Source organism: Ictalurus furcatus, chromosome 12 (genome assembly GCF_023375685.1).
Source record: "Ictalurus furcatus strain D&B chromosome 12, Billie_1.0, whole genome shotgun sequence".
NCBI classification, from domain to species: domain Eukaryota; kingdom Metazoa; phylum Chordata; class Actinopteri; order Siluriformes; family Ictaluridae; genus Ictalurus; species Ictalurus furcatus.
The window spans coordinates 23,731,575-23,803,663 of NC_071266.1; the positions used below are offsets into that span (position 1 = coordinate 23,731,575).

At 39.7% G+C, this 72,089-nt stretch overlaps 2 protein-coding genes and 1 long non-coding RNA gene across 3 annotated transcripts; all 3 read left to right on the plus strand.

The window, feature by feature from the left end:
* Nucleotides 1–6,167: 6,167 nt before the first annotated feature.
* On the plus strand, nucleotides 6,168–28,430 carry col28a1a (collagen, type XXVIII, alpha 1a; the record flags this gene model as incomplete). The annotated part of the gene is made up of 34 exons (XM_053638852.1): nucleotides 6,168–6,305; nucleotides 7,897–8,045; nucleotides 9,119–9,675; nucleotides 9,852–9,872; nucleotides 9,985–10,044; nucleotides 10,643–10,696; nucleotides 11,720–11,764; nucleotides 11,852–11,878; nucleotides 13,744–13,788; nucleotides 13,876–13,920; nucleotides 15,069–15,122; nucleotides 15,232–15,300; nucleotides 15,377–15,445; nucleotides 17,448–17,516; nucleotides 17,825–17,893; nucleotides 18,547–18,615; nucleotides 18,726–18,794; nucleotides 19,636–19,704; nucleotides 20,154–20,225; nucleotides 20,835–20,903; nucleotides 21,474–21,545; nucleotides 21,865–21,933; nucleotides 22,190–22,258; nucleotides 22,349–22,417; nucleotides 23,293–23,361; nucleotides 23,444–23,512; nucleotides 23,598–23,735; nucleotides 24,458–24,538; nucleotides 24,683–24,718; nucleotides 24,847–24,883; nucleotides 25,446–26,000; nucleotides 26,198–26,292; nucleotides 26,534–26,765; nucleotides 28,270–28,430. Coding segments are annotated over exons 2-34 (3,399 nt in total), but the record flags the coding sequence as incomplete, so codon positions are not given.
* Nucleotides 28,431–28,441: 11 nt separating this feature from the next.
* LOC128615809 (uncharacterized) lies at nucleotides 28,442–28,906 on the plus strand. The gene is made up of 2 exons (XR_008387294.1): nucleotides 28,442–28,489; nucleotides 28,769–28,906. It is a non-coding gene; the product is annotated as an uncharacterized LOC128615809 (long non-coding RNA).
* Nucleotides 28,907–30,184: 1,278 nt separating this feature from the next.
* Nucleotides 30,185–38,093, plus strand: sdhaf3 (succinate dehydrogenase complex assembly factor 3). The gene is made up of 2 exons (XM_053638145.1): nucleotides 30,185–30,896; nucleotides 37,133–38,093. Exons 1-2 carry the CDS (start codon nucleotides 30,720–30,722, stop codon nucleotides 37,325–37,327), a joined length of 372 nt encoding a protein of 123 aa, XP_053494120.1. The 5' UTR covers nucleotides 30,185–30,719; the 3' UTR covers nucleotides 37,328–38,093.
* The last annotated feature ends 33,996 nt before the right edge of the window (nucleotides 38,094–72,089 follow it).

Consider the following 72,089-nt stretch of genomic DNA (forward strand, 5'->3'; position numbering starts at 1 on the left):
GTACTGAAGGAGTATACTCTATACTGTGTGCCACATACCACATTTATGCAGCTTTCAGTATGAGTCAGTTTTAAGGTAGAAAGTTTCATAGGTGTGTGTGCCTGTGTGGTGTGAGTATGTTTTTAATATCTTGGTGAGGACCAAATGTCCCCACAAGGATAGGAATAACATCTGACAGTTTTGAGTTTATGGGGACATTTGGCTGTTTTTTTTTTTTGGTTTTTTTTTGGTCAAGGTTAGGGTTAGATTTAATGTTAATTAGCTGCATTAATAATCATATCAAGGGAAGGTCCACACCAGATTAGTAAGACAAACGTGTGTGTGTGTGTGTGTGTGTGTGTAGGAGACCGTGCCCAACACTAGAGGGCATGCGAGTGTGTGTCGGACTCCTTCTGTCAACCATCCGACGTCATTGCTCAAAGATCCATTAATGAAAAGGTTCCTCAGGAAAACAAGAACGGTTCTTCTATATATCGCTCTGAAGAACCTTTCCTGACACATTTGCTTTTGTTTAGCAAATTCAATTGTGTTAAAGATTAAATATTAAATATCCTGCACGCACGCTGTTTCACTGGATCACTCGGACACTTGCTGAGTCATCAATCAGAGGACATGCCGGTTCGAACATGTGATTATCATCAAATTACAGGATACACACTCTGAGGTCAGAGTAGACACTAAATCTGACTGAGGTTCGACTTCACAGAAAGCTGCTAAAAAGGACCATGTATATAATAAATACTATACTCCTCGCATACCAGTGAACATTTACTCCCAACTATAACAGATTGAAAAGATATATATATATATATATATAAAAAGACAATCAAGGATTTTTAATGTGATTAAAAAAAGTATTCCTACATTATATTGATAAAGTACTAAAGGCTACTATTATTATTCAGAAATTCTTACTATGTCAGGAATACAACACCAGAGAGCATGCTGTTACAGGAAAATAATCAACGCCAGGGTTACTGTTGCAGCCATGAAGATTATTTTTCTTTTAACAGCATGTTCGGAAGTGTTTGATTCCTCTTATATAACAGCAATTGTCCAGAAATTAGACATTTTTATTTCTTAAAGAACAGAACGCCATAGTTTCGTCCATTTATAGTTATGTGTAATGATGTGGAGTGTTGTGCTCCCTCACTAGTCTGTCAGCTTGTCATGGCATTGTCATTGAGAAACAGGAAAGCATACAGTCCTCTGTCCTCTTGACAGCTTTACCTCAGATTGTTACAAAACACCGACACTGGAGACTCCTACCATGTCCTCACTGGAAATTTCACCATATCAGCGTCTGTAGATTATTCTTTGTTGATACATTTTTACTATTAATTGTAAATTGTAAGCGTATACCACCGTACAGGTCCCCATGTTAGTTGTTAGTATAGAAACAGTAACATATTTGAGCAAAGACATTCATATAAACCCTAGGCTTGCATTAAAGCAGGAACTATTTTCAGAGCTGTTGTTATGGAAAAATTAATCAACACCTTCTGACCAATCAGAATCGAGAATTCAGCAGCGAACTGAAACAACATAAAATAATAATGCTAAAAATGTCAAACAACCCAGATTACATCGCTGTGTGACCGAGTGATGCTTTTGTAACCAACATCACACTCGACCACAATATCTCACATTTACGGACACTAAAAGTGTCACCTCGTTAAAACGTCACTTAAACCTTCCCTCGCTAGAGGGGGAAAAACTCTGCTCCAGAATTTACTACACTGATACTGTACATGCAACTCATCAGCCATATTTATGTCCTGGACCTGAGCTGTATATAGGGTCCTATGCATATTTGCTCAGGATTCTTTATATGTTTATTCTCCTTTTTACTTGGACCAATTTAGATTCTGTTGTTTAGAAAATAATAATGAAATATTATTAGTATATTTTATCTTTAAAGACTGTTTTGGATGCCTGTTTGTGCAAAACATTGCAAAAATATACATGTTAATTGGGATTATACGTCATGAATCTACACAAAATAGCTCATAATCTTGAACCAGAACTCTGCCTAGAGGAGGCCGTCCACCAAAAGTCACTGACCAGGTAAAAAGGAGATTTCTTGTAGAAAGAAGAGTAACTGTAAAGGAGAGTGCCACAGTTCAGGTAGGAGAAGCTGTTCACATGATCACAACCCCAGCCTGGACTCTACACAGTGCTGCATGTTGGAGACTCGGCAGACATGTAGGAAACGCTTCTCCGGTCTGATAAAAACTAAAATATAACCTTTTACCCTTGAAACAAAGCACTAATCCAACACTGCTCATCAACCTGGAAACACCGTCACCACAGCGAAGCATGGTGATGGTAGCATTGTGTCGTGCGGATGCTTTGCATCAGCATGGACTGGGAAGGGTTGGAGAATACAGGGCAATACTAGAATACTAGAAAACCTGTTTCAGTCTACAAGAGACTTGACACTTGGGATGGAGTTTGATTTTCCAACAGGACAACGACCCTAAGTTTTCTGACAGAAGCGGTTTAAATGGTGGCAGGGACTCTACAGGGGGTGAATACTTATGCAACCAAAAAATGTCAGTTTTTTTTGTTGTTGTTGTTGTTGTTGTTAAATGAACCTTCGTGTCACAATAAATATTTTGTGTAAATAGGTTCAAATGCAATTCAACTTCATTCGCAATGTACAATTAGTCTATAAAATAAAGTTTCACTAACAGGCCTGAGAGAAGAATGACAGCGAGTCGACTCTTCATAGTAAAGCTGAAAGCTCATTCCACCACGGATGAGGTCGGGACCCAAACACAGCCGTATTTTGCTCCACCTGTCATCTTTACCCTCTTTTTCATCTCTTCCAGTTAAATTGTTGGTTTTTTTTTTTTGAAAAGTGACATGGTAAAGACTTAGATTCTCTATAAATTCCAGAGAAACGCAGCCCTAGGCATATTCCCTTCCAGCAAACTGAATCTCTGAATCTCTGGAAGTTCAGCAGTTCAGCGTAGTGAAGGTGAGAACACACATGAAAAGCGGCTTCAACAGTTGTATTTCCTGGAGCTGTTACGCTGAGGAGATGCAGGGGCTTGGAGTTTCGCTTAACCTTCCCTTTGTAAACCTCATAACTCTGCTCATTTGTTAAACATACCAGAGAGATTGGAGCTCCCACATGACACGACTCAAACTTCCTTCAAATGGCTGAGAGATATTTTTAAATGTCTTTAGAAATGACATGTGCAGGAAATTACACATTATTACGCATTGTAGCATGTTATGTATGATGACCCACTGTACGAATACGTTCGTAGCATGTTTATTAAACATCATCATGCATAAAAAGTAGATACACAGGTGAACAGATAAAGTCAGAAAATTTGAAAGGCTGACAATGAATAATTTTGTTTAATTGTATTATCAGAAAATTATTGGAAATGTAGTGTCTTATTTTACATAACAGAGACTACGTTTACACAGACAGCGGTGATCTAATTATTGAGCTTATTCTGAATAAGACAATATTGTGATTAAGGTGTTTACATGAGTCGCTTTTAGAATACTCCTTTCCTGTTCAGGTTTTACGTGTTATAGAACATAGATCGATTAACGGCACACGTCATTACGTCACCGCGCCACGCCGTCCGACGTCCCTCCAGAATTTCACGTATTATCGACGTACAGTTGGTCTTCGTTATGGTCCCGTATACAGTTTTGGGTGCTTTTATTTTTAATTTTACGAAAGCTTCAAGCGCGGTTAATTATTTGTCGTGCTGTACGTGCAAACAGACGACTGCTTGAAGCCGTGGGCTGCGTCCCAAACCGCGTACTTACCGTCTATATAGTAGCCGAGATACATGTATTTCACTTACTATATAGCAGGTAAGTACGCGGTTTGGGACGCAGCCGTGCTCTCTTGTTTGCCGTCAAACGGTTGAGCGCTGCCGTGTGTGATCGTGTCCTGTCGCAGAATGCGGTGAAAACTCCCACACGATGTTAATAGTGTGATTAAGGTGTGTACATGTCTGTAACGCACGCCGATAACGCGACTAAAACAGGAATACTCCACACGTCTTAATTCCATTTGTGTTTACTTCGAGTGTGACTTTAGTCGGATTAAGGTCATCAATAATCGCTGTTTACATGCTAGTTTCTTAATCAGAGTATCGTCTTAATCGGGTTAATATCGGATTGTTGTACATGTAAACGCACTGAATGTGTCTTTCCTCTTTCTTTTTTTAAAATTCTCATTGTTTTCCTTTATAGACTTATTGATTCACCTTGAAATAATATTTCCTTTCATTGAATTAATTTCGTATGTTTTACCGTCTCACCGTGGGGTACAACGGATTGTGAGGACAGCTGAAAAGATCACCGTCGGCACCACAAATCCAGCAGTATTGCGGACGACCCCTCTCACCGCTATCATGGACTCTTCACCCTTCTGCCATGTGGCAGAAGGTACATGAGCATCCGTGCCACCACCAGCAGACTCCGCAACAATTTCTTCCCTGAGGCAGTCAGATTACACAACATCTAGTTGTCTGGTATGTGTTTATTGTTCCGTTCTGCGTATTTATTGTCCTGCACTTGTCTCACGTTGTTTATGTAGTCTTGCATACTGTTCGGTATTGCACCATGGACTTGGAGAATTGGACATTTGGACATGTCCACACATTGGACATTTCGTTCCAATGTGTACAAGCTATATAGAGGAATGACAATAAAAACCCACTTGACTTGACTTGACTGGTTTTCCGAAGTACTTTCGGCTGCGTTTTATGTATGAAAAGCGCTACAGTATATAAATACAATTTCTTCTTCCTCTACTACTTTTTCTTCTTACACCATTAGCATGCATATACTAAACGAAGCCGCTAGCATGTACACTAACACATTTATTCATTCGCAATCGTAAATTATAAAATGTAGGTAATTAAATTGTAATTTATGCTGACAAATGTGATAGAGATCCCATGAGAGTTGGTACGTCTACCGTGTCTGGACCTGCAACATGGCAGCTGTCTGGCTTCAGGCCACTTCTTATCTCTCCTGTCAGAAACACACGACTGTCCGTCACTAGGAGAACGATAGGAACCAGACTCGTGCTGGTAACACACACGCTGTGTTGTTTAGTTTACACTATAGCTGCCACCACCATTACCAGTCATTTCTTTGTTGTCGGATCAGGAGAGAAGCAAATAATGATTTTTTTTTTTATATGAGGATTCATATCTTCTGTCAGAAGCTTCATCTCCATCAGCTCATTTGTAATACAGATTGATTTATTACTTTTTTTTTTACTCACAGATGTTCTTGTTGGAATTAGAAGAGCTTCACACACTATGCATACAACCACTTTATAAATAGTAATAATAAGAAGAGGAAGAAGAAGAAGAAGAAGAGGAAGAGGAAGAAGAAGAAGATTAGAACACCCGTGATGTTAAATACAGATAAATACTATATTTTATAATATTAAATTAGTGGCATAATCCCACATGTACGTCATTTACATATCTTTTATTTCAGCTTGTACCAAGACACTGTTGAATTCTGTTTAGTCAGAAGGTGTTGATTCAGTTTCCATAACATCCATGACGGTGGCGAGGAAAGAGATGATATGAGGAAGAAACCTTGAGAGGAACCAGACTCAGAAGGGAACCCGTCCTCATCTGGGTAACACCGGATAGTGTGAAAGTAAAAGAAAGTTCATTATGGTTTTTATATGAAGTCTGTTTGTTGAACTAGTCCACTGTTCACTAAAGGAGACCTGAGTGTAAAACTGCATGTGGTAATTGCAGTCCTAAGATCATCGCAGCAACCGTACTCCGTAGCAACCACAGCGAGAACGTCCATGTGGAATTGAGGTCCAAAACCATTTCCATGGTACTTCCAGCGGTACCATCCTAGCATTTTAACTCATGACCTATCATCACCGATCAGAAGTCCAACGTCTTAACCAATTCCTTCCCTATTCAAAGCATTCATTGTTTCCGGCGTGCTTATATAAATCCACAATACTATACAGATGTGTGTCCCATATAGATCATAAAAAAACACTCATATCTCACCCAGACAGTTACATTTTAAAAGTAAAAAAAAACCAAAACAAAACCCTACCTCTAAAATTTTACTATTGCTAGAAGTGTTTCTTTGCTTTGCCACCTGCTGTGCAGTAGTGAATGTGATATGAACTACACCAGTAGAGGACAGTCAACACTGTACACTCATCGAGAACCGAACACGACACACACACACTGTGAGTAACACGTTGTCTCTCTGTGCACACACCGATACCACTGGATCTTAATATTACAAGGAAATCTTCCTGGACACTCAAGGCAAGTGTTTTATAAATCTTACAATAGCAAAGATTTTCAATATAAAAATATATAAATATCAAATTTGGCTTTGTGTACTGCTTTAAATAAAAGTTAGGAAACCGTTACACTGTTGTATTAACTCGTGATATGTTTAACACCTACACCTTTACAGTAACTTTTAAATGTGGCGCATTAATATCTGTAGTGTTTAATTCAAGCTGAACTACGTGTCTATCTCCCAGTGTTATATACACAGCACTACAACACTTAACTACTCTTAAGTAGTAATCCTCTACTGCTTGAATTATTACATTTACATAAAAATAAGTTCTTATGGAATTAGTTAAGGAATGTTATGAAATAGTTCAAGTAATTAAAATATGTAAATAGAAAAAAGAAGGGGGGGGGGGGGTTTAAGTTGGTCAATTGTTGTGCGGTGATGGAAAGTGTCATGTAGTCAAAAATAACACAATATGTATGAGATTACGATTCCAATTACTGCATTCTCCAGACTAAAATTTGCAGAGGTTTGTTTTGTTTTGTTTTTTTTTCCACCTAATAAGCATGTAAGAGTTATATCTTCTAGAAAGGAATTATAGAGGTTAAAAAGTATGTTAATTGATTTATTCACTCAAAATTGATACTTTCTTTTGAATCTTACTTTTATTTCTCTTAAAACAGAAAATGTATAAAATAAGGTGCAGTTGCAAAATGTCTGAAATGTAACAGTTGTTCTTACTTTGAATGTGAGAAAAAAATATGTAAATACACTATAAGAGAAGTTAGTGTCTTTTTTTTTGTTTTTTGCTATGTCGGCCTGTTTCGATTCATGAACGCACATACCATCCATCCATCCATCCATCCATCCATCTTCAACCGCTTACTCCTTTTCAGGGTCGCGGGGGAACCTGGAGCCTATCCCAGGGAGCATCGGGCACAAGGCGGGGTACACCCTGGACAGGGCTGAACGCACATACTACAGTTCCATTATCGCATGTTGCTACCATCTGGCAACAATGACATTTTACCATTTAAAAGAACGCACAAAATATATCAAGTTGTTTAAATGACAAGAAAATGTCAGCATTGGTAGTGTTGACATATTTAGTTTTGCCTAAATATTCAAAAATGAATCAAATTTTGAGAGCCCTCCGATGATGTCCTTCACCATGCCATGCGGCTGCAGAAAAGGAAAAGCAAACAGCACTTCCGGGTCATCTGACATGGCATTTATTTATTTATTTGTTTGTTATGACAAAGTTAAAGCCCGCTTTTTCCAAATAGGAAAATAGTAGTTTTGTATGAACAAAAGATTGGAGATAAATGAATTGATGCCGTATGGCAACACCATGCAGTGAAGGGTTAAAGCTAAGATGAGTTATCTCCCATGGCGTGTCTATGATTATATCCTGGGGATCAAGTAAACCACGACTGCATTTCAAAGCATTTAGGATTGTTAGAGATACTCACTATAATTTGTAGAACCTTGGAATGGAAAGGAAATGAAAGCGGATGGTATATCTTGCTTGGTAGGAAAAGGCAGATGCTGAAGATGAATGAATGAATGAATGAATGAATGAATGAAGGAATGTTGCTTGGTCTGTTACAGGTGTTACAGGTTTACAGGTGTATGAGTGGGCAGGATGCGGTGTAGTGTGGTGCTGTGTGTCCTGCTTCTGATCTTCTCTGGGAGAGGTCTGAGTCGACAGAGGAGACGACAGAAAGTAAACAATCTAGTCGTCCAAAATGAAGCAAGAGGTAAGCACTTTTTTACGAATATTATATACAGTACATCGAGCTCTTTAAATTACATTAAATGACGTTGTTTCACTCCTTTAATGCTGAAACGTTAAAAACACTTTCACGGTGTTAAAGTAGCACTGATAGCAATGAATGAGCTTTTCCAGTATTAAATAAAATGAAAGATAAATTGACTCAGCATTAAATGAACTGTTGTTGAATTGACTTTTGTGGCATTAAATTGAATTTTTTTTTTTTTGCGAAGAAACAATAAAAACAATATTAAATAGAGTATTAAGTGAATATAGTGGTGAATTATTTCATATAATGCTTCTTTAACTCTTATAGTGTTCAATTAAAGGTTGTGAGCTCCTAGAAATGAATGTTTAAGCAAGCTTTCTATCATTTTTTTTTCTATCATCACAAATGGCTTAATATGTATAAAATGATCATTCGGAGTATATTAATAATATACAATGCGTATGTGTGCAAAAGTATGTGCACACCTGACCATCACGATCATACGTTCCTGTTGAACAGCCCATTCCAGATTTATCCCCACTTTGCTGTTATAATGCGCTCCACTCTTTCTTCTGGGAAGGCTTTACACTTGATTTTGGGGCGTGGCTGTGGGGATTAGTGTTCGTTCAGCTACAAGAGCGTTAGTGAGGATGAGGACAGGTGCTGATGTTGGGATGTCGAGAAGGCTCCAGCTCCAGTTCATCCCAAGGGTGTTCAGTGGGGTTGAGGTCAGGGCTCTGTGCAGGACACTCGAGTTCTTCCTCCTTCTTTCAACCTTCACACACCATGTCTTCATGGAGCTCGCTTTGTGCACAGGTGCATTGTCATGCTGGAACAAGTTTGGGCCTCTTGGTTCCAGTGAAGGGAAATTGTAATGCTACAGCATACAAAGACATTCTATACAACTGTGTGCTTCCAACTTCGGATGCCACATAGTCAGGTGTCCACATATTTTTGACTCAGTTAGTGTGTTTTAGTGTTAATTCTAGTTAGAGTCTATGTACTAGATTTTAAAGGCTGGCATCTTTTAATCCATGTTTTGTTTTTGCTCAATTCTCTTTCCTCTCTAGCTCTGATTTGTCCGGTGGAGGTGGCCTTCCTGGTGGACAGCTCTGAGAGTACCAAGGCTCTTCTGTTTGAGAAGCAGCGCAGCTTCGTTCAGCGTTTCAGCACCTGGTTGTCTCCGCTGCACGTTCCCGGCTGGCACGTACGTCTGCGTCTGGCCGCGTTGCAGTTCAGCAGCACCGTCTCAGTGGAACACAACTTCCGTGACTGGCAGGATGTGGATGTCTTTCAAAGCCGTGTGGCGTCCATGGCCCACATTGGTCATGGCACATATTTGGCCTACGGCATCTCGAACGCCACGCAGCTCTTTACTCAGGAGACGGTGGACAGCAGTGTGCGTATCACCCTGTTGATGACGAATGGAGTGGATCACCCACGCAGCCCGAGTGCCATCGCTGCTGCCGCAGACGCCAAAAACAACAACATTCGAGTGTTCGTCATTGGCCTGACGCAAGACAGGCAGAGCGATACCAGGCTGAGGTCCATCGCCAGCCCTCCACCACAGCAGCACATGTTCAGCCTTGAGGATGCTCAGCTGGACGAGAGGCTTTTCAGAGAGTTGGTTAGTGAACAAGTGATTCCAGTTCGTTTATAAAATCAAAAGGCCATGTTTATGTAATATAATAATATTTTACACATATCATGCTAATATTTGTTCACAGTGTTCTGATATATCATGTCGAGCATATTTATTTGTCCATAATACAGTCTTTTTTCTATTTTTTTTTTTTTAAATAGAGCACAGTTGTTAACACAGAGGTAAGGACAAACCTATAGACACTTAGTGCCCTCCATGATCATATACTGAGTTGTTTCTTGATCTTGATCTTATTCGATCGTTACTACCGATTAGAGTTTGTGTCTGTTTCAGTGTCCACAGCCCAAGCCCTGTCCGTGTGATAAAGGAGAAAGGGGTCCTGCAGGAAACCCGGTGAGGAGACACACCACTTATCATCGTCTCAAGCAGCTTGACCCTGAATCTTATCTGGTTCCCCTGAGTTTAATCAATTCAGGCCAGATTTTTGTTTGTTCGGGTTATTTTTAACCTGATATATTCCCGTTAAATGTAACGCCTTGTGAAATACATGTATGTACTTATACCACAGCGCTAGTGAATTCTCGATTCTGACCGGTCAGAAGATGTTGATTAATATTCTAGTAGTTCTGGCTGCAAAGCAAATCACAGGTTTGTTTTAATGCGCTAACTTGTTTTGTTGACGTTCCACAACATTAAATGTAACTCTAATTAGATTTTTATTTAAAAAAAAACAAAAATGAATTAAAAAGAATTTAACTGTTAGAAAATGTAGTATTGTCGTGGTATAAGAGGAATAAAACACTTTGGGAATGTGCTGTTATTGGAGAATAATCACCTTCAAGGAGGTAAAAGTACCCCGTTGTAGATTATTTTCCTATACAGTAAATGCATGCCCACAAGTGTTTTATTCCTTATTTATCACTGGAAAGTAAGACATCTTTTTACCAAGTTTTTACTGAAATTATTTGTTTTCATTCCATCTGTATTTAAGGGTAAACCAGGAAACCCAGGACAACCTGGCCCTCCTGGTCTCAAAGGAGTCAGGGTGAGTTCGCACCCTAGGTTCTGTTGTCTTTGTTCATTTTATTTTACAGAATTATGCTGATGGGTCAGTCCATCTCAAGTGGTCCAATGTAGGTTGCTAGACCGTTTTTAATTTTCGTCTTTTTATGGATGATCACCTCATTTCAAAATCACCATTTTTAATTTTTTTATTTTACTTGGTTTAACTATGACGGCCATCTTTATTTCATGGTATACAACAAATTTTGGTTATACAGCTGTTTACGGAAACCTCAATATCTCGGATCAGGATGGTCCTAGTTCCTTGGACCAAAAACTGACCTCTAGAGCACATTACAGTGTACATGGACATATATAAACATGTAGCAGATTCTTGTTCTTTAGACTTAGAACTTATGTCCACAGTTCCACGTTTAGGGTCAAATTATAATGGGAAGGGCTTGAGTCTCAGGCTTAATTTTTTAGCCATATCTGGGTAAGCATAGTGTGCTAGTGTGCATGCAGACCATTTCAGATTTGACACTATTTTTATGGGGGCAAGAAAGCGCAATTGTTAAAAATTTCCCTCACTCTCGGGTTGAATATCTCTGGAGGGGGACAAGATACGAACCTGAAATTTTCACAGAAACAAGTCCTCTGTAGTAGCATTCTGCTGTAAAAATTGTGAGTTTGAGGTTGGAGGTAAACTCTGCAGGACAGTGGACTTACCTTAAGGGCCAGATTTGAAGAACCAGCCTGATCTATCATGTTATTACAGGTGTACGGTTGATATCCACGAATTGATTGTATCCAAATATGGAATTACAGTGCTCAGTTGGGTGTTTTACAAATGAACTCAAGTGGTCCAATAATTGCAAAGTTGATTGTTTGACCATGTGATAAAAGCAGTAAGTGACTACTGAGCAGTAGAAGGAGAAACAACACCACAGCTTTGTTTATGTTTTAAGAAATTCAAAAAATGGTCGAGCAACCAACTTTGCAATTATTGGACCACTTGAGATGGAATGACCCTGATACATTTCCTTCATATCTGCTGTTATTACAGGGGGAACCCGGCTTGAACGGACGACCAGGAATAGAAGGCCGTGAGGTGCCACATTGGGACCATTATTCATGACTATATGAGTATTTTGGTGTTTTCATGTAATCATGATGCTGTATGTTGCTCTTGTTACAGGGAAGACCAGGACTGAGAGGGGAAAAGGTTCATCTTTTTATCACCTTCTTATTAAAGGAATGTGGCTTTGGTTGTTTTGCATGTTCACTCCCAGAAATGTTCAGCATAGTTGATTTGGTGGTTGTTCCAAAATCAACTATTCGATGCCACTTCCATGAAAGGGTTGTTTGAAAGAATCACTTCCTGAGAACAGCCTACAAAATGCACCTGAACTTCATCAAGTGTCATTGAAGCTACATATGCTGTTTTCAAAACACCATGGACACCTTCAGCATGCTTAGTGAGAAAAGGGGAGTGTGTACAAGAATAAACCTCCAAAGCCCTGACGTGAGGTTACAGTTTGGCTTTCGATGGGTGTTTAAACAGGAAAATGATCTCCGTTCTACGTCCAAAGCAGCACAGGAATAGTTGCAGAAACACAAATCAATGTTTTGAAACAATTTCTTCAGTCTCTGGATTTGGACCCTACTGAAAACGTGGAGGAGTGGACCAAGATCTTTCTACAAGTCTCCAGCCTTGTTGCAGAAAGAAACTCAGTGCTGTTATTAGATAGACTCAAGCACTACACCGTAGAAGAAGACAGGACCTAACTACACATACACATACACAAGTGAGACAAAGTGCAGAAACCCCACGCAACAACAACGACTGACATTTATATTCAGTGTCAGGTGCTGGATTTAGTGTGAGGAAATGTTCACGTATGCAAAATCATTGCGAACCTTATCGCAAATGGACGGAGCTTCATCAGGCTTCATCAAATATTAACCAAAATGAATAATAATAATAATAAATTATATATATATATATATATATATATATATATATATATATATATATATATATATATATATATAAGAGCAATAAACAGTAATAAATGAAACAAAGGCAATATTTGATGTGATGACCCTTTGCTTTAAAAAAAAAGTAGTCTCAGTTTGAATTAGAGCAGTTTTATAAGTAAATTAGATGGTAAGTTTCATTGAGCAACTTAGAGAAGCAGCCATGGTTCTTCTGGAGACTTTGACTGTCGCACTCGCTTCTTATTTTTGTAGCAAAATCCACCAGCCTTCATTGTGTTTTTTTTTTTTTGTCTGAAAAGTGTCTCTTCCCACTTACTATGCTGCTTTCTTTACATTATATATATGGTCAGCAACAGCACTCAGATAGGCTATGGCATTCAAACGATGCTCAACTGGTATTAAGGGGTTCAATGCGTGCCAAGAAATCATTCCCCACACCATTACACCTCCAGCACCAGCCTGAGCTGTTGACACAAGGCAGGCCAAATGCCTCATCTGCATGTTGTAGCAGAAATCAGGATTCATCAGACCAAGTGACATTTCCCCATCTCCAACTGTCCAGTTTGGGTGAGTCCATGCCCAGTATGGCCTCCGATTCATGTTGGAGTGGAACCCAATGTGGTCTTCTACTGTTGTAGCCCATCCACCTCAAAGTTCAATGTGTTGCGCATTCTGAGATGCTTTTCTGATCAGCACAGTTGTAGAGTGTAGTTATTTGAGTCACGGTTGCCTTATTGTCAGCTATTAAGGTGTCTGGTGAGTGTATATACTTTATATACTTTTCAGAAGCATCAAATCAAAAAGGTACAATAGGTTTTACTTCTATATTAAAAAAAAAAAAAAAAAAAAAAGTAATAGCATAAGGTTGGGCTTTTTTTTAGACTAACCCTAACCATAACACAATCATTTCAAGAGTAGTCCAAATCTACTTGAAGAAGAATTTCTTGACATTGTTCTTCTTGAGAGAAGATCTGAGGGCTTAACACCTCTGATTCTCTCTCTCTTACTCTCTCTCTCTCTCTCTCTCTCTCTCTCTCTCTCTCTCTTTCGCTCTCTCTCTCTCTTTCTGCTCTCTATCTTGTGCTACAGGGTGAGAGAGGAGAGTGCGGAGCAGAAGGGCTGAAAGGAGATCAAGTAAGTTTTGCGGATAATTCTCTGTATCACTGATTTACACCCATGCTGTGAGATGCTGAACTCTCTGTTCTTTTCTCCTTTCCACAGGGTGCAGATGGACCCCCGGGACCTCGTGGACCTCCAGGAGAGCAGGTTATCATCACGCATTTGGATCAAGTCAAAATCATTAAAAATACATGTTTAAAAAAAAAATAAATAAAAAGTCTTCCCACCACTATCCTATACAGATGATATAGTCATCTTACCATTACAACAGCTTTATCGCTAATCTCTCAAATGTTAGCTAGCATGATAATAATGGCAACTATGCCAACTAGCTGAATGCTAATAACTAGCTGTCTCAATACAAGCTGCCTTGATAAATACAGAGGCTACGTAGGCAGCAGACAGATTACAGTGATGGGTATTGGGTCTCATTGTTTTAAAGATTAATCTGTTAAAGTTTAGATTTACAAATATATGATTATAGAGAAATGTAGTGGTTTTTGAAAATATACTGAGTAGAAAGTAGAGATTTTTCTTTTGAAATATGGTGAGTGACTACACCTCAAAAGTATTCAGTATAACATTTGCAGGTATTTGCCAGGTTACGTTCATGACTGGAAACAAAAACTACTCCCTCATAAAAGTATAGAAATTTTAACTCTGCATTTGGAGCATGACTGTATCTGAGATACTTAACACAAGCGTTATGGCCGTGAGCTTGGAGACTGAAACCTCCAGATGAGCCCAGAGCTTCATTTCGACTTCTTAATAAGAAGAAAAGCAGTTTCCTTCTGTTGTCTTTTTCCCAGGAAAGACCTGAATCTGACTTTGGAACACTGTAATTATCCTCACAAGCATTAGGAAGGGTGTGTACGGTTCGTAATTCAGTCTCTAGAGCTGTGAGGAAACACAATCAGGAGATTGATTTCACACACACACACACACACACACACACGCACGCACGCACGGAGATGTTCCTACAACCCAAACAGCTCTCCTGTCTCTGCACTTATGGAATGTGATCCCGGGATTAGTCGTGATCCCTACAGTAATGTATCAGTGAATCTCAGCGTGAAATCTGCTGTTCTTGTTATTGTTCCAGTCCGGAGACTAATCTTATACACCTGGATTAACACACACTCACGGACCACTCAGTCCTTTTCTCACTCCTGTGTTTAATGTACACACTTGCCTTAGACAAACGTTGGATAAACATACAAGTATTCATATTTTTATTTTCTAAACTAATTTCATATAGAAGTGTGTGTGTGTGTGTGTGTGTGTGTGTATTTCAGGGTCCCATTGGTGGTCCTGGAGATTACGGTCCAGCGGGTCCTGCTGGACCTAAAGTCAGTAACTGTATCTCCACTCTGAAGCTGTTATTATATCATATTATATTATATTATATGAATCTGACACTCATAAAGCATGACTGTTAAGGCTGTGTTTATTCACCAGGGTGACCGAGGACCTCCTGGAGCTTCTGGTCCTCCTGGAGACCAGGGAATTGGATTTCCTGGTCCAAAGGTTAGCAAATGATTCAACCAGCACTTTAATGTTGTGTATAGAAGCACCATGATTAAAATACACCACATTTATTTAGGGAGACAAGGGGAACCAGGGCAGACCGGGCCCTATTGGACCTGTTGGGATTGGAGAGCCAGGACCACCAGTAAGTTACACAATCAGCACTTTCATTTCTGGCTTTTGTTCTACTGTATGCAACAAAGATAGGCTGTAACATTCTACAAATAGTGTCCCAGCATCTGCTCTAATAAAGGTTCACTTCACAATGTTATTCCAATGTTTCTCACACAACGTTCCCAGTTAGACACGTTAGACACTCAGTTAGACAGTCTGGAACGTTATAGAACCATGGAACCATATTAACACCATGGAAACATTATCGTTAACATTCCTATGAATACAACTGTCTGCAGTAGCATTCAAAAGTGTTCGGAGACATGTTAAAAGAGCACCCAGAAAACCTGACATACCGAACTTTCTTTAAAGCAATGAACTATAAAGTTCAAAAAATGTTCTTCTAACCTGTAATTGAACATGTCGTCATGGTGATATTCCAGAGTTTCCACAATAACAATGTTGAATATTTTACATGTTGTATACATGTAAGAATGTTATACCGTTGTTGAAATCTTGATTCTGATTGGTCAGAAAGTGTTGAAATTTCTATATCAAGAGCTCTGACAGTTTTCCCTGAGGAAACATTTAGTCAGCATTAATAGAAGGAGTCTACAGTGTCAGGGCTTTGACTGTCTGTAACAGTTAAAGTTAAAGCTGTAACTTTAAAGGAAAGCCTCCAGGATGAAGGGTTTTGTGGTTTTTTTGTAACATGACAAGCTGCATTTTTTGTCTTATTAACTTTAAGAAATTGAAGATTTAAGAGTCTAGTGAGGGAACGATTGTTTATATGTGTTATAATGTACAGTAAGTACGTAGTCTAATAGGTGAGGCACAACATTAAAGGTAACTATTAACAGATAAAAAGGTACATTGTGTCAGTCTCGCAGCACACTGGCGTTCCATTCCTCCAGCCGGACGGAAATCGACTTATCGGATATTTCCAGTATAAACAAATCGCTACAAGTTTGTTATAAGATTAGTCAGGACAATGTTGGGTTTCTGTGTGTAGAGTATCATGACTCTACACCTGTCGTCTACACTACTCCGCCATTTTCGACCATCGGAAACGGAGACTTTCGGAAATGCCGAAGACCTCCAGGCCCACGTTTCAGAGTAAACAGACCAAAATGAAGACTTTTTTAAACGAAGGCGTGGCTTCGCCCACATTCGCTCCCTGATTGGGTCTTCTGGATCATTGCGTATCCTTCCCTGGTTCGTCACGCCCCTACCATATGACCGTTACGCTACCTTAATCGTATAAATATACCTTGATCCTAGTGTAAACAGGGCCCCTGTGTTTAGCTGCTCCTGAGCAGCGTGAGGGGAAATGGGAGCGGTGTGAGCCCCCTGCTGGGCAAACAATTCACAACTCTCCACAATAACATTGGTAGAGAGATAAAATGGACAGAACAGCTCAAGCTTTTTCGATATAAAAACACTGCATACAACTGCCACAATAAAATGACAACATTTGAACCTAGTGGACTGTGTACAAAAAAGAAATACTTATGGAAAACTGCACATTTTTAAATCCCTGAATGTCATATGAGCCATTAACCGCTACTGTAGAGTGTGACATCACAAATAAATTCAATGCTGAACACGGGCACAAATAAAACAGGTGCAAATTGGATTTTTTGCCCTCTGGTAAAAAGAGAATAAATAAAAATTGCTAGCATCGGCAAATTTCTGTGGTAGAAGAGAAATAAAACCACTAAGCTATGTGCCGGGCTGCATCAGTCCACCCTTTCGTCGATTCTTTTCCTATAACATAAATCTCTCATGTGATATATTCCATACTTATCCTGGAACCCATTATCAACGTTTCACTACTCCAAACAAAACCAAGTTTTATCTAGAGTCTTCATTAAGTTTCTTGACACAATAAAATTACATCATGTGAAATTCGGCATTCTGACGGAGTGTGCTGAATTGCAAGCCATTATAATAAGTTTAAAAGTGACAAAGTGCAGATAAGTCTCTTAATCACTTCTTGTTATGAACACTAACGACTTCCTTGTATTGTAAAGGGATCACCGGGACCACTAGGACTGCCAGGCAACCAAGGTTCTCCAGGCGAGGGTTTACCAGGACACAAGGTAAGTAAACTTTCCCACCAAAAGCTATGATCTCGTTGAACAGAACCCTTATGTTCTGTTCAGGTCAAGATAACTTATTCTTCAAACAGTGTCTGCCTCATTTCCTCCATCCAGTCTTTTATTTGCACTCTAATTGGTCTTCATTTAGCGTAAAGTGTTGATCAGGAATCACATTTCAGACTCTATTTTCCTGAAAGATCAAATATATTTTATAAGAAACTCTATAATTGTATAACTATAAAATCTCCATTTGCTAGTCAGCGAACTCCGGAGGAAAATTAAACACGTCTATCTGACTCTGGTTTCAGGGGGACAGAGGCTTTGAGGGTCCAAAAGGTGCACCTGGATCTCCAGGGTTAGGCATCAAAGGTGAAAAGGTGAGAACTTAATTAATGAAGTTAATTTAAGTTGATTTTACGTAATTAAGTTAATTGAACAGTTTGAATTTTGATGTTTACGTGTAATTTTCAGTCTGGGTCCTTGGCCATTCAGTTTGTATGTGCTTGTCTTTGTAAGTTAACTGCATGTAAATTCTGCCTCAAGGTTCTTTCTTTTCATTTCCTTTGTTTGGTTTGAAAGATGTATTTTTTCCCCTTAAACGATTCTTATCGTTTTGCACTTTAATTAATAGGTTAAAATTTTACAGTAAAGGTCAAAAAGGTTCTGACATGATTTATGTTGCTTTCATTTTTTTTTTTTTACATCACAAAAATCCTGCCATTTTAACAGGGTTGTGTAGACTTTTTAGATCCAATGTATAGGTTCTTACATTATTTTATAATACTTACCAAAATCTACAAATAACACAGATTACTTGCTAAATATGTATATATTATACATTATTTACCTACAATATATTTACATTCGTAGCTAATTATCGGCTTTGTAATTTGCAGTACGTTGGTGATCTGGCTTCTAATTCACGCTCTTGTATACTCACTATTATCCACAAGGGGGCGCTATCATAACATGCAAAAGACATTCTCTCATTTTTTTTTCTATTGTAAATTCTCTTCTTGATATCCTGTAGGGGGATCCTGGAGCTCCAGGACCACAGGGACTGATTGGATTTCCTGGAGATGGAATTCAGGGAGAAAAGGCAATCCATAACCTCTAGTTATAGATAGTGATCATGTATTACAAATTTCTGTACCCCTTTTAGTTTCTTAAAATTATTAATAAATTTTTAGTATTATTTTTTAAATACAGGGTGAACAAGGCCCAGTAGGGCCACCGGGTGCTAGAGGAGCTCCTGGTGTGGGCATTGTAGGCCCAAAGGCAAGTGCTGCAAACATGACATAAATATGTGACTAATTTGTTTTTAGAAGTGCTTTTGAGTTCTCTTTGAGAAAACAGGAAATCTAAGATGGAATATCTTAAGGGTGTGCATCACAAAGAGCTTTAGGAGAGCTTTATTAATTAATTAATTCGTTTTATTTTCAGGATCATCGGTGCTATCCATAGCAGAGGTCAAAATCACAAATCAACAAAAAGCAAGGGAACAAAAGATTACCACAGGCAATATATGTTGATATATACACACTTGCATGACTTGGCATTGGGAAAGATAACTCGTCTATATAGAAAAGCATAACTAGATGATGAACAAATGCAAATACTGAAGAGTAAATAAGGCATAATGATCGAGGAAAGTGGGAAGCCATAGATAGTTAGATAATAATGATGAGTCTTGATTGCACACATATACATTACAGCAGAGTGAAATTCTTTTCTTCGCATACCCCAGCATGACAGAAAATTGGGGTAGGAGTGTAGGATCAGCCATGATACAGCACCCCCTGGAGCAGAAAGGGTTAAGGGCCTTGCTCAAGGCCCCAACAGTGGCAGCTTGGCAGTGTGGGGCTTGAACCCCAACCTTCTGATCAGTAACCCAGCGCGTTAACCATTAAGCCACCACTGCTAGACAAACAATGAGACAGATACGGCTAGTGTGAAGGTTAACTAGCCAATTCGTTTATATCCTTCAATGACTTCTTTGAAAATGTCATGTTGTGATACATGTAAATCAGTCATTTTGGGGTGTACCACATCATACAATGAAAGTATCGTCTTGTTCCACTGATAAATGGATGTAATTTAAATGTTACATGCTTTACAGGGGGATCAGGGCTTCCCTGGTGGACCTGGACTTCAAGGAGAAAGAGGCATCGGAGAACCTGGACCAAAAGTAACGTGCACTCACCTCGCTTTGACTTTGACAAGAATGTATAATAAATACATAATAATAATAATAATAATAATAATAATAATAATAACAACAACAACAATAATAATATACACAAAATACATCAAAACCATATTCTCTAATAAATGATAGGGCACAACACAGGTATGTCAATAATTTAAAAGACAGAATAGAAGGACAATAAGCAATCAGCTTTATATTGAAGTATTAACAGCTGACAATCATTCAACCGTTGAGGAATTTTTCTTATATTGGAATATTTGAACTGTGCTGTATTCATTATTGCTAACAATCCATTACTTGAGAAAGAAGAGTAAAGAGTACTACAGTTTAAGTTTAGATATGATGTTTGTCAGCTACGATATAATCCAATAGGTTTAGGCATGTGAGAGCGTCACTGTAGATGCCTGTAAATATTATGCATGTTCCAGGGGGACCCAGGAACAGATGGTGCTCCGGGAATTCCTGGCATCCCAGGAGAAGATGGAGCTGTGGGATCCAAGGTATGGTCAGGGTTCATTTTTGGAGACAATTTTAACCTTACAGCCAGCCGAAAAAAAGAGAAAAAAAAGATGTGGGTTTAAATGAACAGATGGGATAGTGTTTCACAAGAGGCTATACTCCTAATTGGTGACTTCAGTCCGAAAGTCACTCATATTTAGATCAGCTTTACATACATGCTCAAGTTGATTTTTTGGGCTCCGCTTTCAGGCTACTAAAACGACCTGAGTGTAGTTTATGCCTCCAGGGTTGCCAGATTTTTCTTGAGTAGAAGCACCGGAGATGGGGGGTTTTTCAATAGCATCTGGCCCATCACCTTGAAACAAGCAGTTGTCTTTAAAAAGTGTGGGATAGAAAATACAGACTTAAAAAGGTGATCACATTTGTTCTGTAGTGTAGTGTAGTGTAATAATATGCAGAATAAAAGCAAGAGACTGTGTGAGAAAGTACATTTTTGGATGAAAGTATCCACAAAATATATGTAAACAAACATTGTAAGCTTTTTGGTACGTTTCCTTCCAACAGACAGTTCAATTTGTGTATTGATCTTTGTCATTTTTGTTTTGTTTTGTTTTGTTCCTCTTGGTTTATCGGCACATATGGAACGTCAGGGTGAGATGGGTTTACCAGGTCTGCAAGGTCCTGATGGTGCACCAGGAAAAGGCATTCCAGGAGAAAGGGTACATCATCATTCACTCTGTAGAGTGGGTGGGGTTTGGTAGTTAATTATGTCTTAAATGATATTAATATATTATGAGATTGCATTGATATATAATCACTTACTGGTGTGTGTGTTCTGATGTGGTATTAGCATTACATAAAGATGAAGAGAATGAAAAATTTAGGTTTACATAATATTCATATTAAGGTTTGTTATAAACTAGTCAACTACAAATATGTGAAGGTAAAAGATTATACAATTTTTAAAAACCCTGCTAAAACAAACAGGGAGAACTACAGGGACAGAATCAGTGCATAACAGAAAGCAGAAGAAAGGAAGCTACATGGGTTATCTATCAGGCTAGTTAGCAAAGACAGCTGCCATGCTAAGCTGGCATTACCAGTATACTTGTACTCATGAAAATATCAAATTTAGCCATACAAAGGGCCTTGGCTGCTTCAGATAGACCCTTGCATATTATGGACGCTAGTTTTACAGTAAAGTTAATGATACAGTCTCATTGTATAGATAACAGTGGAGCTTGTGGATATGAATTATGAATAATATGGTATGTGTGACGTCACCGAAGGGCGATCAAGGTGACCGAGGGGTTCGTGGTCTTCCAGGATCTCCAGGACCCGCAGGGCCGCCAGGGGCGAAGGTAAATATTGGGTCATTCTTTAATAAATAATAAATCGTAATCATTGGCAAATTGCCATGTGATAACACTTTGTGATGTGGTGTTATTGGAAAATAATCAACTTCACAGTTATGCTTTAATATAACAGCACACCCCCAAGTTTTATTCCTTACTTAAACAATAGGATGAATGTGGCACAACATAAGCAGGCTTAATGCACGTGTGTCTTTCTGCTTGCACTACTGGTTTGAGATTAACACGATAAGCAGCGGGATGTTTACAGATAGGGATGGCGATGTGATAATAGATGTCTGTAGATGAATATGGTTTATTATTTTAGGGTGAACCTGGTAGTCCCGGGATGCTGGGGATGCCTGGGCCCCCAGGGTTTGGATATCCTGGTCCAAAGGTAAATCAATATTAATGCTTTATCAAGCACATTATCATGATCTTTTGTTTTTAGTTTTCAGTTTGTTGTCATGAATAATGAATGAGGGAAATGATACCAATAATGCATATAATGGGCAAACGGCAAACATCCTGTTGTAACATCTTAATGAGCATGGATATGGACTCTACAGCAAGTCCAGAGAACTGTGTTGGTGCAAGACTGTATATAATGTGACCAATTCAATTGAATTTCAGTGTGTTGTATTTCTTATCAGGGTGAGCCTGGGCCTGTGGGTCCTCAGGGCATGGTCGGAGAGCCAGGAGTCGGACTCGCAGGGCCAAAGGTGATAAATTGTTAGGCACAAACCATATTTTAAAAATGTAGTCTTATTAGGTTTTATTTTGAGGCATATATGTTCTTGCACTATTTTCAGGGTGACAGAGGACCACCTGGACCGGTGGGACCACAAGGGGTAAAGGGAGAAGGTTACCCTGGGCCTCAGGTGTGTGTATATGTATACACATACATTAACTGCACATTGAAAAGAAAAAAAAAAAAGGATTGGTCCAAACAGGAGCTAGTGGTACTTGTAATTCATTTCCAGCTGCTAGCTCAGAGGTTCATTTAAAGATGTCTAGCAGATAAGTTACTCAGCCAGCTCATGGGTTTATTTTAAAAATATGGAAGCAATACCATTTATAGTTGCTTGTTCATCTAAACATAGCAGAACGTGGCATTATTCAACGCTTTAGGCATTCTTTTAAATATTTTTGGAAGAACAACTCAGTACTTATAATGTATTACGCTATTTCCTTCTTTAGTCCACAGTTTCTATCCATGAATATTATCAGGCTTAAAGGCAAATGCTTGTGTTTAAAGGCGGCTGTAATTTCAGACACTACTGAAAAAAAAAAGGTCTCTGACCATTCTACTCAAGAAATTCTGGCAACCTCTGAGCCATGAACTCTTCAGGGACCCTAAAAATCATGTGCATAACCCAACACAGAATATGTGTAACTTTCCCTGCATAAATATTAACATACCGTTTGGATTTCTGCTCATTTGTGGGATGATTGTAAGGTCACATTTTGAACCAGACTAGTTTTTTAATGGACTTACACAATGTTGGCAATGATCAGGGCTATCCCCACCTCGAAGTACCATTTGTTCCATTAGTTGTAACTACAAGAACTATTCATTCTTGAAGGTTCAATATGTATACAATTGGATACAAGTGGAACTGGACCAATGGCCAATGGCAAAAGCACAGTTCTGATTTTCTGGTGCCAAAAGTTCTGGTATTGTGTGTAGTGGAAACAGGCATGGTATGGTGATAGACAAGAAAATTCCTCATCTAGGTTTATGCCCATACTTTAGGGACTTCCTGGATTGCCTGGAGTACCAGGAGAAATGGGACCACATGGAAACGGACTACCAGGACCTAAGGTAATGATCATGTTATGTTTGTTAGAAAAATTCGCTCATGTCCTTTGTCTATGTTTAGCTAATGGTAACTCTGCATTGATAGGGGGACAGAGGCTCCCCTGGTGTTCCTGGGCCATCTGGGCCCCCTGGAATAGGACTTTTGGGACCAAAGGTAAGCTTTTTAGATCCATTTAAGAAGACTAAAATCAGAACAAAAAAAAATTCTCCATTCCTGCTTTGACTTGGGTTTATTCCAGGGTGCGACCGGTCAACCAGGCCCTCCTGGGCCTCCAGGTCCACCTGGTGAGGGCATTCAGGGCCCAAAGGGAGAGCCAGGCTTCCAGGGACCACCAGGCCCCAGAGGTCTCACAGGAGAAGGCATTGCAGGAGAGAAGGTGATGGAAACTCAGGATTTATTGTATAACAGTGTGACAAAGCAAGTTAATCATGACTGGAATATGATTTATATACACTGCAGGTAAACCAAAAAAAGCCCAGTTATGTTTGCAGTCTTAATGGTTATTTTCCATCCATCCATCCATCCATTTTCTATACCACTTATCCTTACTGGGTTACGGGGAGCCTATGCCAGGGAGCATGGGGCACAAGGTGTGGTACACCCTGGACAGGGTGCCAATCCATCGCAGGGCACAATCACACACACACACCCATTCATACACTACAGACACTTTTGGACATGCCATGCATGTCTTTGGACCGGGGGACGAAACCGGAGTACCCGGAGGAAACCCTCGCAGCAGCGGGAACCAGCCATAGAGGTGTGAAGCGAACATGCAAACCACTAAGCCAGTGTTCGCCCGGTTATTATGCTATGGTGAATAATTGAATGAAAAAGTAATTAAAAGATGACATGATGACTGCATTTTTGTGCACAAGTATAATACATATCGAAGCACACATTTTCATTTAATGTGCTGGTTGGCAGTGAAGCCTGTACGTATGTCTTAATATCAACAATGCAGAAATTATGTTTGTATACAAACTGTATAACAGGGTATACATAAGTCACAGCACCAGCTAAGTTGGGGAAAAATAGAAAAACAAAACCGTATACACTACATTCTGGCAATTTTTATCGAACGTGTTCTGGTTTCAGGGGGACAGAGGTCTGCCTGGTGAGCGCGGCAGAAAAGGAGACAGTGGAGATTTCGGAGCACCTGGGCGAACAGGAGCAGTGGTATTATATATTTGCTGTATATTTTAATATAGCCATTAATTAACTGTAAATAGTTACCTAACAATAAAAGCCATAACCCTATTGAGATAATACTGTAACAGCTGTCAATGAACATATGTAAGTCATGAAATATTTTTATTGTAGGGAAAACCTGGTGAGAAAGGAGATCCTGGCCTCTCGGTAAGTACATTAATTAACGACACTAATTACACACACGCATATATTATATAATATATATATTAATATACACAAATTTCATGTATTCATTATTCCTTAAGCAAATTTGATGAATTTCATTTCTTCGACAGAGAGAAGAAGTGATTCATATAATCAGGGAAATGTGTGGTAATACAACATGCCTACAGTTGATAATAATAAAAACACTTATACGTCATGATAGCATCTAATGTTTAATAATCACAGAATTTTTTATTTAATCTTTTTATTATTTTTTTTATATATAAAAAATCTGTTTATTAGTAATTGGTGTTGTAGTGTTGTAGTAATTACAGTATCTTCTTAGTTAGTCTTTATATATATATATATATATATATATATATATATATATATATATATATATATATACTGTATAATAGGTTCCTCAAGGGTTGTTTGGATAGTTCATAAGATACTTATTATGAATAATTACTTAAGAAAACTTTTTATAAGAGTGTATGTACACACTCCTTTCCTTAAGCAACTTAAGGACCGCTCTTTGTACCTTTAATGAGCTTTTTAACACTACATGCACCCTTTCAGGCAAAAGGTACACACTGAAGGTACCATTAAGGGTAAAACCAAGGAAATGTACAGTTTAGTACCTCTTTTTTTTTTTTGGAAAGTGTATGCTATTTTTTGCATGTTGTGTATTATAATTTAGAATAATATATTTTGCATGGTCCTCCAGGTTGTGGTCGGAGGTGCAGCGAGAGACCCCTGGAGCTCGTTTTCATAATCGACAGCTCTGAGAGCGTCGGTCCCGAGAACTTTGAGCTTACGAAGGACTTTGTGAACGCTCTGATGGACCGTGTGGCAGTGAGCCGCGAGGCTACACGTGTGGGAGTTGTGTTGTACAGTCATGTCGACATGGTGGTGGTCAGCCTTCAGCAGCTGACCGACCGCACCAGCATTAAAGCCGCTGTACGTCAGATGCCCTATCTGGGGGAGGGTACTTTTACGGGACGTGCTATCCGCAGTGCCACGCGGTTGTTCCAGGCCTCGCGGCATGGTGTGAGGAAGGTGGCTCTGTTGCTGACGGACGGACAAGCGGACCGACGGGATACGGTGCAGTTGGAGGTTGCCGCAGAAGAAGCGCACGCTGCTGGGATAGAGATGTTCGTAATCGGCGTAGTGAATCGCAGCGATTCAGGTTACGGCCAGTTTCAGAGAGAGATGAATTCCATCGCTTCAGATCCGGATGAAGAGCACGTCTACCTTATCCACGACTTCATGAACTTGCCCAGTATGTAGTGCTTTATTAAACGAGTAACATCCTTCGTGTTTCTTTAGCAGGCTTGGGATTAGAACTCACCACCTTACTGTTCACTAGAGCACCACTATTTATAACAATTTGATTATTCATTAGGATTTATTAGTACAGCAAACAGCACAGGGAATGATTATAGTAAAACCCACGGTACATTTCTTGCTTTTTCTCAGACTTGGAGAGTGAGATACTGAGTCGGATCTGTGAGCCGGACGATGACTCGGTGCTCAGCTCAAAAGGGATCATCATTTTCCCGGCTGGCAAAGAGGTGAGAGGCATTTTTTCCTAATTCACCGCGTTTCATATGAGTTACGGTAACTTTCACAAAGATTCCGTTAATTATCACAAGTACTAGACCGTTCAAATAGCGCATGTTTGATATTAATAAGAAATAATCGAATGATATTTCTGCATGTGATATACGTGTCTGTGTTGAGTCTATTTCTAAATAAAGGTTTTCAATAATAATTGTTAATAATTTCCCTAGCATACTCCCTCTTTCTGTCCAGCCGGAAGCTCCAGCGGGGTTTAAGACTCCCTCTCCAGAAACACGTGAAATCGACGACAGGAAGCCGTCAGCGTTCGAAGAGGATGTGGATGATTTTACAGCAGGGAACAGAGTGAGTCTCCAGCCTCCTGCCGTGACTGTGACGAGATCTCGGCCTCCCACAAACGTCCTGTTTGACCCTGACTTCAGCTCTCCTTCACAGATTCAACCTCCACCGTTCCAGTCTGGAGCAGGTACACACGTACACTGTGAACGTTAAAGCTCCCAGGAGAAATCGGGAGAAATAACGAAAGCCTGTGCATGTGTAAATGCCTTCGCGATGAATATCCATACCTTAACAACAGTTTTGAATTCGTCCAAACACAGCGATTTACCATTTTAATATTATTTAACGATGCTTCATCAGACATGTCTAACATCGTTCATCCAGCTGGGAATGTTCAGATATATGTACTGAAACGTAGTTAAATTGGGAATTGTCTGGGCTTCAAGGCATGAAGATTACTTCATTTAAGGAGGTTCTTTGCGATTACGTTTACGCAATACAGTCTTACAGTGGGGGGGGGAATAAGTATCGGACGCGTCAACGTTTTTTTCAGGAAATATATTTCCAATGAGGCTATTCACATGAAATTTTCACCAGACATCAGTATTCACTCAAGAAATCCGGAAATATAAAGAATTCACCACTTTAAAGTCTATAAATAAAGTTATGTGTAATAAAGTGGAATGACACGGGAAAAAAGTACTGAACACGCTAAGAAAAAGCCGTTCTCCAAGGCAAGGGACCAGCTGAAATCCGCAAGTAATTATACCCTCTATCTGTGCAAATGAATATCAGCTGGGTTAGTAAATTGATGGTCTATAAAAAGGCTTTTCGTTACCAAGGTGTCACACAAGAAACATCTCATAATGGGTAAAAGCAAAGAGCTCTCCCAAGACCTTCACAACCTTATGGTTGCGAAACATATCGATGGAATCGGATACAGACGTATTTCAAAACTTCTGAATCCTCCCGTAAGCACCACTGGGGCCGTTATCCACAAGTGGAAGCAAATATATTTACTGAAAAAAATGTTGAGGAATCCAATACTCATTTCCCCCGCTGTATACTATTATTAGTCTTCTTCTGGTGCCTTTAACCTGGGCTAAAATATTCAAAATGGAGTGCAGCCAGAGCGCTAAAACTGGAGACTCCTTCCATAGATGTTTAATTCGCAGCTCCTTACAGAAAACCTCCCTACATGGGAACTTGGATGAATAATCACTCCATTTATTAGTATTCTTAGATTATTTGGAGCGTCTGCCAAATAAGTCCCTGTGAATGACTTGTTACTATAGAAACGAGCACATTCATGTAAACCTCTGATTTGTGTTGTAGCTGTACCTACTGTCAGCGCTGTGCTTAGAGAAAACTAAACACCTTCTGACCAATCGGAACGGAGAATTCGACACCGCTGTGGCGTAATGCGTTTTAAATAATGCACTGTTACATAAACTACCGTTTTAAAGCATCGCACACGCTGCATAATTGTAATAAATCTTGAACACAGATATAACAGTGACAGTGACAATACGAGTAAAACGATCGTCAGCATTGAGAGAAAGTCACGTGTGAGCTCTAGCAGCTCCATAATCTATACAGAGAAGCACAATTATATCACATGACTTATCATTTGCCACTAAATGTAATATAAGTGTGAAATACGTCCATAATACATATGCATTTGTTTCCAGCCGTAGACTGTACGGAGCGTCTCGACCCCGGGCCGTGCAGGAACTACGATGTGAAGTGGTACTACGATCCTTTAGCTAACGCCTGCGCCCAGTTCTGGTATGGAGGTTGCCAAGGCAACAGCAACCGCTTCGAGACACATCAGAGCTGCATGGACGCTTGTGTGAAAAGATTAAAAGTTTTATCTGGTTGAACATCAAGAAAGGAAACATGTCTTCTTAGGTAGTGTAAATATTAATGAACAAATTGTTACCACTTTTTATTAGGATATGTGAGTACAATGTGGTAAAAAAAACAAAAAAAGTATTGATTTTTATTTAGATGTGCTTTGCAGTTTATACATAAGGAATAAAACACCCGGGGGTGTTCTGTTGTAGGAAAATAACCAACAGTATGGTAGTGTGACACGGCCATAACAGCACATATCAAAGTGTTTTATTCCTCTTATCCGACTTTGCCAAACTAACATTTTTTTATTTATTATTTTTATTCCATTTACAGTTTACATTATGTTGTAGAACATCCAGAAAAGAGTTGCTCCGTCACCAGACGCTCCTTTTCTCTATCTTGACGTTAATAGGACTAAAAAAAAAATGCTGCTTGTCGTTTTACCAAGAACCCACCGACTCAAATCTTAAAGTTACAGCTTTACCTTTGACTGTTACAAAGTGCTGACACTGGAGACTCCTTCCACAAATACAAACAGGAAGACCCCCACCATATCAACATATCTACACACATTTTTTTTTTTTAATGCTTCTTTGTGGAGCGTCCACCGTACAGGTCCCTTTGCAAGTTGTTACTATAGAAACGATAACATATTCGAACGAGGGCATTCTCGATTCTGATGAGTCAGAATGTTTATATAGGCTGATGAAGGTAAACACTATGGACTTTTTGGTAGAAAGTTACAGTTACATGATAGTTTAATTTCGAGGGCTTGGAATCAGATTGCTGCTCATGAACCAAAAAAGGGGGGAGAAATAGAAGATCCCTCAGAATATAGTAAAAATTCCATTACATATGATGCCACTAAAAATAAGTTATGAGCAATGATTGTCTGTTGCATTCGTTTTCAGAATTCGGAATTTAGGGTCGTCAACGTGTCATGCATTAAAACTTGAAATGGCACTGATCTAATAACCACGGGTGATACCGGTAAAAAAAAAAAAAATGAAAGGAAAAGTGGATTGGGATATGAGAGGGGAAAAAAGAACGCCTATGATTGGAATTGGGTTTGGAAAAAGTTTGTTTTAAATGTTTACATATGAAGAGTTTTGATTTTAGTTTTTTTTGTTTGTTTGTTTGTTTTAGTTAGGATTGAGTCTGCTGTAAAAAAAAAAAACCAAAAAAACAAACAACAAAAACAATAGAAACCCTCATACAATTTGTAATGGTTTTTAATGGTTTTAATGGAAACTGTAATGCTCCCTGTGGATAATTTGGTAACCGGTTCCTTTCTATTTGTGGCATGTTATGTCTAGTGGATACCATTAAGGACCAATAATGGTAACGGTTTTAATGGTTAGATGATAGTTGGTCAGGGTATTTGTAGTGGAAACCTTTAGAATGACTGTTATGGTTGCTATTGTTTTTTTTTGTTTTTTTTCAGCACGGGATTTTTAAAAATATATATATTTATATTGTTGTGTGAAAGCTGCAGTTTTGTCTACATTGTGCTTTTACTGCTTTTTAACCCTAGGTTTAAAAAAAAAAAATTACGCTTAGTATAGTTAAAAAATAGAAAAAAGAAGAAGAAAAAAAAAGCTGTTTAGGTATTATCAACATCGGCTCATACTTAAGGTTTCGGTATTGTTATTGTGCTGCCTCTAATCATAATTATTGTTTCTAATTATCTTATTATAACTGTTTACTATTTTATACAATTAAAAAGAGGCGATTTGCAGACCAAAAAAAAAAAAATCCCAAAAAACATCATCCTGTCACGGGCATACGCCATTTTGTTCAGACAGCAGGTAGAAATTCGTGTTTCGGCCAGCAGAGGGCAGTAAACAACAGGAAAGCGCTCTGTGATCAAACACCAACGTAGAACCAAGCGCTAATTCCGGGTTTACAAGGACGTTGTGGGCTGAATTACAACCATCCATTTACTCCCTTCGTAGGTGAACTTTGTAGGGTGTTAAATAACGGCTTTTATATTGTATCCAGTGCACTATTTATGATAGGGTGTGTTATTTGGGTTTGAGACACTGTTTGTGTATCGTACTCGTTCGTGCTCATGTCTACATTTTAAAACTGTCGATGTTTTAAAATGGCCGGGTTTATATGCTTTTTTTTATAAATGAATGTAGAGTTAAAACAATGCTGTAGAGTGGTAATTCGTCTCTAAACCATAACGTGTGTGTGTGACACACACATACATATAATATATATATATATAGAGGGGGGGAGAGAGAGAGAGGGAGAGAGGACATTAATTTGTCCCCTTGCTATGGCCAGTCCAGCCCACATGTCCAGGGTCCGAGCCCTGTATAAGAGGATCCTCATGCTGCACAGATTCATGCCCATTGATCTGAAGGCTCTCGGTGATCAGTACGTGAAGGACGAATTCAGAAGACACAAATCTGCATCTCCAGAACAAGCCCAGCACTTCATGAAGGAATGGGAGGTAAAATCATGAAAATCATTATCAGTATCGCCACATGGTGGCGCCCTGCACCACATAACACAACCTGCTAAACATAGTGTCTGCATGTTTGATTCATTTCTGAACATTCATCTTTAAGTAAGAGCTTCATCCTGGTCAGGGTCACGGTGGATCCGGAAGCCTATCCCAGGAACGCTGGGTGTCAGGTGGGAACGCATCCTAGATGAGACGCCACACAGGTGTTTTATAGTCACCGACCAACCTCCAAAACATGTTTTTTAAGAAGAATGCAAAAACTCCATGTAGACGGTAACCTCGTAACGTCGTTTCTGATCAGTCTGGTGGTTTTACCTCTCACACACACCTACTCAGTCCTGTACAGGTGTGTTAAGAGAAGAGGAAAGAAGAACAAGCAGATCCTGGAGACCTGGTTATTATGGGCTGTTTAAGACGAGACACTGCAGGCGATTGTCATATCTATATATTATCACTGAGCCTAAACAATCTCCGCTTACAAATTTGACATTTATTCATGCAAATCTTCGAAGAGGCTTCGCCTATATAATTCTTTTTTTTTTTTTTTTAAATGCGCATACATTGCATAAATGTTCATGTCACGGTGAAGATGGGTTTACAGAAAAGGTTGTTGGAAAATCATTTCTCTTTATTGTTTAAGCAAGAAAAGAAAAAAAAGAAAGAAACAACAACAACAACAAAAACCACCACAGGCTGTTATGGAAAATGTTTTTGGTCGTTTTTATAATCACGGTAATAAAATCTGACTTAAAATCACGTAGAAACTTGGAGAGATGTTTGGTTCTGAATGAGGAAGAAACCTTGATAAATACAGCGTGGTTGAATGCGATTTCTCTCTAGTTAGTTTGGTTTATATGGAAATGGACATGTCATGACTGTCATAATGACACGTAATCTGACGTATATTAGGAAACAAGCTTTTCAGGGATATGTGACATGGTGTGATTCGAAGTGGGCGGAGCTTCAAGCCTTGTTCAGAGTTGCTAAGTTTCAGATAGCGCAGTGGACGAAAGCAGGAAAATGAATCAACTTTCTGTTGAGTTGTGACATTTTTATTGCTACATCCTGACGAGATGACGTGCCGTAGATGCCATTTACAGATCCAGACTGCCTTTGCGTACTAACGTTCATCTAGCACGCTGTAGGTTTGTTTTGATGTGAAATATGATCATTGTAAGCTGAGAATATGACTGAATCGTGCGGATTAGCGTATAAGTAATACGATCTTATATCCACTTTTCCAGAATTCGTAGAGATGAAACTCACTCGCCTGCTCTTAAGGACTCCGACGGCGTCCGAAGATCTGTCTCGTTTCCACTCCATATCCTCCATTAGTTTCAACATAAACAGCTGCCTAGGTCAATCTGCCTGAGAGTCTTTATTCACCGACACAAACGATTCCTCTGTCACTCGCGCTTTCTCGGGGATTCAGACACAGTGTTTAACATCCTCTAGAATGCAATTTTCATTCGCGTTTATCTGCGCAAACGACGCTTCGTCTCGGTGTGTAATCTTGGGATTATGATGGAATTAAAATATTTATGCGCTTTGAGGATTTCAAAGCTTGTCGGCTGATTTTTTTTTCGGTCGTCGTTATTTCAGTGTCGAATCAACATCAGTCCCACAGTTATCAACATGTTGGGGGAAATTCCTTCTGGAGTAAGCTGTTAATTAGGGATATGAACGTACATGTGAAATTTCATGGTTCTACTGTATATAGAAAACAGCTGATTTTGGGGGGGGGGGACTGTTTTGAAAATTCAATGTAGTTTAATGTGTTTACAGAAAAAACACACACTGGCATGCCGTGTGTAATATCCAGAGGTGGTCACTGGAAGAGAACGTATACCGTGCGTGCATAATTGTAAGTAAGAGCTTGCTGGAGTGGCCACTCCTCTCCGTTCGTGAAGAAGTGGGCGATTCGGTACTCCATCTCGCCTTCCAAAGCACGCCGCGAGAGGGAAAAAAAGTAAGGGGGAAAAAGGTCCGGAAGGGCGGTGCTGGAGCCAGGAACCGACGGTGAGCGAGTCTCCAAATGCGATTAGGAGCACTGAGTGTTTGCTCTAATCCAATTACTGCAGAAGGCCCATGGGAGATCTCCCCGCCTAATAAATCGGCCACATTGCACCAGACAAGCTTTCCCTCGAGAGGAAAAAAGAGAGAGAGAGAGAGAGAGAGAGAGAGATGGTCGTAGAAGTGGAGTGAGGAAGAAGTGTAAGGAAAATGAAGACATGAGAGAAATCGACTTCTTGCTCACTAATGCACAAGTTCACATCAAATGGAAGGGGGTGATGTTACTGCTTCAGGTCATTGACAAACAACATTGCTATAAATGGACTCATTATGGCTGTCAGTGATGTCTGGAGCTTAAAATATCCTTTTGCAAAAATTCAAACTGTGTGTAGCTACGAAATGACTGTCAGGAGGTCTGGAGCTCAATATACTCTGTCAGAATGTACAACTAGATGACCTCTGATGAAGATTTATGTAATAGTCTGTATAGCCATACATCTTCATGCATGGACTAGCAAACAGTGGATTTAATTGGAAAGACACATTAGCTGATTGTTTGCTCTCTGAATCGTATGTGTCAGACTCGAGTCATGTGTGGTCGATTCGAAAGATGTAGCTGCTGTTTGGATGGCAAAACAATGTCACATCTGCTCCGCAGTCTGTTCTTTCAGAAAGCTTAGGCCCTGTTTACACTAGTGGGTTTTCGTGTGAAAACGGCGTTTTAAAACGAAAAAGATCCTCCTCCACACTGGCGTGTCCGCCGCGTTTCAGAAACGATCTCCGTCCACACTACACAACCGACAACGCATGTCACATGACCATGCGTGCACACTGGGCATGCGCATACAAGTGTAAACAGGAAGTTGGTTACTAGTCCAAACCGGCGGTCCATGTAGGGCTTACGCCGCTTGAAATGACTTGTTTCCGCTCGCTATGATCATCGCTCGCCTCTCGCGCATGTAGCAGCTGCAGTTTTATAAAATACAGAATCGAACTGCACAGTGGCTGCTAAGAATGACGACAAAGCCAGCAAAGCTTGCGGTTCAGTCTCCATGTTGTTGTGTGTACGATCAATGTAGCGTAACGGTCATACGGTAGCGGCTTGACGAATCAGGGAAGGATACGCGAAGATCCAGAAGACCCAATCAGGGGGAGAATGTGGGCGGAGCCACGCCTTCATTTTCGTGTGTTCACACATGAAACGCGAGCCCGGAGTTTTCAAACTAAAGCGGGGTCTTCCGCGTTTCCAAAAGTCTTCGCCGGAGTATTGTAGAGGTATTCAAACTAGGAAATGCAGGAGGGACACATGTGAGGGGTTGGATGGAAAAATACCAAAACCTTAATACATTTTAAGTAGGAATACGCTGGAACTCCAAAATCTGGTAAGCCAGTTAACATTTGTGCAGGAACTCTCCAGTATTAACAAACACTCTCTGAAGCCCCGCCCCCTTCTTCCAGCTCAAACTGGTAAGATTTGTTCTCAAAAAAATAAATTATATATCAATGATTAAATTACAGATATTTATTATTAGACTTAGTCTTGGGTTATGTGGCGTGAATACCATAAAACTCCCGGTGAATTAGCTGTTACTATAGAAACAATAGCGCATTAGTAATTTGCTTTGGAGCTGGAACTCCTCTCAGAGCTGTTGTTATTCATCAAGACCTTCTGACCAATCGGAGTCGAGAATTCACCTGCGCTCTGATATATAGAGCTTATCATATGGCAGACCTGAGATTTTGAACTCACAGTTCGTACACCGCTAAAATCACTCATGAATTTAAACTACTGGCCGTTACGTGCGCCTACATTTCCATGGATTTAATACTAAACAGTATATTTGAGTGGTCTGAGGAAAATATATACGGCCAGACTGATTGCGAATCGATCATCATTATGCAGGCAGGTACCACCAGTCACTTCAGTAGATGGTACTTTTATTTATTTATTTATTTAACAGACCTGTTTAAGTGCTTTGCCCTTGGGAAAGCCAGTTTACTCCAGACTGATGACATCACTGCCAGCACTAGACCTTGATATTCAGTGCGTGAACGCCGCCAGAAAGCCCGCCGTTGAACAATCCTCGTGATTCTTAAAATATAGCTTCTTGGCAAACATTCAGTGTAATTACATTATGTAGGGAAGGAAGCCTCTCAGACAAATGGCTCCTTGCTCCTGAAATTGAATTGCGTCCAAATCTCCACGACATTTCATGAATGAGTGGATGGATGATTTCAAGGTTTCCTTTTTTTAAAAAAAAATTTTTATTATTTTTTTTTTTATGAATGAGCTCATCGTACGCTACCATAGTTGCTGGTGAAGAATCCACGATGACATTTTTCTACACGGAGAAGAACTTTCTGTGATGTGAAAAGAAGTGTGTGGTCGTATGAGTCAGTAATTGCTGCGCTGCGAGAGCAATTTCGGTACGCGGTGTGAAAGAGACGGGTCACACTCGGGCTCTGACCTCCATTATTGCTCTGACTGTGGCATCGGCTCGTGGGTGCCAGAAACCTTCCCTACCATTGAAGTGAACAGATAAATAAATATGAAATCTTTTAGATCTTTTCAAATCTTTTAAATCAATACCACTCTGTCCTTGTGCGTCTGTATTCTGTGTGCGAACGCAGTTAGCATGCGTTACACGTATTCTACGCATAATACAGAGTGACGGAGCGAAAAGCTAACCGAGGCGAAAAAATAATTGGAGAACATGACATACTTTTTGGTTGAGTACAAGAAAGTCACTCATGCCTCTATTTAAGGAACTTTTTGCTCGGCTGTGCCTCCGAATCGCTGGTTGGTCAGTTATCGAAGTCCTAAAGAGACAAAAGTGTGTTCGCACTGATGGGGAACAGGTAAGGACTTGTGTAGTTTTACACACTGTTAGAAAAATAGTTCCTCCAATTCCGAAAAGTTCTGCTTGGACCCTTTTCTAATACGCAAACCCTCTATTATAGGATTCTATATATGGAACTTGCAGTGCTTACCCCATGTACAAACTAAAGGTTCTTGATGTGACCTCTGTTTCTAAGTAAGGAATATAATTAACGAATGAAACACTTGGAGGCGCGCTGTAATAGGAAAATAATCAACGACAGGGTGGTGGGATGAAGCGGAGTTACTGTTACCACCTGATGTTGATTTTTTTTTTCCTCTATCGCTCTCTTTATAACGGCAGCAAAGTGTTTTATTCCTCATATACCGCAGCAATATGCCGATGATAACATTTTTTCTTTATTAATAAAAGTATTACACATAGTACGTTAAATGCTGTGGAAAGTCCGTGAAACAAATTACTTACTGTTATTACCCTCCATCCTGAACACTTTCCCATGACTGAAATAAATGATTAATTTAATAAAAAAAATAAATAAATCCGTTGATATGGAGCATCTACCATATACCATTAAGGCAAGGACCCAGCCAATTTTTTTTCTTGGTTCATACACCGATCAGCCCTAACTTTAAAACCACTGACAGGTGACGTGAATAACATTGATCATCTCATTACAGCGGCACCTCTCAAGAGTTGGGATTTATTTATTAGGCAGCAGGCGAACAGTCAGTTCTCGAAGTTGACGTGTTGGAAGCAGGAAAAATGGGCAAGTGTAAGGATCTGAGCGACTTTGACAAGGGACAGACTGTGACGGCTAGACGACTGGGTCAGGACAGGTCTTGAGGGGTGTTCCAGTGGTTACCTACCAAAAGTGGTCCAAGGAAGGACAAGGTCATGGTTGCGCAAAGCTCATTGATGCGTGTGGGAAGCGAAGCCTAGCCCGTCTGGTCCAATCTCACAGAAGAGCTTCTGTAGCACACCTTGCTGTAAAAGTTAATGCTGGCTATGATAGAAAGGTTTCAGGACAGTAAATCAGTGGTACGGAGCATCTGCCATAGTCCCTGCAGATGACACCTACTGACCAATCAGATTTGAGAATTCAAAACCGCTGCGTTATAGATAATTATGAACAATTTTAGTAAAAATACTAAGTCAATTTCATTTCAAAGCCTGGAAAAAAGGTGCAAAAAAAAAAAAAAGGCTCCGCCCACATTTTGGTACAGGAATAGTTTAACATGTATTTTTTTCATGTATTTTTTCCCTATTACTCCATAAATTCATCTAGTACATACAGTATGTATATGAATAACATGTTTCGTGTGTGTTGTCTTTCTCTGATCTGATCTACGTGTCTTCTTGGGGCTGTAGGCCTACAGAGACACCCTACAGACGCAGGTGCTCGAGACAGCAGGAAGAGGAAAGATGGCGTTCGGTGCTGACCTGTCTGAGCGGCAGCTCAGAGACCTTCAGGAAGAACAGATCGGCCAGCTTTACGAGCTGATGCTAGAGTCCAACAAACCCAGCCGGCAGTTCCACATCCAGGAGGACGGCTCACCAAAATGACAGGCTGTTTATGAGGAAGAACAGAACTGACTCATTGTGATTTATGTAGTGTCTGTAGACATTAAGAACATGTAATGATACGTTATATTGATTGCTCCGAATGATTGCTCAGTCTTTCTCGATCGGGTTTGTTCTTTTTTTTTTCTTCCTTCATCTATAAAAGAGCGAGACACAAAAAAGCAATGGTTCCTTCTGGAGCATAATTATCTTCCAGGAAAAAATTGTTATCTTCCAGTATCTAAGTTAAATCTATTCTCAGGAGGCACTTACCATTCTCCAAGCATGCAAAACTAAAGTGCAAATCAATAATGCCTCTTTTCTTTTAACTCAATTATACGAGTTCCTGAAGGGGAAAACCTTATTAGCCAGCAGACAATTTTGTTGCTATAGTTGACACAACTTCAATGTTCAGTGTGCTTTAGATGAACTCATAACATTACACAAAAAAATCTGTGTGCTATAATAACAAGCTTTATTTCGGGCTCAGGGTCTCCATTTTGTAACGTAACGTAAAAGGGAAATACTTGAATTTACCATTGTGATGCTCTATTTCATGACAGTCTGCACTTTACCTGCTTATATTTAATAGATGAAACGCTTTAAATGGTCTGCACTTATGTAGCGCTTTTTTAACCTTAGCGGTTCTACAAAGCGCTTTGCACTGGTTCTCATTCACCCATTCACACACACACATTCACACACCAATGGTAGCAGAGCTGCCATGCAAGGCGCTAGCTTGCCATCGGGAGCAATTTGGGGTTCAGTGTCTTGCCCAAGGACACTTTGGCATGTGGAGTCACGTGGGCCAGGAATCGAACCGCCAACCCTACGATTAGTGGACAACCTGCTCTACCACCTGAACCACAGCCGCCCACGTTTTAAACATTGTGCAGTTTCTGACTGTGCAAATCTCTTGGGATTGGAAAGACCTACAGTGACAATCTCGGTGTTGACATGAAAAAGTTTAATTGAAACCCACTGTAGCCTCAGATTCCTGTTCTGGGTAACAGGAGTGGAACCTGATGAGGTCTGAAGCCCATCCACCTCAGGGTTTGACATGATTTGTGTTCGGAGATGCTTTACCGCTTACCACGTTTGTAAAGAGTGCTTATTTGAGTGACTATAACCTTCCTGTCAACTTGGGCGGCTGTGGCACAGGCGGTAGAGCGGGTTGTCCGCTAATCGTAGGGTTGGTGGTTCGATTCCCGGCCCATGTGACTCCACATGCCGAAGTGTCCTAGGGCAAAACACTGAACCCCAAGTTGTTCCCGATGGCAAGTTAGCGCCTTGCATGGCAGCTCTGCTACCATTGGTGTGTGTGAATGAGACACAGTGTTTATACACAGCTATATAAGTGTGCCGTTTACCATTTTGAACCAGTCTGGCCATTCAGTTCAGACCTCGCTCATGAACAACACATTTTCATCCATAGAACTGCCTCTCAAGTCAAGTCAAGTCGAGTGGGTTTTATTGTCATTCCTCTATATACCTTGTATACATTGGAACGAAATGTCATTTCTCCAGGACCATGGTGCAACAGTACCCAAGACTACATAAAGTGCAAAAACACAACAGTGTGAGATGAGTGCAGGGCAGTAAATACACCGGGCATGGGCTGTAACTGTGAACTATTGCAATATTGGCAGCAAAACGAGTTCCATAAATAGAACGTGCAGGTGCGCAATGTTTTTGAGTCGTACTGGGTAATGCTTTTTGTTTCTCACACTCTTCCGTGTAAACTCTAGAGACCGCTATGTGAGAAAATCTGAGGAAACCAGCGATTTATTTAACTGCTCACACCAGCCCGTCTGGCACCAACAACCAACAACCGTTCCACGGTCAGAGTCACCGAGAGCACATTACTGTCTGTCTATATCATTAAAAATGATGGACATGGACCATAAGTCTTAAAGTTTGTGAAATATCAGAAAAGTACTAAACTACCAGTAGGAGAGAAAACTAAAATATTAGGTCTCAAGCGTACACAATTGACAAATCAATTCCCCACATTGTCACAATACATTACAAAGCAGCACGTCGTCTTATTGAAGAAAACCAGGCTGCCGTCAAACACCTGAGCACAACAGACAATGATTTGACTAATTTACGACGACACAGACATGATTACAGGTAAATCGAATCCTTTGAATAAAATCTTCAGACACACAGACTGTTCCTGGGAATGCAGTGTACTCAACAAATAGGTTTTTTTTTTTTCCTTTAATAAATGAGAGACCAGTTGGCGCTCAAAGCTTTAAAACAGTCCCAAATATTAGCAAAACATTTATATCAAGGAGCCTTTGTGCAACTGAATGATCTCACAGAACTCAGTCGACAAATTAAAAGCAGACATTTCACCGTGATGTGCTGTCTTTTTTTGTGTGTGAAAACTTTGAATTTCATCACGACTGCCTTGTTTGCATTTGCAGAGTACTTGACTTCTATTCAAGTGTCAATAGAAGAGCCCCGCTACGGCATGTGGAACAAGAGGACGAATCACAGTAGCATTTGACTCGGAGAGATGACTCATTCGCCATTGTTCCGAGAGCACGAATCGTATTTTTGTTTCATTTTGTACAGCAAAGGGGGTTTGAGGGCCATCAAATGTGTGAATCACATACTCCAACTCTTATTCGGCAACTCAAAAGGGTGACACTCTTATCATTTCAACTCAGCTCATCTCTGTTTGCCTGTATGTGTTTCTACTGGCTGCACAGCTTCTGCTAAAGCTAAAGCACAATGCCTTTGTTGCAAACTCTTCACAGGATATTAATAAGGTGGATGGCCAATATAATATTTTAATCCTCACTTGCAATCCTTGGGTCACCACCTAAACGTGACCTTATTTCCTCTGTTCTGATTTGTGCATTTTTCAGGTACCCACCTCACCTTCATTTTCCTCAGCTGTTTGTGTTTCGCACATATAGACAGGTCCATAAGTATTTGGACAGCGACACAGTGTTTCAAAATTTTTGCCTCTGTACACCACTACGATGGATGTGAAATGACGTAATCAAGATGTGACTGACGTGTACTTTCACAAGTAGACTTTCAGCTTTAATAGAAGGGGTTTAAAAATAATACCAAATTTACCGAGTCCCTCCATTTTCCCAAGCTCGAAAGTAATCGGACAGTTGACCGATGAGCAGTTTCGTGGCTAGGCGTGGCCTGTTTCCTCATTATTTCGTGACAAATTAAGGAGATAAACGGTCTGTAGTTCATTCCAAGCGTTGGAATTGCATTTGGTAGCTGCTCATGGGAACTCTCAATACTTTAGGAGTGGCCAATTCAACAATTTGGTACGTTCTTAAAAAGAAGGAATGCACTGGCGAGCTCAGCAACACCAAAAGGCCTGGAAAACCACGGACGACAACCAAAGTGGATGAGTGCAGAATTCTTTCCTTGGTTCGGTTCAATTCAATTTTTATTTCAGTGGACATTGTCACAAAGCAGCTTTACAGAAATTTATAAATGTATCATTTGGTGAAGAAAAGCTCCTTCACAACATCTAGCCGAGTGAAGAACTCTTGAAGGAGGTAGTGTATCATTGTCAAAGTCTACAAACAAGAGATGCGTTCAAGAATGTAAATACAGAGAACTTACTTCAAGATGTAAACCATTGGTAAAACTCAAGAACAGAAAGGCCAGATTAGACTAAAAAAACATAAATTAACAAAACAAAACAACAACTCTAAAAATAAAAGCCGGACCAGTTCTGGAACAAGATTCTTTGGACAGATTAAATAAAATAAAATATTCTTGTACAAGAATGATGGGAAAAGAAGAGGATGGGAAGGAAAGATAAGGCTCATGATCCAAAGTATACCACATCATCTGTCAGACGTGGTGGAGGAAGTGTTATGGCATGGGCGGGTACGGCTGCCAATGGAACTTGGTCACTGGTGTTTATTGATGATGTGACTGCTGATAAAAGTAGCAGGATGAACTCTGAAGCATATAGAGCTTTACTTTCTGCTCAGATTCATTCAAATGCCACAAAACTGATAGGACGGCGCTTCATAGTACAGATAGACAATGACCCAAAACATACCACAAAAGCAACCCAAGGGCTTCTTAAGGCAAAGAAATGGTCAGTCACCTGACCTCAACCCAATTCTGCATGCTTTTCACTTACTGAATATAAACATGAAGGCAGAAAGACTCTCAAACAATCAACAACTAAAGGTGGCTGCAGTAAAGGCCTAGCAAAGCATCTCAAGGGAGGAAACTCAGCGTTTGGAGATATCTATGGGTTCCAGACATCAGGCAGACATTGACTTCAAAGGATTTGCATCCAAGTATTAAAAATGATAGTAATATTTATAATAACGTTAGTTTGTCCAATTACTTTTGAGCACATGAAAATGGATTCTGTAAAAATAAATGGCTGTTATTAATAAACAGTGAATGCAACATTTCTGTTAAACCCCGTGAATTAAAGCTGAAAGTCTAGACTTCGATCACATCTTGATTGCTTCATTTCAAATCCACTGAGGTGGTGTACAGAGGCAAATATTACAAAAATTGTGTCACTGTCCAAATACTTATGGACCTGAATGTACATTCATTGTGAGTAACTACTGTATCCTTGTATCTTTCTAATATCTTTCAAGGCAAGGACCTAGCCAACTTTTTTCTTGGTTTATAAATAACGGCAGAACTCACCAGACTGGTGTTAGTGAATATAAGTGAAAAGTCAGCTAAATTTCGTATCTATCGTCTCATATTCCTCTTTTGATCACAAACCCAAATGTCTTGAGTGTATAGCAAAAACAAAACAATTGGCATTGCTGTTCCAATACTTTTGAAAGGGATTCTAAGTGCCAAGCCCTCTAATGACCCGAGTTGGTTATGAATAGCTGGTGGAACGCCCATGCATTTAAGGATTAAAGTGAATTATTTAACCGATTCTCAGTGGAGCTGCTGCTTTAATGTGGTTTATCCATTCCAGCTGCTCATATTGCACCATTTAAAATTCATTTAGATGATTATGGGCCGGATGAAGCTATAGGAAATTAATTTAAAAATTACAGTCTACTATTTCTCTTCCTCAGAGCAGAGAATGTAGAAAGCAGGGAACTTTTGGGATGTCAATAATGCGTACTATTATTATTATTTTTAATTATGAGAATGAGAGGAAAGGTAAGTAATTTCTCCATTTCGTAAAAAAAAGATTTACATCGAATCATCGTCTATAAAGTTTATTTTACAGCACACTGTATTCTTTTTATACAATCTTTGGAAGGATGCCTTTGATTCTGTAGTTAGCTGCATGCTTCTTGTACTCGGTTGTCCGTGGTGACATCAATCTCTTCTCCCCGTCACTTGTGACTCAAAAGATCATGGAGGCCTCACCCCTACAGAGAAGAGCTGCGAATCGATCAGGCTTTGTCTCATCAGAAACCTAATGTGAGGAGGCAGCATGAAGAATGAAGTTGCTCCTTTGACTGACATGCTAATAAGTAGCCCTGACATCCCAGTCTCATTTCCCAGCATCCACGCACTCGACAGATAGCTGTGGACCCCAGCAGGATGTAGATGAACTGACAAAGCCAAGTCTACTGGGGGACAAATTTAGATACCGTATGAAAGAATGCTCCGGCATGATGCACACCTCTCAGCGCAGGAGCACAAGTACACAGCGGGCTTAGCGTCAAGATGCACCGACTGTGAGCCTCTGATTAGGGATGAAACGGTTACATGATAAACCACGATAAAATTCCCGACGGTTAATATTACCATGTCACATTTAATTATTATTAAAACCGTGTGCAATTATCGTGATTTGTAAAACTTGCGGTAAATGCTGTCCACATACCCAGCATGAGTCTGATGCAGGAGCAGCATGCAACATTGTTGTTGTTTTTTTTTTGCATGAAAACGCACGCTACAATTAAAAACTGAACGCATCTGCTCAATTCAGCATGAGCCGAATGAATCAGCACAAATCAGTAGGATTCAGATTTCATTTATCACGAAACGAGAGTGAAGTGAGCTGACTGACAGGAAGAGTGAGGCGAGCCGACTGACAGGAAGAGTGAGTCGAGCCGAGTGAGAGGAAGATTGAGTCGAGCTGACTGACAGGAAGAGTGAGTCGAGCCGAGTGACAGGAAGAGTGAGTCGAGCCGAGTGACAGGAAGAGTGAGTCGAGCCGACTGACAGGAAGAGTGAGGCGAGCCAACTGACAGGAGGAGTGAGTCGAGCCGAGTGAGAGGAAGATTGAGTCGAGCCGACTGACAGGAAGAGTGAGGCGAGCCGACTGACAGGAAGAGTGAGTCGAGCCGAGTGACAGGAAGAGTGAGTCGAGCCGACTGACAGGAAGAGTGAGGCGAGCCAACTGACAGGAAGAGTGAGTCGAGCCGAGTGAGAGGAAGATTGAGTCGAGCCGACTGACAGGAAGAGTGAGGCGAGCCGACTGACAGGAAGAGTGAGGCGAGCCAACTGACAGGAAGAGTGAGTCGAGCCGAGTGAGAGGAAGATTGAGTCGAGCCGACTGACAGGAAGAGTGAGGCGAGCCGACTGATAGGAGGAGTGAGGCGAGCTGACTGACAGGAAGATTGAGTTGAGCCAAGTGAGAGGAAGACTGAGTCGAGCCGACTGACAGGAAGACTGAGTCGAGCCGACTGACAAAAAGAGTGAGTCGAGCCGAGTGAGAGGAAGAGTGAGGCGAGCCGACTGACAGGAAGAGTGAGGCAAGCCATTTGACAGGAAGAGTGAGGCGAGCCAACTGGCAGGAAGAGTGAGTCGAGCCAAATGACAGGAAGAGTGAGTCGAGCCAACTGACAGGAAGAGTGAGTCGAGCCGAGTGACAGGAAGAGTGAGTCGAGCCGACTGACAGGAAGAGTGAGGCGAGCCGACTGACAGGAAGAGTGAGTCGAGCCGAGTGAGAGGAAGATTGAGTCGAGCCAACTGACAGGAAGAGTGAGGCGAGCCGACTGACAGGAGGAGTGAGGCGAGCTGACTGACAGGAAGAGTGAGTCGAGCCAAGTGAGAGGAAGATTGAGTCGAGCCGACTGACAGGAAGAGTGAGTCGAGCCGACTGACAGGAAGAGTGAGGCGAGCCGACTGACAGGAGGAGTGAGGCGAGCTGACTGACAGGAAGAGTGAGTCGAGCCAAGTGAGAGGAAGACTGAGTCGAGCCGACTGACAGGAAGACTGAGTCGAGCCGACTGACAAGAAGAGTGAGTCGAGCCGAGTGAGAGGAAGAGTGAGGCGAGCCGACTGACAGGAAGAGTGAGGCGAGCCATTTGACAGGAAGAGTGAGTCGAGCCGACTGGCAGGAAGACTGAGTCGAGCCGAATGACAGGAAGAGTGAGTCGAGCCGAGTGAGAGGAAGATTGAGTTGAGCAGACTCACAGGAAGAGTGAGGTGAGCCGACTGATTGTACTGTTTTGTTATTATTGTGTTTTTCATTAAGAATAATAATGAACCCACCATTAAAGCAATTGACGCTAAAGGGAAAGTGAAATGCGCACGGCCACACAGCATTCATAAGCGATTTAAAAGCAAGGGGGAAAGACTGGCATACAGTTGGCTTGACATTAGATGTTCGATATTTGCAAATTAAGGGACCGTCTCTAAAGTTACATACGACATTGTTATACACCTTTCTAACCTCAATAGCATTTGAAGAGAATGACTTACAGTGTCATCTATAATGCACACTTTTCAGATTTTTGATATTTAATAAAATAAACTATCAAATCACGTGTAAAATTTGGCATGTATTTCGCTACCGAATGGGCTCATACACAAAATATACCACAATTTTTGTAGAGAAATTTTGAAGAGACTGACTTACAGTCACAAAACCTCTTGGACTGTTGGAAATTCTCCCGAGCGCCGTCACTGCCTTCCGCCATGTTCTCTAACTGAATTAAATGATTTTTATTACTATAAAAAAGCAAAACGGCGCTGGGGGGCGGTGCCACGGTCAAATATAAAACCTGTTTTAATGATTTCAGTGTGTGTATCAGTACTTTTTGTACATTTTCAGCACATTTTAACAGTACAGCGATAATACTGATAGCGCTGATAGTCACGATAATCGTGATGTGAACTTTTCATTCCGTTACATCTCTACCTCTGACGGACGAAAATTGACGTTTCATAAAAAAGCACGAGAAGTGTGAAATAATTTAGACCAAATTGGAATTATCCTGACATACTGCCGACTCCATAATTTTTGGCACCCTTTATGAAAATTAGTGATGTTTTAAACTCAATGGTAGGAGATATTGTTGTCATATTGTTTCATTTAAACTCAAATGACATATCTAATTTCACTGAAGCCTCTCTCTCTGTGAGAGTAACAGCACTGAACCTCTTCCTGTGATGTCTAACAAGGTTTGAGACACTTGTAGACGGTCGTGAACTCTACATATCCTTAGGTCTGTGCCCATGGGCGTCCTTCTTCAATTCAGACCACAGGGCTCAATTACGGGGGCCGAGATGGTCATTACAAAATATTGATTTTGTGTCCCGTAATCATTATCTGTGTTGAGTTGGAAGTATCTCTGGGCTCATTATCTTGTGGAGATTAATGTATGACCACGTCTTAATCTACTGGCAGAGGCAAGCAGATTTAGGACGAGAGAGTCCGGTACTTATCAGAATTCATGATATTATTCATTCTCACAGGAGCTCCTGAAGCACCAGCCACAAGACAGCTTTAGTATGCGCAGTATAATTGTGAATTCACTTCCAACACATTTTGAAACAGGTATTCTTTTATTTATTGTGGATAATGGTATTGCTAATGAGTGTTATGCATTTTTTAAAGTATCTATAACCTTTCCAGAGTGGTGTATGGAGATGGGGAGGGTGGCTGCCTTTGAGGAGGGGTCGAGCAGAAGGATTGGAGTTGGGAATTCCTTCAGGAAGAAATGGAGCAGTTATTTGGCGTTTTTGGGGGACTCTCGAGGAGGGGCAGTGGGGAGTATAATTTAGAGTTTAGTCTATGATTATACTTGATTATTGTATTTATTTATTTTTTTTTAATTGTGTGTATTTTTATTTATTTATTTAAAAAAATTTTTGGATATGTGAATTTATATTCTATTGACCACAGGGGTGTTCGTGGGGGGACCAGGGTGGGGTGGGAGGTTGGTAGGGGGAGGGGTTATATATATATATATATATATATATATATAAAAAAAAGTATCTATAACCTGAAATCTCTACAGTTTTTCAATAGCGATGAAATGATGATGAAAGGATTTTACGTGCACAAACATTCTGCATATTTGGCAACTACACAGCTTCCTTGTTGCCTTTAATTTTGAGCTAACTCTAGAATTAATGACACTCTTCAAAAGAATGGACAAAATCGATAGACTTAAATAACCATTACACAGTGTGGGCTTCATTTATTAAAATGTATACAAACAAATCCAATCAAAAATTTACACAAGATGTGATATTTATGAAATCCTAGTTAGTTCCGAAAAGAAATAGTAAATTAAGATATGTAAGATCATCATAACCATTCGATTATGACAAAAGTAATGGCACCCTATAAGAGAACGAGTGTTTAGTGTAAGTCTACGGTAGCCGTCAAGCTGCAATGGCTGAGCTGCATTATTGGGAGATTTAAGAGCCTCCCTTTCACCCGTTTAGTCATTTTCAGCTTTCTGTGAGCTTTCTTTTTGTGGGCCTGTGCCTGCGAGTTTTGTGGGCATCATTAAAGAAAACACTGTTATGAAAAAGAACTTCTTATGAGAATAAGAGGATAGGTAAGTATCTGTTCCAACTGGGAAGTGACAAATTGGAATCGACAGGCCTCATTTATCAAGCCGGATAGGAACGGATTTATTCGTAAATCATTCACACGAGCGTTCGCACGAGAAATTTGATATTCATGAAAATCCTGTCATTTTGGAAAAACCTGTGACCTCTGGAGTGTCGCACCGAGGCTTTGGAGAACGCTATGCCGTTCTACTGTATACCGTATACTGTAAAACTCGAACTCGATGTATTATTGAATATTTTTATTGCCGTAGATGTGAGTGAAAATAATTTCCACGTCTGACATTCACGTTTACCCTCATCGTTCATTTCGTGTTCCCAGCTGTCTGTGTACTTGAATTTTTATGGAGTTTTTTGGGAGTGCAAATGAGCTGTGTCTGGAGCGTGCTTTGCACATTACGAATGATCAACATTCATACAGCACGCGAGTATGAAGAAGAAAAATCAGTGAGTATGTGTGTTCAATTCCAAAGGTCTTTGGAAGGGTGCCACTGATTCTGTAGCTTTCTGTATGAAGCTAAACGAGTTGCATGTACTAAAAGTAATGATTGTAATTCTAGACAAAACCCTAAAAGTAAAGTGAAGCACACAGACGCTTCTTTGGTTTTTATCGACAGTCCTGACTCCATGTGCACACTGGTTTTTCATTAAACGCTACTCGAGCATCGTTACTCCCTCAGGGCTGTGACTATCTGCACAAGTCATCATTATTCACTTATAATCGAGGCCCTAATAAACTTATAATGAACGTTTCATGATGACTCGCCTTTGAAAGTATAGGCCTGAATATGAATATTCATGTTTATTGAACATTGATGTTCGCAAACCGCCCTGGTTGTCATTACCCCGGTGCACATTAATGTTGTTTGGAAATAGAAAAATGTAGTAATTAGGCATGTGGATATTCGGTATCATAATTACTCACATCACAGTACTCAAGCCGTACAGCATAATGTTTTTGGTATTATCAGGATATTGTATTTAAAAAGACTTATTTATAAGCATATTACCTTGTCAGGGTGACAATCCTTCTGCTCTTGTCTTTCAGACTTTTACAGAGCTCTTATTCAGTGAACAGAATTATGGGATGGAGAAAAATACATCCGATGCTGCTTTCGAATTTCTCCAGTAACGGAAGACGGGTTTAAACTGTGTACGACGTTTGGACCGATTTTGCTCTCACGGAGAAAAATCACTCCGTTTAAGAGAACTGTTTGGTTGTCAGCTGAGATTTATAATCTTAGTATGCATAATGTGCAATTTTTTAAGCTGACAAGAAGTTCTGTCAGTGTCCAGAATGAAACATGCTAATGGAAAAATATTCTTTCACGATGCACTAAGTATTAGCTCATGTATCAATTGATCATCATGTAAGCATTAGTTCACTCATTAATATATGCTTATTTGTGTACCCTTATTGTAAAGTGATACCAAAACATCTTTATAACCCCAAGCTCAGTTTGAAGTATGTTCGTGTTTACGTATGAGTCTGGATTGGGCCGACTGATGGCAGAGCATAGACATTTACTTTTAGTCTATATTTAGAGGATCTTTATCATATAATCTGACATATAGAACACACATTATCATATAGTATATATATATATAATTTATCCAAGTCAGTCCCTCTGGGATTTTGCAATTTTGCAATCACAGAAATTAACGCAAAATCTAGCAATATTCTCAGGAGCTTGCAATGTTTCTAAATAAGTGCAGATTTGGCCCAAAATGCGTCATGTGACATCATCACGACGCGCATTCAGCCAAAGCCCTCTTCGGTTCACGTGCATTGAACATGAGTACAGCTAAAAGGTCTCATTTACCAACAAACAGCACGGTTAAAGACCGCGCAAAATAATTTCATGCAATTGCAATTTCACCAGTTGAAGTAGTTTCCAACCAAAAAAAAACAATTTTTTTGTTGTACAAAAAATTCCATGAGGAATTTTCGTAAAAATCGCAAAAATCTACCATTTTTGGCTGCAGCAAACACACACAAAAACCTCATTGTACATCCGGCTTTAACTAGACAGGTTTCCGTTTGCTGCCTCATGAAAGCAACCTCTGGTACTCTGAAGTACACCGCTGATAACGCTGCTGATAATGTTCAATATTGTACCATACTGCACCACTGGTACATACACAGTGCCAATATTTGTGCTCGATAAATCCAGCTTTCAGTTAATTAATCAAATCTCTGTCTCTCAGCACAGTGACTCCTTCCTCTGTGATGAACAGTGTGTAGAGAGTTTTCATTAAGTGCTCCTCTACAAGCATTCCATTGGGGGACTGAGATAATCTGCATAAAGCGTCTTTCTTCCTCTTTTAATGCCGCTCTGATGGCGTTTATGGTGCGAATGCGCCGACCCTGAGCTGAAATGCCGAACGGAATGAAAAATGTGCTCCTTAAAAAGTACAAGGTCGCTCTTGTGAAATTACGAAACGCTGAAAGGCTCCAGCTTTTCAAACCTTTTGCGGCACGCCATCACACTCACACACACACACACACATATACACACACACCTACAATGGAAGCATGGAACAGTACTCCAGGTCTCATTTTGAGCGTTTGAATGAATATTTGATTGCATGCTTGGTTTTTAATCAGTGAGCTACAGGCTTTGATCGATATTTTCGTTGTGTCAGCTGCTCAGTGAGAGGCAGTTCTATGTCAGAGGTCGGAGGTCTGAGGAGAATGGTCAGACTGGCTCGAGCTGAGAGGAAGGCTACAGTAACTCAAATAATCCATCCATCCATCCATCTTCTATAACGCTTTATCCTTTTCAGTGTCACGGGGAAACCTGGAGCCTATCCCAGGGAGCATCGGGCACAAGGCGGGGTACACCCTGGACACGGTGCCAATCACATACACACTCACACATCCATCCATACACTACGGACACTTTGGACACGCCAATCAGCCTACCATGCATGTCTTTGGACTGGGGGACGAAACCGGAGTACCCGGAGGAAACCCCCGCAGCACGGGGAGAACATGCAAACTCCAACTCAAATAATCATGCTTTGCAACCGTTGTGCACACAACACATCAAAACTTGAGGCGGAACAACAGACGACAAAATCGTGTTACTACTGTCCATTAAAATCACATTTATGAGTAATAAAGGTGTTTGGAATAAAGTGCCTGTTGAGTGTATGGTCTCTTTAAATAATAATAATAGTAAAAAAAAAAAAAAATGAAAGAAAAAGAAATGAAGTGTTCTACCAACACCCAACCAATCAAGACAAGGTAGCTGATCAATAACTGCCTGTCTATACAGGTCCTTCACTCAGGAAGCACTTGCACGTGTTTTGGGGTGTGGCTTTGAAGGGACCATTAAAGGGAAGGGCCGAATTGAACCCAAATGACTGAAAATACCTCTAACAGGACAAACTACTAGTTTTCCCCATGTTACTTATTTATATAGTCAAACCTGCTTACTATTTCATCACCAGACTAATACGTTAATTACAGTATGGCTAATCGATCATCAAAATAAGTCACCGATTACCTCGGATTAAAATATTACTCGTTTATTAACAGCATGCTAAATGATTAATACACAGCCCCAAAGGCGTGGTTGTACGTGTGCTGAAACGGATAAACATTTATTCAAGCTGTTTCATATCAAACAGTACAAACAGCAGCGTGTGGCGCTGTGTGTCGGTGTGTAATGACTGGCACTCGACACCGAGAGAGATGAATTACCTCTACGGTCATCTGAGAATGTTTAGCGAGATGACTTTAATTGCACGGGGAATTTTAAAACCAGCTCTTCTGGGTTTTTTTTTCTTTATTGATTTTCCGACACTAATACTGACAGAACTACACAGCGGGGAAATATCATTCAGCTCTCAAAGTCTCGTGAAAACTAATCCTGAGTGCTTTTAGTGCTGCTGTTGTGAGCAAACGCAATGGTTTTTTTTTTTGTTTTTTTTTGCATCCGCACGGAATAATAAGAGTTAAATTTCACGTGTGATGGATTCAGGGCATTTTCAGGTCGTCAACAACAACAGACAACACTTGCTACAAACACATGAACAAATGGGCGGATTATTAGTGAGTGATTTGAATAGTACAAAGTAGGTTCATTGTTTTAGTATAAGGCTGTCATTTCCTGTCAATCCATTCCGTTTCTCTTGAGAGCCTCACTTGAGTTTCTCGTGATTCATAGCTGAAAATCATTTGAAGCATAGACACTGATTTTAAGCTACATGTATATCGCCATGGCAACACTAGTAAATATATCTGCAACTGTCCACCCTTTGCAATTCAAGGCATCTTGAGTATAAGTGAAATTATATTACACTGTATGGCCGAAAGTATGTGCCCGAACTGTTGCTCGAAAGCTGGACGCTCACAATTGTCTAGAATGTCTTCGTAGGCTGTAGCAATAATATTCACTGGAACTAAGGTGCTGAAACCAAAGCCTGATCCAGCATGACAATGAGAGCTCCATGAAGACATGGTTTGCCAAGTTTAGTGTGGAAGAATTCAAGCGTCCTGCGCAAAGCCCTGACCTCAACCTCACCGAACACCAGGCTGTCTCGCTCAACATCGGTGCCTGATCTCACTAATGGTCTTGTGGCTGTACGGACACAAATCCCCACAGCTGCGCTCCAAAATCCAGTGGAAAGTCTTCCCAGAAGAGCGGAGCTTATTATAACAGCAAAGGGGGGAATAAATCAATATTAATGCCCATGGTTTTGGAATAGGATGTTTAATTCCAAGTTCAAATTTAGTCTTATACTGCCAGATCATTTTGCTTCTTTCTGGAACTATATGCATGAAACGTGCCTAATAACACGATTAATAATCTTATACTGTATTTATTTTTTTTTTAAAAACTCATAATAAATGCCTTTGCCTAAATATAAGATCTGAGATATAATTATATTAGCATTAGTGGAACAGTCCTGCTCGTCTCCTACCAGGAGATCTAAGGGGATTAAACTGGCACACACTTTATCACATTAATTATTCCTAAAGCTATGACAAATATTTACTCATATGATCAGCTCCTTCTTTCATCAAAAAGACCAGAAGGCTTATGAGATGAATAATAAAATTCCTAATATGAAATAGTTTCATGCAAATTGCTGTTAACTGTTCCCTTAGGACAAGGTTCAATCAAACATATTATTGCTAAGAATACGTTTCAGTCTCTGGTGTGAGGGATGAGTTTAAATTATACTTAATTATTAGGAATAAACTCATCATAATTGCCGTGGATTTGGAGTCCCAGGCCTGGTGACCTCATGCTCTGTGGTTTTCCATCTTTTAACACTCCGGTCTTAGTTCATGAATGGTTTCATAAGCAGCTGATCAGTAAAACACGATGTATATGAGCACAAAAACGGGCTCATTATTCAGTTATTAGATTATGTTATTCGTCACCTACTATAAATATTTAATTTACTCGTTTATTTAACTTGGGGGACACGGTGGATTAGGGGTTAGCACATTTTCCTCGCTCCTTCAGGGTTGGGGGTTTACATGTTCTCCCCGTGCCTTAGGGTTTTCCTCCGGGTACTCCGGCTTCCTCCCCCAGTTCAAAGACATGCGTCATAGGCTGATTGGCATGTTAAATTGTCTGTAGTGTGTGAATGTGTGTGCGATTATGCCCTGTGATGGGTTGGCACCCTGTCCAGGGTGTCCCCCGCCTGGTGCCCAGAGTCCCCTGGGAAGGCTCCAGGCTCCCCGGGACCCTGTGTAGGACAAGCGGAACAGAATATGAAAAGACGTGTATCTTTAATTTATATAAAGTATCAAATTCTTGTGGATGTGCTGTTTTAGAAAAATTATTCAATTATAAAACGATTACGAATTTACGAAGATGACAATCTAAACTCTCTTCTCATATTCATCTTTTGATCTCAAACCTAAATGTCTTCAGTCTACAGCAAAAATAAATGAACTGACCTTGCCGTTCCAATAGTTTTGGAGAGGATTGTAACTATGTAAAATATTCAATATCTTGAAACAGGAAGTAGTTTGGGATTAAAATGGTACTCCAACGTCCTTATATGAGGATTGTATGCAGACACTGACACAAACCAATTAGAGGAAAATGTAATTATGATGAGGCAAGTGGTTTCCCACAAGGACGTATACTATGTCCTTCTTGATTCATCATTTTCTTGAAATAAACAAGTATCAATCTGCATTTTCCTCAGGATCAGGATCACACACATAATCCCAGCTAGCCATCAACAAATATCTGTTCACAGCCCTCAGCCCTTTCTTCAATTATAATTTCAATGGTGTTTTTTTGTTGTTGCTGTTGCTGTGAGACACGAATCGTGTTAGTCTCAGTAATTCAAATCCTGTGAGCCGCATATGCTTATCTTGAGGAAGTGCACTAGAGATGAAGTGCACTTCTTGGATACTTGACCGCCAAGGAAGGTCAAGAGTGACACAGCGAGGTGTGGGACGATTGAAGATGCATTTCATCTTGCTAGCTAACAAGTTTAGTTAATAAAACATATTGTTTATACCTAACGCAGCTAGGTGGCTTTCTTTTCTTTTTTCAGTTCAACACTAAAATACTGAATACTAAAAAAAAAAAACATGCTAGCTGTGTAAGAAAACAAAACAGTAACTAACTGGCAAGTTATCAAGCTGGCTAACAAACCGATGCTAGCAATCAAAAGAGTTTTTGTTTTGTACACCTCACGAGGCAGTGTTAAAGAAAAAAAACCAAACATATGAAGAAAAAGCCTGCTACTTTATTTCAGTGCATGAACATTAACACAAACGGATGAACCAGTGAATTTCCTCCTGTTTCTAAGGTGCAGCTCATTTTTCACTGGTAATGTTGCACTTTAGCTGATTAGTTGTGTGTTCAATTGCTGCTCTTAAATAAAGCCTTGAACTTTCTTCTCTTTATGATTTCCTCTGCCCATGAGATGACCTCTGCTGTGGACCTTTGCTAAAAGACCATGCCATCATCTTCTAGCTCCTGTTTCTTACACACACACACACACACACACACACACACGCACGCACAGTGTAGTTCTTGCTCTGTTGAATGTGTTTTAGAAATTTTGGTTTAAGCAAATAAGGATTCTTCCAGTTTTAAAGTAGTAGACGCATGTGGGTAACTTGAATGTCGTGAACGTTTGGTGGAAAGGTCATAATTTGTGCAAATAAGGATTCTTCCACCAAAATGAAGTTTGCGATTAAGGGGGAAGGAGCGTAACTTAAAATGCCTCGGTGACTATCCAGCTAACTATATTTACTTCTGTAAGTATAAAGTCAGACATCTCACCAGGTCGGGGTGTATTATTACACAAATGATTCATATGTTTAAACCCTTCCTAACTTTATCCGACCAAAGTTATTTTTCGCATTTACACAGGTCGATAGTGAATTGGGTTCGAACGGCCGGCCATTCCAGTGGACGGGTGTGTGTGTGTGTGTGTGTGTGTGTGTGTGTGTGTGTATATATATATATATCTCCAGTATGAGTGAGATTGTGTGCTTTGCTGGCAAACCCAGTCATTAAGGACATGATGAACGGACTTTCCTACAGTTAGTATAGAAAACAAGAACAAGGCAAATTAAAGCTCGTTGTTTCCAACAAGACAGGAGCTGTAATTATCCAGTCAGGTTCCCAGCTGTGGATCATGTGACCGACGCATTGAACGTTAGAGAAACGCTCCGAAAATAATCAACATTTCTTGAGGAAACCCTCCCAGTGACGGCAAGCATACAGTATGTCACAAGCCATGAACCAGAGCATTCTATTGTGATTTTTCTTTTATATCTGCAAAACAAACTAAAGCTCACTTCCTTTTTACTTCCTGTTTCCCAAAACTCCTGCCTGGACAACGCCTCTGATTATTGCTTGCACCTCTGCCTGCTTTGTCTCACTCCTCGTCTCAGCATGCTCTTTATTAACATTTTTATGCATGGGTGAATGTATATGATAATTAGCTGTGTCCATTGTCTACTGTCTGTTGTTATCCTGCCTGTATATACACTCTATAGTTTAATGATTCTAGTTTCTTATGCCTCTTTGATGTCATTTGTGTGTTAATGTTGCAGTACAGATATCCAGGAAGATATTTTTCTCTTCTTTTCTTATGAAAACAACTGTCTTGATTTCCAAGAACACAACCGACTAGATGATGTGCAAAAGGCTACAGAGTTTATATCGGTTAAAGTCACTTAAGGTCGACTAGGCCACAGGTTTCCAAAGATGATCATGGAGAACCCCCTTTCTTACAACTAATCAGCTAATTAGCATCCCTTCCTGAGTTGAAGTGGGTGTGTCCGAGCAGGGAAAACACTAAAACATGTAGGACAAGGGATACTTGTTGGAAACTATGCAATGGATGGGCAAAATAAAAGGAACAAGTTGTTTTCTATTCCTGTTTCACATTACATGTATTTAAAATGTATTTATACCTCATCCCAGTGTAAAACCACCTGTGGCCAGAAGTGGAGCATAATCAGCATAATCAGGTTGGATGGCTAGTCGAGCATAACCAGGTTGGATGGATGGGTTTGCACTTTTCATTAGACCGACCATTTACTTTTGGAGAAAGTATGGTAAAACTAATATAATGTTCTATTCCTATAATATCAAAAGGGCTGGCCCATGATACAACATTTGCTAGAGAGTCTGGCACATTTAGTTCCATTAAACAAGGCTAAACTTCCCAATCTGGCCGGCATGGCAACCACAGACATTTTTTGCCATCAAACACGGGAGATAGTCTTATTAACTCACCAATAGCTTCTGTAGAAAAAGTTCTTTAACCTGTCATGCATAAATAAAATCACAGAAGTTCAAACGGTATCGCACTGAAACAGTTGCACATCAAGTCATCTTAGAAGGAACGGTAAAAACCTTGAATCCATGACCTTACCCAAGTAACCAAGTTACTTAATAAAATATTAAGGGATTTTTTTTTATAGGCACATTCTTCCTCAGGGCTTACATCCTCGTGCTCTTTGTTCTCTCTGATATGAACCTGACACCTAAGTGCAGCCAGCTGTCAAGGCTGTCATGTTTATCGTCAGGAAAAGATGTCAAATGTCAGAGAAGAAACGAGAGACCTCTGCTAAATTCAAAGGTAGCTCTTTATTTCAGCATGGCATTCAAATGAAATACAGAAAAGAAACAAAAAAAAAACCTAGTGAAGCAATTACAGTCTATTTTGTCTCAAGCATTCCATCCATGATTATGTGGAGTACGTAAAAGTTTTCGGAACGATTTAAAGAGCTGTGGTCTGGGAGTCATAAGAACGACTGGGTCAGTGCAACATTTAATGTGCTTTATTTCTACAATTTTGGAGAAAAAAGTATGCTTTGGGCAGGCTGCCAGCTTGTAACTGAGACGTAATTATATTTCCCTGGTGAAGAACTAAGTTAAATTGATCTTGTAATGTCAACACTTCTTGAAAATGGCCATATACCATGATTGTGTTGGCAAGGCTAATTGAATCACTTTGCTGTATCATTTGTAATCCTGATCAGATTTCTCGGGTGTATATGGCATGTAGTCTTATATTATATCATGGATAGCGTCAAACTGTTTGACCATTTCGAGTTCTTTTTAAGGCAAGACACTACAGGTAGAACTGGTGATTTTGGTCATATCAATCACTTTTCATATTTGTTGGACAAAGTTTCCTCAATAAGATGTCTGGTCTTATTGTGTAGAAATAAAAACGTAGAAATTGATATAAATATATCAAATTCGGTAATATATTTATTATACCGTTTTGTCCATTTGCAACCACAGCATTATCTAAAATGATCTAATCTTCCGTCCACTCAGCCCTGCTATCATGAATATCATGTCATACATCCCTGAAAAGTTTGTTTCCTGATATACATTTACCAGCCACATTATGAGGAACACCTGTACCCTTGCTCATTCATGCAATCACCCAATCAGTCAATCATGTGGAAGCAGCGCGATACATAAAATCATGCAGATACAGGTCAAGAGTTTCAGTTAATGTTCACATCAAACATCAGAATGGGGAAAAAATGTGATCTCAGAGACTGTGGTATGACCAGATGGTCAGACTGGGAAGAAGACTATAGTAACTTGAGTAATCACATTACAACCATGGTGAGTAGATAAGCATTTCAGAATTCACAATAATTCAAGGCAAATGGGCTACAACAGCAGGAGACCACATCTGGTTCTGCTCCTATCAACCAAGGACAGGAATCTGAGGCTAGAGAGACATTTAGGTCTATTTATGTCTTCTCATATTCATATCCTCATATTTACATCTAGATGTCTTAAACAACTTCGAACATGGCAGCATTTGATTGAAACCACACATTTTTTTTCAAGTGATCAAAAATATTGAAACATGTGACTGGTGTTTCTTGCTGTTTAAATAGTTTATAACTCTGAAAGTCTACTCTTGGTTTGAGCCCTAGGTTTCACCTGGGAAGACTGCATTTGTTGTTAAAAAGGATAAACCAACATGAAGATCAGAGAACTGTCAATGGGAGAACAAGCAAGCCATTTTGACGCTGAGAAAAGAAGGAAACACTATCAGAGCCATTGCACAAGCATTGGGCATAGCCAATACAACAATTTAGAATGTCCTGAAAAAGAAAAGAAAGAACCCACTGGTGTACTGAGCAACAGACACTGAATAGGTCGGCCAAGGAAAACGACAACAGCTGATGACAGAAACTCATTGTGAGAGCTGTGAAGAAAAACCCAAAAACAACAGTTAGTGACATCACCAACAAGCTTCACAGGGTAGGGGTGAAGGTATCACAATACATTCAATAAATATAGAGGTCATACCACAAGATGCAAACCAGTCATCAGCAGTAAAAATCAGAAAGCAAGATTGGAATCCGCAGAGAATTCTAGAGCAGTGGTAGCTCAGTGTTTAGGACATTGGACTAGTGATTGGAAGGTCATGAGTTCAAATCCCAGTACTGCAAAGCTGGGCCCTTGAGCAAGGCCCTTAGCTCAACTGCTCAAGTGTATAGATGAGATAAATGTAAGACACTCTGGATAAGGGTGCCTGCCAAATGCCATGAATGTAAATAAAAAGAAATACAGAGATGAGCCACAAAAGCTCCAGAACCAAGATTAACCTCTACCAAAGTGATAGAAATGCCAAAGTTTGGAGAAAGAATGAATCTCCTCATGATCCAAATCATAGAAGCTCATCAGTCAAGCATGGTGGAGGTAGTGTCATGGCTTGGGCTTGCATGGCTGCTTCCGGAAGGGGCTCACTAATCTTTATTGATGATGTAACTCATGATGGCAGCAGCAGAATGATCTGTCTTCTGTCTTCCAATTTACAGCATCCAATCTAATTGGGAGGAACTTCATCATGCAGCAAGACAATGACCCAAAACACACTGCCAACCCTATAAAGGACTTTATCAGGGAGAAAAAGCCGAAGGTTTTAACCAGACCTTAACCCAGTTAAGCAGCATTTTGCTTCCTGAAGAGGAGACTTAAGGGAGAAACCCCCTGAAACAAACAGCAACTGAAAGAAGCTGCGGTACAAGCCTGGAAAACCGTCACAAATAAAAATGCAACAGTTTGGTGATGTCAGTGGGTCACCAGCTTGATGCAGTTATTGCAAATAAGGGATATGCAACCAAATATTAAGTGTTATTTACTTTAATTTACTTTAAGACTACCTGTCCCATGACTTTTTCTTGCCTAAAAGGTGCCATGTTCTAAGTTGCTTAACTGTTTAGATGTAAATATCAGGAAACGAAAGCTGAAATTCTGATCTTTCAACTCATATTCATCTTTTGATCTCAAACCCAAATGTATTCAGTGTATAGCAAAAACACACACAAAAAAGAAAGAACTGGCCTTGCTGTTGCATGTTTAACAGATGAAGCACCAATACAAATACAAAGAATACTTGTAAGAAAATTGACAACCAACTGGCAAACATGATTTGTGTTATTTTTTAAGTGACACTAGTCACATGTAGTGTCTTGCCTTACGTTCATATATTCTTATCGGGGTACTTTGTTTCTAGTTAGATGAAGTGTGAATGTCTGGCACAGACCCAAACCAGAATGAATGTTTCTTAAGATTCTCGTGGGACTTTCGGTTATTCTGCTATTTGAATACTAATGTGTCCAGGCTCGGATAGCAGTATGCTTTCCATGCCAGAAACACATTCAACAAAGCCCCCAGTGGCAACACACACCTGGTGAATTCATCATTCATTCATGGCAAATCCAAAATGCCAGGATAAACTAATGACTAATGCCTGACTCCCAAGTGAACATAATAATGTCTTTCTTCATCAGGATTCAAGGCTATTATTCTGCTTATGGAGATATCATTTCAGAAGAGGAAGCGCACACGAATTTGTTGTACGAGGTGACATTTACTGCAAACACAGACATGGACACCAAGGACGAAATGTTGCCAAAGCAATCAGAAATCGGTGTGAGATATTCAGACGTGATCACAAGAGAACCCAGTTTTCATCAGAAAAATTGAAAACGAACAGTCTTTCGGTGACATTGCGCTAAATGTTGAAATTTAAGAAAAGAAGAGAAGAAAAAACACTTGACAGTCAAACATACTATTAAGCAGCTCACTATGCATGTTCCATTATGTTCACAATTACACACCATTTTGGGAGCATGGTGATTAAACAAAATGGCAGATTTCACAAAACAACAATGAGTTTGTGTGGGCGTTTGCAAGGGTAAGATGAAAAATATTAAACATACTGTGTATATTAATTATGTAAGTCAAATGTATATTTTATCGATTTGTTCTGCAACAAAAAACACACAAAAGTTGAGCATCAGATTGACCATTTTAGCCCTCAAGGCAAAGTTAACCATAGACTCTCAAAAACCTGAAACTAGCCCAAAAGTTCAGGCATTAGATAAGGGAGACACATTTTCCTCCTTTTGCATCAGCCTTTATGTGGTGCACTTCTGATTTATGGACATTATCCACTCCATCACCCCCCTTTCCCTCTCCCAATCTTTGCAACATACTGTATCTTACCACCTGTCCATCATAGATACACTGTCTGCACTTACAATTTGTTTGAGGAGATGTTTTCGATTGAATTATGCTATAAAAACAAGATCTTGACAGACGTGGAGTATTTTTAAACTGGTTCAATTTGGAGTAAAAACTGTGACAACCCTGTCATTATCTTTCCTGTTCACTCTTCCTCCTCCACTGAAAATGTTCATAGAGTGAGCATGGGGCAGCGTGATACCTGCCCCAACGGGCCTCTATTCGCATTTGTTTCAGTTCCCATTTTGGAACACTATGATAATGCAGTGATAACTTTATAGAGCTTAATGTTGCAGTGAGCATCCTGACCCAGGATTGTGCAACATGTGTAAAGATAAGCAAATCGATGGAACATTGGCTTATATCTGTCAAATAGCAACATTTGAACTTTTTTTTTTAAATCACTGGTCACTCAGAGGAGATAATTAGTATTACAGCAGAGCTTAATGTATGGAATTGTACGGAGTGAATGATGACTTTTGTCGAATGGCTGTAAATGGTGGGGCTCTGCAACACCTTCTCCCTATGGACAAGCTGCCATTGATGTGAGACTCTAGATGCTTTCAACCTCCATCCAAATCAGCAGCAGCTCACTAAACAAATACATTGAGACCTTCTACTGCTTTAGTCTGCAATAACCATCAATATCAAACCCATATACAACAGACCAATCTAAAAGCATCAGTGTAACTGACACCCTCGAACTGTCTGCAGGTATATTTGATCTGAAAACCAGGACAGTGTCTCTAAGAAGATCTCCAGGGCTGTGAGTTACAGTTATGATCTTTTACATGAAAGAGGCCAAAGTGCTATTGATCTACAAAAGCAGCTATTTTTATACTTGCTCTAGCAACACACTTGAGATCTTCTGACCATGCTTTTTTAAATCAATTTTAACAAAATTATTTTTTAAAAAATCGAATCTTAGTGCATTAAATGTCATTCTTACCCCGCTTCTTGAAATAAATTACATTTTAACAAGTAATTATTGCAAACACCATGGACAAAATATTAGCCACATTCACCAATATCATCACCTTAATGTACTGCACCGCAACGTGATCGGGAAGGTGCACATGAATTACAATAGCAGCTGTAATGAATGGGAATAATATGGATTATCTGAGAGTGAATAGACCCAAAATGTGTGTGTGACTTGTCCAGTGAGCCTGCTTTGACATTTATTGGCCTGCAAAATCACCTAAAAAAATAATAATAATGAAAAAACTTCCAATTTTACGAGAAATCTTCAGATCTGCCTTTCATCTGTCACCATTCCTACATTGTTTTTTAAAACCTTTTTCTTACTTGTAGGTAAACGTTATTGAGTGTTCTATACGTGGGGTTCTTTACGGGCTTTTCTTCACACCAAATCCTCCCATTTCTGATTGGGATCTTGACGGTTTGGTCCATTACGGAGCTCATTTTCAGCTGCAGGAAAAGGCAGTAGGGCACCAAATCCTCTTTATATGCCCTGGTCCTCTTAAAAAAGTAATAATAGTTTCTTTATTCTTAAAGAGCACTGAATTATAACTAAAAGAAATGTAGTGATAAACCAAAGAGCATCAATACACCTGATGTGATTAATTGTGATTGTTCGCAATTTGGTGAATGTGGTGAGAAGTAGAATAAATGTTATGCATAATACTGACACTAATGTACACAGCTGTGCAAGTTCTACTCAGCTATTTGGGGGAGCATCCTGTTGAAAAACCTCTTGGTTATGGCCTTTCTTTGTTTTTACTTTAATAGTTCTCTCTATATTTTTTAAATGTACGTTTATTAAAATAGCACTGTAAACAAAACAAAACAAAAAAACCCCCGAATAAACAGGTTTTCTAATGCAAAGATATTTTCTATAGCTTTTGGAATGTTTCTATTTGTTTTACACAGGTTATTCTTTTGTTCATTATTATGCATTGCACATATAAAAAATGTCATGAGATTTTTTTTTTTTCAATCAATAATCATGATAAAAGACATTTTAACTTTTTGGTAGAGGCTCATGATACTGTGTGATGAGTAAACAAAATATGTGTTTTTCTGTTATTATAGCCATAAGAATCTAGGAAATGCAAAGACATTCTTTTACATATATATATATATATATATATATATATATATATATATATATATATATATATTTACATTTTTTTTTTATTTTATTTTTACATTCCTATTTTTCCTGATGAGTTGGTTAAAGGGTTAAACATGTTGAGCCTAAGGTACCAGTAGTGTTTATCACTTGACTTTTTTTTTAATTGATTTTTTTGCATAAAAACAAAATTAACACAGTAGCCATGTCTTCTTAAAAAAAAAGAAAAGAAAAGGAAAGATTTATGCCATACTGTGGCTTGAAATGTGAACATTTGTCAGTCTATTGTATATCTTATCACCAAACCAAGTCAGTGATTGATCTATATTTTCTCATTTTCTTGTATGAGCCTCATTAGCTTTCAGTGCAATTAAGCCCTCTTCAGCTCCATTACCACTGAAAGACTGCAATTAAAAACCATCAGATGTTGTTTAAAACCACTTAGTCTGCACACCTGTTACGTCTGTATTTCAATAACTACTATTAAACATTCATTAACCACAGTAAAACTAATAAATATTTGACAGGTTAGAAGGTCTGATTAGTTTGTGACATATTCAGTATTCACTGTGTAAAGGACACACATGACTAGTGATCATCCAGAGGCATTTAAACAGGGAAATAATTTACATGACTTTTTGCATTACTGTTTGGTTAAACAGCCTGGTAAAAGTTCAAGCATATAAAGTCAGACGCATTATGGTACTTGGATGCTTTATCCATCTTTAATCATGAGGTTTGAAGATTTAATAGTTTAAAAGCTTTATAGGATGGTGGAAAACTGTAAACAAAGTCAGGACGAAAAGTTTACTGGGGACGTGTCGGCACTAGAAATGAGTAATATTTCGTAATGCAGTCATTATGTGAGAGAGGGAGTCGGTATTTAATGCTAATGGAGCAATTGACTGTGTATCCCTCACCACAGATCTGCATAAACTGTCTAATCTTTGGGGCGTTTATTCGGTGCAGGCTAGTAAATTTGTGCGGTTTTAATGATTATGGATTTAGTGATGTCATGAGTGGCTTCAAGGTATTGACAAATGGCATTTGCTTTATGAAGCTTTTTGGGGTTGCGAGGAACGTCTTCTCCGTTTTGTTCCAGACGTGAACGGAGACCGAACGAATCTGTGTTGGACATGTGAGAGGGAACGTGCAGGAGAAAAATCCCTTATCGAAAATATACACCTGCTCTTTTTGTGTCCGAATGGTGATTCGCCCACTTCCAGTCTACACGCTGACAGCGTTTATGTACAAGCTTATGAAAGGGGAGGATGCGAAAACACTCACAAAGCAAGCGAGGATTAGATTATGTGGGAGCTCAAATGCAAAACTGGATTAAAATGAATTGTTGCTAATTGTTTTGTGACTAGCCTCTGACTCAAGCATGTATATATATGAGTTTAGTCTGGGGGGGGGGGAAGGGTTTGGTTAGAGTGAGCACAATGAGACAGCTTTAAATTCATCTTCATAATGATAGCCCTGTTAACTCCATTCAAATAAAACCAAATTAGAAATCTACTAAGACAAAGCCCAAGGAGCAGACTCGTAAAAATTCCTTCATGTCTAATCCATAACTCCCTCCATCTGTTACTTTAAAAGCTAGAGAGAAATCATTATTTATAGCAGGCATCCATCAAAGCAATTCCATTTAATTAACAAACAAACTGCAGTCCAATAGAGGTTTCAATCAACAGCATGTGATTGGCACTATCTAAACCTATTGATGCTCTGAAAAGTAATGAGACAAAGATAAACAGCTGTGTGGCCTGCCTTCGTGGCTGCCTTCATTAAAAGGTTAACTGCGTGAAATATTATTGATCAAACACTGAATCAATACACTCACCAGAAGTAACAGGGAGCTATAGGTCTATGTACGTTTTGACCACGTTGTCATTTTCCCGTCTGCGTTGAGCATGCACACTAAATGTCTAAACCGTGACTTTTAAGTAATTTCCTCCATTTTGTATGTTGTGATACAGCACAGTTAACAGGGTTACACGATGAAAAGTCCTTAAACTAGCCCAAAAAAGTTCCGACTTTGGAAAATGCCATTTTTGGATGAATGACTAGGCAACAGATTAGGAAAAAATGCATTTTCAAACTGCGTACTTATCCTTAGCTTCACCATGAGCTATATTTCTATTAGTTTATCCCCGCAAGCACGTCTGCATGTCTACACTGTAATTATATTTATTTATTCTGCTTGTATTTACATTTTTAAAACTTGTAATTTTAAAAAAATCTCATTTTATATACATATATTACATATTTAATGTCATTGGCCAAAATTTCAATGCCAGTATCCCTAGAGTCCTTTGTGTCAGTATCAAATATAGGAATGGTGTAACCATTGAAGGAGAGAATATAAATACAAAATGTTAAGAGTAGAACAGTCTTTTTATTAGGAAAATGAAACTGGAATTGAGTTATATCCAACCGGATTACAATACACAAGTTTTACACAGTTAGTTCCATCAAAGGGAGTCCAACAAATTCCATAACTTCAAAATGTTCTCAACTCATTACACTTAAGTCCATCATAGAGAACGCAAAATTTAGCCTAGAAGATAAAAATGCACAAAACTCTTATCAGTATGACCAGTTAATTCATCAGATCCCAGATGGGCTGATGTGGGGAAGCTTGTATGGTGTTACATCTCTGCCTACAAGCTAAATGCTCTGCAGACCTTCTGGTAGCTACCCACTTCCGAACATATTTTGTGGGGTCCCAAAAGGTAAGAGGAGGTCCATCCATTTTAATGAACATTAGAGCAGAGACATTTTCCATTTTCAACGTGAACATAATGAGTCTTTATTGATCACATTACAGCACAGTGAAATTATCTTTCTTCGCATATCCCAGTATGTTATGAAGTTGGGGTCAGAGCACAGGGTTAGCGATGATACAGTGCCCCTGGAGCAGAGAAGGTTAAGGGCATTGCTCAAGGGCCCAACAGTAGCAGTGACCTTCCGATCAGTAACCCAGAGCCTGGCAGTGCTGGGGCTTGAACCCCCGACCTTCCAATCAGTAACACAGAGTCTTAACCATCAAGCCACCACTGCCCCAAAATGGTGTCACAACTGTATTCACTTCTGAAGAACCTCTCACACACTCTGCATCGCTCAAAGCAATTGTCTCCACTGCATATTTAAGCTTCAGAAGGGACTTTTATAACAACAGTGCATTGACATTCTCCTTATAATCCCTACAGCTTTGCTTAACACCAGAGAATCCTATTCTCAAAAGATCACACAGTTCTCTCACTTCCTTTTCCCCGTACATTAAAGGTCAAGGGTTTGGCCATGGGTTTTTATCCAACACATTAATTTTACTTGTTTGCATGTTTTTGCATAGTGTTTCATAGAACATTGTGGGATCTACTACTTTCTGTCACTCTGTAGTGTTATGCCATTAAAAGCACAGCCACACAAGCAGTTTTGTAGAATGGACCACTGTCTGGGTTCCTGCTCATGGTGTATATATATATATATAAACTAGCTGCCTTTTAATCAAATTCACTGATTGAGACATTGTTATGTCTCTGGCCTGCAGAGCCTCAGAGAGGTCTTTAAGCTCTTCAAGTGCGTCCATCATCAGAGCAAGGTTTTTCACAAAAGCAATTGAACTCAATTTTGCTGCTAGCCCATCATACATACACCTTTCACTTCAATTTCGGCTCACATCTCTACTTGCAGCTGTGAGGTGATTGTAGAGTGCAGCATACATTGTCCAGACAGATTTTAGTGTTCTGAAAGATGAAGCCACCCACCTTATCCCTAGGACTCTACCAATCCTTCTCAAACCTACACCTAATTCAGAGACTACAGCATCAAGCTCTCTTAGTTTTTTTGGTGACTGATAATACAAACAGTATAACTTGTCAAGGAAAGCTGTGAAATGGTTGGTCTCTGTGCAGGGTTTTATTGCATCTGATGCAGATGACTCCAACCAATGGTTTAGACAGTGCCAGCTAATGAGGCCTGGGAACATACTTTTCAGTTTTGAGTATACTCCATTTTTTCCCCCATACCATTACAGAGGCTCCATCTGAGCAGAATCCCACCAGGCATTCTTTAACAAAAGTCTCATCAAGACCATGTTCCATCAGGCAGTTGATTAGCATACTAGTGATTCCATCTGCAGTTGTACTCTAGCTCAAGAAGATCTAAGAAGATCGTCAATGGCTCTGAGCTTTTAACTGATGTTCTGTGGTACACAATTAGACTTCTTGCTTAATGAGGTGCTTTCATCCACAATAACAATCAGCTTCGCTCGAGGCATGCTGATTGTTGCCAATAATGCTTGCCTCATCTCTTTGGCTATAAAATGCACAGTGTCGGTACATGTGACATTTGAGTGAAGAACACAGCCAGCATTCACACCATTTATCATCTGAAGGTCTATTAATCCTGGGTAAACAGAGTAAGGCTGGTTATTTTTATTTTTTTGCAATATAATACGCTGTTCTGAAAACGTTGTGGGTTGAAGCTAAAATATCACTTTGTGTTTTCAGAAAGCTCGATTCTTGAGCTTTCTCACCTTGTTTTTTTCAGAATGTCTTCTGCTAAGTCGTGATTTTTTCTTCTTCAATGGTTTCTTTTGTTTTTCGCTTGTGTCGCCATATGGGCCTATCTAACAGTTTTGCAATTCAATAAATAAAATGTGTACCTGTATTTCCCCAGTCTCAGTGCCCCAAGTGACCCCGCTTCATAACACATTTTACATCCCAATTTTTTATTGATTATTGTGAGAAATGGATACGTCTCGGTGAAATAATCATATTGATTGGTGTTCCAGCAGTCTGGCAAGTCCTCCCTAACTCCTCCTACACTACTCCCTTTTCCTGCTCCTCTCTCCTGTCCAATGTCTGGCGCTTCCTTCTCTTGTCCACTTTCCTCCTCTCTTGTTCAAACTCCTCTACTGCTTCCTCATCATCGGCCCTGTTCTGCTCCACTCTGGCGGACCTCATTTATTATGTGCTACAAAGGCAACAAAGCTCAGCCCGGACCCGGCCCAATTTGACCACTGGATGTATACACTGGAAGTATATTAACTAACAGAAACTGAGTTCCCCTGCACATGTCAATTACTAGGAAAAGCAATGCTGGGGTGTATAGCTGAAAGTATGTATAGCTCCTGTAGTACTATTACTGTCAGTCTCTGGCTACAGTCAACACTTCTCCATTACACCACTAGTGAGAAGGTTATTACAATCCATAACCATCACTTACAACCACTCACACACCTGTCATTGTGTACATAACCAAAATAGCTCTAGATAGATTTGGGAAAATGTGACTCATGCGTCCCGATACAGCCGCAGATCTCGAGCTGACAGCTGAAGTGCTGCACTTGTCATTCAGAAGATTTTCTGTGAGCATCAGGTGTCCGGCAGCGGAGGAGGCATAATATCCAAACCTCCACAGAGACTTAAATTATTCTGCCACGAATGTTTAATTAGCCTTGATGCCCAGAAGATTTTTTGTCTATCATGCAAGATGAAGTGCTGGTAAAAGAACGGTCCCAAATGTGTGTGGTTTTGCATAAAAAAAAAAACGGAAATCTTGCAATCAGAAAAAATGATTGTCAGGAAAGTGATCTCACATGAGGTGGAAAAGGAAGTCCTGTCGATTACAGTAGCATTTAATGACTGGAATTCCTGTAACTATATAAATTACTCGGGTATTTTATGAGATATTATAAACATGGTTTATCTGTAGCCAGCGTTAGTCCTTCTTCCACACGTATATTTATAATCTGTCAGATTTGATGTTAAGATTTTCTGTACTGTATATAGTCTTTGGCTCTCATGAATGAGTGGCTTTTAAAATTGCTTTACCAAACAGTTATAAAGCCACTAACATCACATTTACTCAGTAGGAAGTTGGGAGTTTGCCAATAGCGTTAGCCTTTTTTTTTTCTTGATGAACAGGTAATTTGTTAAAACGTAGTGAGTGATCGTCATCTGATTTATCCTCGGTGTGGAATTTGTATTGTTATCCATTCCGCACAATACAATATTCAATACAATCGATTCTAAAGGCTACAATTCAATACTTGACAAAACCTTTGAATCTGTTATGACACGACCTTCGGTCAATATGTGAGCAACTTTGCTCAGAATCTGGGGTAGACCTACCATTAATGTTCGAATGATGATGACGTAGAGGACTACACTATTTTACGTTTTTAGTTACAGTCACCTTGCAAGCCTATTTACACATCAGCTTAAACATATGAATATATTTTTTTTTACACACATATGACGTACACATCAATTGATTTATTATCAATTATAGTAGATAATAGTGTTTTCCTGTGAATTGCTGTTTTTCAAATCAATGCATCAAAGCGACTGATCGTTACACCCCTAGTTAATGCAATCTGTGTGTGTATTTCATCCTCCCATGTGATTAACCATTTGCCATTTAGCTTTGAGTCAAGCCCTGATATCCACCTCCTACAGTCTGGCCCCAAGCCGTGGCCTGAGTGATTACAACATTTCAACCAGAAATTGTACAGTATATTAGCTGGCTAGCCCATTAACATCAAGTTCTGTCGGTTAGTTCATTATGTAGGACCAGGCGGTCACTGTGAGTCCTGAGTGTCTGATGCTGACTATAAGACAAGATGTTTGCTCTTTTTTCCTAATACTCAGTTACAGTTATGCTGATGTCCATCCATCCATCTTCGATACCGCTTATCCTTCCTTCAGGGTCACGGGGAAACCTGGAGCCTATCCCAGGGAGCATGGGGCACAAGGCGGGGTACACCCTGGACAGGGTGCAAATCCATCGCAGGGTACAATCCCATTCACATTCACACACCCATTCATACACTACGGACACTTTGGACAGTTATGCTGATGTGTAGTCCATTTTTATTCTCAGATTATTTATAAAGTAAGAAGAGCACACAGTGGAGGATGACACCGCACAAACCCACGCTACAAAATGTTTATATACGAGTAGCTCTGTGCTTCCACCACACAGGTTATTGGTCAGGATTTAATTTCATTTATAGCTCCAGAACAGCTTTGACACTGAAACATTAATAAGCTTCATAATTACCATAAACGATGCTTAAACGCATTCACTCCTGTGGTGCTCATCAAGAAGTGGCTGCCGAAGTGGATTTCACAAAGAAAACATCTGATTTATACAGAGATTCAGGCTTTGTGAATGTGTTGGGCATCGGTAGTGTAAAGATTCATGTTTAGCTTAGTCTATATGCCTTACTGATGACCAAATCTAACTGTTCGCAGATCTATGCGTATTGAATACTGAAGACACAACCTAAATATTTGATTATATAGATCAAAGAACCGATTTACTAAGATCCCAAATAAATCATACGAAATTGCATGTGCAATCTGGCAAATCTGTTGCATGAACATTTGCCTTAATGATGTGCATAGTGGAGAAAGATATGTAATCAATGCATACTTAATCGATATTGAGTCACGGTTTGTGTGTGTGCTAACTGTCCTTGATAGCCGTGGTGACGTCCTGAACTCCTTGTGATGGCAGGATTACACGCTCTAATGAAGGAGACAAATAAGTGTAGCAAAGAGCAACAGCAAAGGCTAGAAAACAAGGCAAAGAAATGCAGCGTGGGCCGACATTTGTGAGAAAGGTAACCTTGAGTAATATAAAAAGTACAGCTTTGGATGTAAAAGATCCGGGATATGAAAAGAAAAAAAGAATAATAAGCATATAGTAAAGAATATAATTTACCAAGCTTAAAAACAAACCTGAAATCAAAGATGACCTTAATGAGTATTAAGGTTGTTTTTTTTTTTATTTCTTTAACCGTTGAGAGTTTACACAAAATATTTCTATATGGAAACCAGTTACTTAGACGTTATGACTCAATTCAGTATGCATTACACATGTAATTGGGCATCATATTCAGTATAATACTGCTTTACAATGTGAACTAAACCATCTTTGGAGTAGTGATCCATCCATTCATCCATCCATCCATTTTCAGGGTCATGGGGAGCCTCAAGGGCACAATGCAGGTCTGTGTACTGGGGGAGGAATATGCAAGCTCTGCGCACACAGGGCAGAATCAGGATTCGAACCCCCCAACTCCAGAGGTGCGAGGCAAACATGCTAATCACTAACTTCCCTGTTATGGAAGCATTCTCATATCAAAGACATATTGTTGTGGGAACGTTTCAGCTTTCTTATTACAGGTCAGTTCCAGATTAATGCATAGCGTTTCCAAACTCCAAGGGGGAATTGGACAGCAGTGAGTTTGGCTTAGAGCATCAAGATTTACGTCCAAGTTTCCTATATGGGATCTGATGCGTATTCCAAAGGGTCTGATAAAGCTGGGTCTGGCTTCGAACAGGTGCACATACTCTGGGTAGAAGGTTGGTTTATAAGCTGGGTTGTGTGGGGTTGTCTTTTTCTTGATTGCATATTGGAGAGCTAACTTCAGGTGCCTAATTTGAAGAGATGGTTCGTTTGCTTCGGTATATAAGCTTTGTACTGGTGAGGTCCTAAAAGCTCCCAATAACCGCAAGTCTCAAGTTAACTGAAGGTCCCAATATAATTTTTGTCATAACTTGATAAGCGACACTGTCTTCATGCAAAATCTCATTTCCTACAATCAGGAAGAGAAACTGGAAGTGAAATTCAGCACCTACACTATATTTAGTGACAAGGAATGAGAAGGTGCAGCTCTCGTAAGGATGAGTTGTTCAGCAGACGTTTTAACAATCAGGAAGCATTAAGTGGTGTTACGAGGCGAGGAAAACTGAGCGGTGAGATTAAAGATTAATCATGACCCTGTGAGTGTGGTATTGCAGTAGAAGTCAAAAACCAGACATAGATTAGTATCGATGTACAACTTAAATGAAAAATTTAACATGTGATCTTCAACAGCGTCCAAGAATTATTTTGTAATGAAATTCTGAGTTTTACTTCTTTCATCACATCGGCCTGATACGGTTAATGGTTTCCGATATTACCCACAATGCTGTTCGACTACCTGCTGATAGTGGTGCAGTGGAATTTCATTACTGAAAGAGAGCGATGCAGCGGTGCTTTAATCCTTTTAGTCTGTCCAGTGATCTCACCTCCTCATCTGTAGACAAACAGATCTGCTTCCAAAGCTTCAGCTTTCAGGTTAATAGCGTATTGTTTTGTTACTTTAAAACATAAAATTTTTACCTAAAATAATTTAATTACATTTTTATTTACATTACATTTCAAAGGGGCGTGTAAACCTGCATGTTCACTCTAAAGCCTTATTCCCCTAAACGTTCACATGCTAAAGTCAGAGCTGTGCTACTTATTTAGTCACAAAACAATTACTTAATTTTAATTCAGTTTGCATTTGAGCTCCCACATAATCTAATTCTCGCTTGCTTTCTGAGTGTTTTTACATCCTCCGTTTCATGAGATCATCCAGGGGTTGTTCTTTTTTCAGCCATTTTTTTTTTGTTTTTTTTTTGTGGAGAGCAAGTGGGCGGATCATTATTACTTAGAGCGGACGAAGTGACTCAGAAATTCAACAAACAAGCAAAACTGTGCCACTCGATGTCCTTTATATCACAGTTAAAGGTAATTTCTGGAGACATTTATTTTATTTATTTATTTATTTATTTACAAATCAGCTCTATTGTAAGACAAACCGCATGCTATCTGAAATGAATGAATGAATGAATGAATAGAGTTTACTGACACGTACACTGTTGAACTGAGAGTTCAGCACTGCTGATTAGGTATGCACAAACTAATGAAAGGCAGAATACAAAAACAATGTTTGCTTTCGACAATTATCTCAAAATTCAATCCTGAAAGACAGTGAAAAATCAATCCTATTCATATTAGTATGGGGTCTGTTTACAAGCACAATTAAACGTTCAGCTTCCAATAAAATGCTGGATTCTAC

Bases quoted from the DNA above. Each gene is read 5' to 3' on its own strand.
- sdhaf3 (XM_053638145.1), top strand. From the start codon at position 30,720: ATGGCCAGTCCAGCCCACATGTCCAGGGTCCGAGCCCTGTATAAGAGG. The intron at 30,897-37,132 runs GTAAAATCATGA...TTGGGGCTGTAG, and splicing joins ACTTCATGAAGGAATGGGAG to GCCTACAGAGACACCCTACA.